Source organism: Talpa europaea (genome assembly GCF_964194135.1).
Source record: "Talpa europaea genome assembly, chromosome: 7".
Taxonomy (NCBI): Eukaryota; Metazoa; Chordata; class Mammalia; order Eulipotyphla; family Talpidae; genus Talpa; species Talpa europaea.
In genome coordinates, this window is record NC_140074.1 from 1,606,645 (window position 1) to 1,664,932 (window position 58,288).

The 58,288-nt window shown below is 64.1% G+C and overlaps 7 protein-coding genes across 9 annotated transcripts; 4 read left to right on the forward strand and 3 right to left on the reverse strand.

Annotated features, from left to right (window-relative positions):
• Window positions 1-7,130: 7,130 nt before the first annotated feature.
• Window positions 7,131-12,726, forward strand: REXO4 (REX4 homolog, 3'-5' exonuclease; the record flags this gene model as incomplete). Its single annotated transcript, XM_084236286.1, has 8 exons — window positions 7,131-7,340; window positions 8,762-8,901; window positions 9,330-9,473; window positions 9,589-9,782; window positions 10,595-10,683; window positions 11,623-11,697; window positions 12,064-12,138; window positions 12,509-12,726. 8 exons carry the CDS (start codon window positions 7,131-7,133, stop codon window positions 12,626-12,628), a joined length of 1,047 nt encoding a protein of 348 aa, XP_084092412.1. The 3' UTR covers window positions 12,629-12,726.
• Window positions 12,727-13,255: 529 nt separating this feature from the next.
• Window positions 13,256-30,622, reverse strand: STKLD1 (serine/threonine kinase like domain containing 1; the record flags this gene model as incomplete). The annotated part of the gene is made up of 22 exons (XM_084236287.1): window positions 13,256-13,369; window positions 13,647-13,709; window positions 13,863-13,942; window positions 14,002-14,172; window positions 15,279-15,407; window positions 15,471-15,599; window positions 16,057-16,185; window positions 16,959-17,099; window positions 17,771-17,887; window positions 18,262-18,345; window positions 19,414-19,547; window positions 19,901-20,064; window positions 20,765-20,883; window positions 21,998-22,113; window positions 22,730-22,800; window positions 23,874-23,997; window positions 24,082-24,260; window positions 24,665-24,766; window positions 25,395-25,469; window positions 26,637-26,681; window positions 28,905-28,991; window positions 30,608-30,622. The coding sequence occupies 22 exons, from the start codon at window positions 30,620-30,622 to the stop codon at window positions 13,256-13,258; spliced, it is 2,388 nt and encodes a 795-aa protein (XP_084092413.1).
• A 625-nt stretch (window positions 30,623-31,247) lies between these two features.
• Window positions 31,248-39,565, forward strand: SURF4 (surfeit 4; the record flags this gene model as incomplete). Of its 2 annotated transcripts, none has more annotated exons than XM_084236924.1 (6): window positions 31,248-31,295; window positions 36,886-37,102; window positions 37,570-37,646; window positions 38,092-38,135; window positions 38,509-38,695; window positions 39,299-39,565. In XM_084236924.1, the coding sequence occupies 6 exons, from the start codon at window positions 31,248-31,250 to the stop codon at window positions 39,563-39,565; spliced, it is 840 nt and encodes a 279-aa protein (XP_084093050.1). The 2 variants fall into 2 exon arrangements, with proteins under 2 accessions (XP_084093050.1, XP_084093051.1); XM_084236925.1 differs by having other exon boundaries at window positions 36,916-37,102.
• Window positions 39,566-41,706: 2,141 nt separating this feature from the next.
• SURF2 (surfeit 2) lies at window positions 41,707-44,903 on the reverse strand (the record flags this gene model as incomplete). Its single annotated transcript, XM_084236288.1, has 6 exons — window positions 41,707-41,790; window positions 42,265-42,410; window positions 42,597-42,788; window positions 43,910-44,013; window positions 44,595-44,749; window positions 44,826-44,903. 6 exons carry the CDS (start codon window positions 44,901-44,903, stop codon window positions 41,707-41,709), a joined length of 759 nt encoding a protein of 252 aa, XP_084092414.1.
• Window positions 44,902-48,516, forward strand: SURF1 (SURF1 cytochrome c oxidase assembly factor; the record flags this gene model as incomplete). The annotated part of the gene is made up of 8 exons (XM_084236289.1): window positions 44,902-44,947; window positions 45,905-46,083; window positions 46,155-46,237; window positions 46,910-47,092; window positions 47,660-47,732; window positions 47,810-47,972; window positions 48,143-48,224; window positions 48,299-48,516. The coding sequence occupies 8 exons, from the start codon at window positions 44,902-44,904 to the stop codon at window positions 48,372-48,374; spliced, it is 885 nt and encodes a 294-aa protein (XP_084092415.1). The 3' UTR covers window positions 48,375-48,516.
• Window positions 48,517-48,738: 222 nt separating this feature from the next.
• RPL7A (ribosomal protein L7a) lies at window positions 48,739-51,469 on the reverse strand. Its single transcript, XM_084238550.1, has 8 exons — window positions 51,458-51,469; window positions 50,979-51,099; window positions 50,372-50,521; window positions 49,981-50,121; window positions 49,712-49,791; window positions 49,264-49,394; window positions 48,993-49,062; window positions 48,739-48,876 (listed from the first exon to the last, which is right to left on the reverse strand). The coding sequence occupies exons 1-8, from the start codon at window positions 51,458-51,460 to the stop codon at window positions 48,772-48,774; spliced, it is 801 nt and encodes a 266-aa protein (XP_084094676.1). The 5' UTR covers window positions 51,461-51,469; the 3' UTR covers window positions 48,739-48,771.
• A 477-nt stretch (window positions 51,470-51,946) lies between these two features.
• Window positions 51,947-56,211, forward strand: MED22 (mediator complex subunit 22; the record flags this gene model as incomplete). 2 transcript variants are annotated; one of them, XM_084239152.1, is made up of 4 exons in its annotated part: window positions 51,947-52,069; window positions 53,280-53,360; window positions 53,762-53,970; window positions 55,928-56,211. In XM_084239152.1, the coding sequence occupies 4 exons, from the start codon at window positions 51,947-51,949 to the stop codon at window positions 56,115-56,117; spliced, it is 603 nt and encodes a 200-aa protein (XP_084095278.1). In that variant the 3' UTR covers window positions 56,118-56,211. The 2 variants fall into 2 exon arrangements, with proteins under 2 accessions (XP_084095278.1, XP_084095279.1); XM_084239153.1 differs by lacking the exon at window positions 53,280-53,360.
• Window positions 56,212-58,288: the final 2,077 nt, after the last annotated feature.

A 58,288-nucleotide genomic window follows, 5' to 3' on the forward strand; every position in this document is an offset into this window, starting at 1 on the left:
CCGTCCTCCAGCCCCGCCCCTGGCCCTCAGCTCCGCCCCATCCTCCAGCCCCGCCCCTGGCCCTCAGCTCCGCCCCCGCCCTCCAGCCCCGCCCCTGGCCCTCCAGCCCGGCCCCAGGCAGTGGTCTCTGGGTGACCCGTGCAGACCACGGAGAAGTGGGATCACGAGTGAGACACCCCAGCATTCTCCCAGCCTGACACAGCGCCGTCCGCTCTGCTCCTCCCCGGCCTCTGATCAAAGTCACCGCGTTGCTACTGAGAAGGAGGCCGGCACCCCGGGGAGGTCCAGGCGAGGCCCCGCGATCCGCAGGGATCCTCTGCGCAGGGAAACCGGCGGGCCCTGCCCTGTTCCCCACGGAAGGAATAACGAGCTACATCCCCGGCCAGAAACCCCGACTGCGCGGACCAGCTGCCCACGGAGGCCCGGGCCGGAAGGAGCAGCTCATTAGCGGCCATTCCCTGGAGGCTGAGAGCAGCTCGGGGGTCAGACCCCTGCACCGCCCAGAGCACCCGAATCAGCTTCTGTCCCTTGGCAGGAAGTGGCGGGGTTCATTGACAGGGGTGCCGCAGGCCCCTGACCCAGCAGCCCCGGAGTCCGTGCTCCGGTCCCGGCGGTTCTGAGAAAATCCCTTGCTAAGAGGACCGGGACAAATACCTCTCCAGGGAGCGCGGGGGCCGAAGTAAGAAGACGCCTCCTGGGGCCCCTGGAGAAACGGCTGCAGGACAAAAGGACAAATGAGGAGCTGGAAGAGCAGAGAGGACGGGAGAGGGAGAGGCAGGGGGAGGGGAGGAGAGGGGAGGGCCGGGAAGGGCGCCCTTCCCCAGGTGGACAGGGCTCTGAGAGGCCAGCCCTGCCCGGGGCTGTTTGGAGCTCTGGGTTCCCGGCACCAGACTCCCGCCCGGTCACCCACCTGCGGGGCCTGGGAGAGTCCCCAGCAGCCCAGGAGGAAGAAGGCAGGAGGCAGAATTCCCTGCGCGCGTCTTCCCCAGGGCTGAAGTCCCCTCATCCTCAGGAAGGCCCTGGGAGGGAGCCACGCCACTGGGACTGTGTGTGGAAAGGGGCAGAGACCCCTGCTGGCAGGGCTGGCTGGGCGGGGCCCCGGGCTGGGCTGGCTCTCTGGATCCTCCTCTGGGGAAGGCCCCCAGGCTCCTCCCGCCAAGCAGGACCTGGCTTAGGGCTCCTTGGTTCTGCACACCCCCACCCCGGGGTGCGCTGGCTGAGGGCCCTGTGCTGGGGAGGGAGCGCCAGGGCTGGCCTGGGACGGGGATCCGGGATGCTGTGACGGCTGCTGTGACGGCTGCTGCTCTCCCACTGATCCCCCTTCTCTGCCTGCTCCCCGCCCCAGGGTGGACGCTGGGCCCCCGCCTAGACTGTGCCTCACAGACACTGCTGCACCTCTCACCTCCCTTGCCTCTGCCTTTTCCGTGCCCCACCCCCCGTCACAACTCGCGGCCCCTCTGCATGGCACCACAGACCCCCGCCGTCCACTCTGCCTCCTGGCGGGCTCCTGCTCCCACCGGCCAAGCTCTGCCCTCCCTCCCACCTGCTCCAAGCTGCCTGATGACTAGGGGAGATGACCGCTGAGCTCTGCCGCCTCGCCCCCGCCCCTCATTCTGGGCCAACCCACTGCCTGTCGCAGCCCAGACCTGCTGAGGTCCACTTAGCAGGCTGGGGGGCTCCCTGCCTGTCCTGCAATTCCTCCCTTATCTTTCACAGGCAGACCCCCCACCCGCACCCCCGCCCCAGTCTCGGAGACTGCTTCCTGCGGACCCCACCGGGCACGTGGCCCTAGCCCGAGCTGCAGCTCAGGCCCGGGCCTCTGGAGCCCCTTCCTATCCGCTCTCCCTGCTCTCCCGCCCGCCCGCCCTCCTCTCTGCGAGTGGCAGTATCTTGTAAGAACTTAGGTCACGCGGCTCCCTGTGCCCGGGAAGAGCGTGTCCGGACTCCATCCCCCGGCTCTGGAAGCCACGCGAGCCCCTGTGCACTCGGGGGGACCCTGGCCCCCTCTCTCCCAACTTCAGCCACTGCTGTCCTGCCCCGACCCAGGTCTCACATTCAAGTCTCAGCTGAAATGTCTCCTCCTCAACGTTCTTCCCTCTGGACTCATGTCACCACCCCCCAGAGAGGTTTCCACGTTTAGGAAATAAAAGTCAAGCAGAGACTCAGCCCGGGCCCTGCAGATCTGTTCTGTCCCTCCAGGCCCACGGCCTCTCCCGCAAACAGCCCCCGCAGATCCTCAGTCAGGCCGGGAAGCAGCCCAGCCCCGGCCCCTGTGTTGACTGGAGCCGTGTGTCACGCGTCTGCTTGGCTCAGCCCTGACGTCAGCGGGGGCAGGGAGCACCACCCCGAACCCTGGAAGGAAGTGGGTCCCCACGATCACTACAAGCTGCACTCGGGGCATGGAGATGGCAACGACTGAAAAAAGCAGGTCCAGACCCTAAGGGACACATTTCACTAGAAAGTTGCTTTACACGAAGGTCACCCCGAAGCCGCTGCCCGATTCCCACCCAGCCAGGGAACCTTCCCCTCGAAATGTACGAAATCACGTTGGTGTGTGGCCCAGGCCTGCACTGGTCAATAAGTATCTGCAACTTGGAGGCGGAAAAAAGAAGACACCCAGTTAAATATCAAATTTCAGATAAAAACAATTTTAAAATGAGTTTTGGTATCTATACACCCAAAATATTGCAACTATGGCATAGGACATGCTAATACTGAAATTACCTGGCCAATCTCTACAACGCCTCATTGTAGCACTTCCATTGTCGTATCATCCAGAGTTATCTGGTTTATGTTGTGTGCTTTCCTGAGCAACCTCCCCCACCCCCCATGCACACACACCCCGTGGAAGCTTCAAACAAGTAGAGGCTGGGGCTGCGTTGTAGGCCTGGGAGTTCTCAGGTGGAGGCCTCGCAGGTTGGTGGTTAATCCTTCTGTTAGGGGGAAAAGGATGTCCCAAAGCTAATTCCATATAGGCTTTGTGGACTCCACCCCCACCCCAGGTCAAAGCCAAAGACACTGGGAACTCCACATCCCATCCCCACCCAAGGGAAGGTGGCTGGGACCTGAGGGTGGGGTTAAGCAGCCAGGTGGATACAAATGGCAGACACGTGGGCTTTGGGGGGCTCTCCATTTTTGGGCTCTCAGCCAGCTCGCAGCATCCGGCCAGCTCGGAGAGTGCCTTTGGGTTTCCAGGTCGTCGGATCGGGGAGGACGCATGAAAGCCTTTATTTCCCTATTTTCTCCCTGAGTTGTCCATTTTCCTTATTTCCTTTTCCCTTGTAAATAAACCTTTTATGAACCTTTTGTGTGTCCTGCAGTGGAGTATTCATAAGTCCCTTTAAAGCGCGCGGGTGAGGACCCACAGCCAGGAACCCGTTTAATATCGGGGTTGCTCTATAACAGCTTGGCGTCCAACGTGATTTGCAATTTCACCCGTGGTTGACCAGCCCAAAGTAATTTTTCTTGCGTTGGTCACCATAAAAGCGCATTAGGTCTGCAGGACTCGCAGTGAAACTCTTTGTTTCACGTCTTGAAAAGTTTTTTTTTTTTTCCGCGCATACGGCCGTTGTCAGCAGTTTAATCCCTAACTTGAGTTCTTTCAGTTTTTTTCCGGCCTTGAATTTAAGTAGCCTTTTTCCATTAAATATTACCACCAGTTTGATAAGTGTAAATAATTGGATTAGACCTAGCTTACTGCACGTGATTTTAATTCTGTATACATATATGAATGGTTTACAAGCCATCCCTTTGCAGTCTGTGCTTCTAGGTGTTTTTTTGGTAATGTGCATAGGCGCCATGTGCTACATTCTTGTTTCTATGAGAAGTAGTGGTTGTACTTCACATACTGAGAATGTGCTGCAACAAATTCAAGCTCTTAACTTAGCGATGAAACAACAAAATCAGGCTTTTGAGTCAGCTTTTCAAACCGTGCAGCATCAAGCGCAACGACAAAATCAGACTTTTGAGTCAGCTTTTAAAAGCCTGCAGGATCAAGTGCAACAACAAAATCAGGCTTTTGATTTAACTATTAAGAGTGCGAGGGATGAAAACTGTAAGGTTTTTGAGTCAGCTTTTAAAAGCCTGCAGGATCATGCTTTTAAAAGTATGCAGGGCCAGCTACAGGCCGCCCTCCATAAACTGGATATGGCGGAGGCTCCACTGATGGCACGGAGAAGAGATAAACCTTCTCCTTCCCGTGAGGACTGCAGGAGGGCGGAGTTAGAAGAGGAGGTGCATCATTTGCTAAATACCTTAAACACATCAGGACAAAGGCCTTCGCCACCAGACCAGGCCCCTCCCGCGCAGAATCCTGAGGCTTCGCAGCCTCCATTGCCCTCCGGGGAGGAACCTAAAATGGCGTCTCCTTCCCACACTAGACACGGCGCCCATTTTGGCAGGAAGGATCATCCTGAGGCAGGACAGGTTCTTCTTCGCGCGGTGCCGATGGGTGGCTTGAATGAACAGGGGCGACCTGCTGGGTACTTTTGGTCGCACCATCCTTTTAGCACCGGGGACCTCCTAACTTGGAGGAACTCTGTTCCCTCGTACCGGCAGGCTCCTAAGAGGATGGCGAACTTGTTTGCCTCCGTTTTTCTCTCCCACCGCCCTAACTGGGCAGATATACAGATGATGTTACACGTTTTACTAGGTCTAGATGAGCGGAGGATAGTAGTGAGGAAAGCAAGAGAGGAGGCTGCACGTCTCCTCCAACAGGATAGCCAATCCCCAGAGCCACAGATGGCTGTCCCAGAGGTAGATCCTGGATGGGACCCCAACAATGGAGGACTGGCGAAGTTGAATCTCTATAAAAAATGTTTATTGGTAGGACTGGAGCAGGGAATCCCCAAACGTAAAAATTTAAACAAAATATTGGAACTTACACAAGGGGCTGATGAGGATCCATCCGAGTTCCTTGAGAGGATTATTCAGACGTATACAGACCACACGGATATAAATCCGGATGCCCCAGAAAATGCTCGTGTGTTCACTATGGCGTTCATCACAAATAGTGCTCCGGACATAAGGAGAGAGTTAGCAAAGGTAGACGGCGTCATAGAGCTGAGTCCGTACCAGGTAGTGGACTTAGCATTTAAGGTTTATAACAATAGAAAGAACAGGAGACCGAAACCTGCGACTGTTTTCGTACAAAGAGAGCACAGGACAGGGTTTTGGGGAAACCGTAATGGACGGTCCATATGAACTTTTGCTTTGCTGTTAAAAGTCTGGGATCAAGGTTGAGAAAATTTGTGTTTTTTTTTTTTACATCAGTTGAACCAGTTTAAGTTTTTTTTTTCCTGTAATTTTTACATATCTGCTGACTTGTTTTGGCTAACGTTTCCAGATTTTTTTTTTGGCTTAAACTGATGAACTATTTTTCCTGGAGTGGAGGACTTTTTGCTTTCCACAATGGACAAATACCTGGAGAGACTGGTTTTCTTTCACACTGGAACCTGACAAAATGTTCATCTGAGACTGCATCCCAACCTCCATATATTCGATCTTCATCACCATGGAAATGGTGGCAACAAGTGAAAGGGGGGAATTGTTAGGGGGAAAAGGATGTCCCAAAGCAAATTCCATATAGGCTTTGTGGACTCCACCCCCACCCCAGGTCAAAGCCAAAGACACTGGGAACTCCAAATCCCATCCCCACCAAAGGGAAGGTGGCTGGGACCTGAGGGTGGGGTTAAGCAGCCAGGTGGATACAAAAGGCAGACACGTGGGCTTTGGGGGGCTCTCCATTTTTGGGCTCTCCGCCAGCTCGCAGCCCGTCCGGCCAGCTCTGAGAGTGCCTTTGGGTTTCCAGGTCGTCGGATCGGGTAGGACGCATTAAAGACTTTATTTCCCTATTTTCTCCCTGAGTTGTACCTTTTCCTTATTTCTTTTTCTCTTGTAAATAAACCTTTTATTAACCCTTTTGCGTGTGTCTGTAGTAGAGTATTCATAAGTCCCTTTAAAGTGCGCGGGTGAGGACCCACAGCCAGGAACCCGTTTAATATCGGGGTTGCTCTATAACACTTCTTGATATAAACCAGCCTAGAACAATTATTGCAATGTTATCTTGTTACCAAGCAATGGTCACAAATCTCTGTTTTGCTCCCGATTTGCACGGACCAGATTACCATACAGGGTGGTGTGTTTTGATTTTTTTTTTTAGAACTGGGGTACAGGCCAGAGGCGCAGGAGGGTGAGAGGATTCACCAGAGACAGAGCGGGGAGCAGAACAGGCAGACTGAGGAAATCCACTGCTGAGGGGAGCAGCGGGTGAGGCAGGAGAGGTCTGCCGCGCCCTGTGGGTAGCTCCCGGCCGACCGGGACTCGAACCCGCGCTGCAGAGGCTGCGGACAGCTTCACAGCGCGGCGCTCAACCCGCTGCGCCCCCGGGAGGCCCACGGTCCAGGGTTTCCAGAACAGAACCTTTACTGCAAATCGGTTGGCAAGGGGGGGAGGGCGAGGCCTCGCTCAGTCGCGGGGCCGGCTGCGGGGGCGGCCTCCGGGGCCCCTCCGGGCGAGCGTCCAGGGGCCTCGGGCTCGGCTCCGGGGCGCGGACAGGCCTCGGGGCGCTGCCGTGCGTGGGCGAGTCCCCGGGAAAGCTCAGAGCGGAACCCTCGGGCCCGGGGCCTGGCGCGTCACCGCAGGCGCCGACGGGCGCGAGAACGGCCGGTGCGCGGGCGCCACCGCGGGACGCCGCCCAGGGGCCCGGCCGCCGGGGGCGGGGGTGCGGCCGGGGGGTCCCCGCGCCCGGGCCTCCGTGTCCCCGCGCCCGGGCCCGCGCCAGAGCCGGGGGGGCGGCGAGCCCCAGCGCCCCCTGGCGGCCGCCGCGCCCCGCGCTCGCCGGCCCAGCGGCCGCGCCCCGCGGACGGCGCCCGTTCCCTGCCGGCGCCCGCCTCTGGCGCCCGCCCCGGCCTCGGGCACCCCGGGCCTGCCCCCGCCCGGCCCTCGGCCGCCGCGCGCCGCCGGCGGTGAGGCGCCCGGCCCGCTCCCGGGGGCGGAACGAGAGGCGGGGGCCGGGTTTCCCGCCGGGCGGCGGGAGCCGAGCACTTCCGGGGCCGGGGCGCACGTGCCGGGAGCGCGCGGGGCCGCTTCCGGGCCGCTTCCGGGGTCGGGCCCGGCCGGTGCCCCGCGGGATGGCGAAGGCGCGCGGGCCCGCGCCCGGGCCGGGCTCGGGGCCGGCGCCGGCCGGGAAGCCGACTCGGAAGAGAAGCAAGAAGAGGTGGTTCTGGGAAAACCGAGCGCGAGAAGCCGGCGCGCCCCCGGGACGCGCCCCCGGCGTGGGCGCGGGGCGGCCCCCGAAGGCCCCGGAGGACTTTTCCCAGAACTGGAAGGCGCTGCAGCAGGTGGGCCGGGCCGGGCCGGGCCGGGGGCGGCGGGCGGGGTGCGGGCGCGCGGCAGGCACGTGCTGTCCGGGGCTCCGCGTGTCTGCGCTTCGTTTAACACCCTCCACGCCCCCGCGGCAGCGGCGAGTCGGACCATCCTCTCCGCGGTGCAGGGGGGATAGGCCGGGTCAGGCGACCTGAGGTTGCACCGGGAGGACAGGACCTGCCCAGACCCCGGTGGCAGCGCTGACAACCACCGCCTTCTGGGCCTCTGTGGGACAGCGCTTTAAGGCTTGTCCTGTCACACTCCCTCCTGCGCCTCACTCAGAAACCGCCACCTCCCCGGGGGTTCACTGCAGACCGTCCAGCTGATCTCTAGGAGAGGAAATTGAGGCACAGAATGATGAAGGCACTTGGCCCAAGGTCATCCACCTGGTAAACGACGCGCTGGGCGCAGAGTCACACAATTTGCCTGGGTCTGTGCTCATTGCCACTGCTGACTGTCAGTCTCCTCCGGAGGCAGAGGGAGCCTGGAGGACAGAGAAGCGCTGCCTGAGCCTCTAAATACAGCCCACAGGTTAGGAAGGGGAGGCCTCACCGTGGACCCAGGAAATCCCCACGGCAACCCCAGTACCTGGCCACATGCGGATCTGGGCTGCGGTGATCAGCCATGCTGGGGTTTGCATACCAGGGAGACAAGCTCAAAGAGCCTCCTCCCCCCTCATCTCCCCAGGTGAGAATAGAGCTGCAGCAACTACCTCTAGTCTGACAAAAACTTCCATTAAGACACTCCTGCCTCTCCTGAGACTCCCAGGGAGAGCAAACCCAGATCTGGCAGAGGAAGTGGCTCCGTGCACCAGCGTGTTGGCCTAAACTGTGAGGGCAGTCACCCTACAGTGAGCTCCAGTGCACTGTGAACATGGAGAAAGCCTGTCCCCCTGGTCAGCCAATCCCAACTGAAGGTGTAGGAGGGGAGTTTGAGCAGTGAGGAGGCAGACATGGTGTTATGGGTCTAATGAGATAAGCAAAGGTCATTTATTCGCAATCAACTTAGAGGCAAGACTGGGAAAGGACTTTCCCCAAGCCACTTGAAGAGAAATTCCAGTGGCGTGATAGGAAGTACATGTGGGTGTGATTGGTGTGTTTTTACATACACACCTGTTTTTAATACCTTGTGCATGATTTCCAAATTAAAATGTCATGTGTTTTATTTTGGGCCTCATCAGCTGCTGAAACAAAAGTCACAAGTCCTAGAAAAGCCTCTCGTTGACTCCCAGATGGATCCCACAAAGCAGCCCAAAGTTGCCCATCACAACAGAAGGGTCTCAGGTAAAGCGAAAAGAGAGGAAGTGGAATCAGAAGACCCAGAGCAGGCTGCCCACGGGGGCTCAGCTCCTCCAGGATCCCTGCCGAGCAGGAAGGGGCCGGCACTTCCCACCCAGGCCAACGGAGCCACACACAATGAGCCGGGAGCCCAGAAAAGGGCAGACAGCAGCCTTTCTGCAAAACGAGGTGACATCAAGCACAAAAAAAGGAAAACTAAGGAGGCTCCTGCAGCCCCGGCTCCGGCCCCACCTATTGAGTAAGTCCTGGCGTCCCTGCCTGAGCCGCCCGCGTGGGGCTAGCACAGCCTCCGCCACCCTGTGCTGCAGGGCCAGTGCCGAGAGGCCTGTGTCCTCGGGAGGCTCAGGCTGGCATCATTCCCGCAGTCCCTCTATCGCCTCCCACGGTCCCTTTGTCAGTCCGGGCACAGGCTTTACACACAGCCGGGCATCACCCCTGGGGGCTGTGACCGGCCCGTCGTGCTTGCACCTCTCCCTTTCCCAGTGCACCTGTCACTTTGTGAGTGAAAGGAGAGCACAGGGTCATGGCACCTGCAGGCAAGGGGTCATGCGTTCCCCCGCGGCACCTAAGTTTTGGACAATGAGCGTATTTTCTAAGACAGAACCGGGACAGGATCGGAGTCGCCTGTGCTGTGCCTTCAGCTGCCTTTCTCTCTCTGCCTCTCAGGGACGCCATCTGGTTTGACGACGTGGACCCAGAAGACATCGAGGCGGCCATAGGCCCAGAGGCCGCTGAGGTGGCCAGAAGGCAGCTGGGCCAGAGCCAGCGCCAACGCGGCGTGACGCTGGTGAAGGAGCAGGCCTTCGGCGGGTAAGGGCGGTCGGGGCCTGGGAGGGCAGGCCCTGCGCCTGCAAGCTGTGACCCCGGGAGCATGTCCAGGGGTGTGGGGGGCACCAACTCAGCTGGACCCGTGGCTCCCCTGCAGCCTGACGAAAGCCCTAGCCCTGGACTGCGAGATGGTGGGCGTGGGCCCCAAGGGGGAGGAGAGCGTGGCAGCCCGCGTGTCTCTCGTGAACCAGTTCGGGAAGTGCGTGTACGACAAGTTCGTCCGGCCGACCCAGCCGGTGACAGACTACAGGACGGCGGTGAGCGGGATCCGGCCGGAGCACCTCTGGCAGGGTGGGTCTCCCGCGCGCCCCACGTGGGGGGACCGCGCAGCGCCGGCCTTCTCCCCTTTCTCCCTGTGCTGTCCCGGGGCACCCACCAGAGCCCGCCACCCCTCCTGGGGGGCCGCATCAGACACCCTCGCTGCCTCTTCACCGACCCAACGACAGGACGGTGTCTAGGCTTGCTGCGTGTTGGCAGAGGGCCTGCTCCAGGAGGGCAGGGACGACAGGCCGCAGTGTCCCACAGGCCCTGGGGAGGACTCTCATTAATGCTGTGAGCCAGGGTGGCCTGCTCTGGCTCAGCTTCTGGCAGGTTCCCTGTAGCTTTGGGGGTGGAAGTAGGAAGCTGAGCCGTGCTGACCGGGTCGGGGAGGTGGCCTGAGAAGCAACGAGATGTGGCCAGCTCCAGATGTACCTGGAGGCCGTCCGAGGGTCCACTGATGGGCCGGCGGGGAAGTAGAGAGCATTCGGGAGGACCCCAGGGGCTTGGACAGAAGCTTTCGGATTCTGGGTCACTGCTCTGTCTGGGGCCCCTGTGGGCGCTGCGCCTCTCGGGCTGTCTTGCATGGTGTTCCTGCCACTCCTGTCCCCGGACCGCCCAGCCAGCCTCTAGGTCCCAGGCCCTGCCCGCCCCCTGCGGGAGGGGAGGAAGGGCTGTCCCCTGGGTGTCTGCACGGGAGCGGAGCCAGGGCCCTCCAGCAGTGCTCCCCTCTGCGCCGGAGCACCAGCCTCGGCTGTTTCCGGCCGGGGAGACGCGCGGCACCCGGCCTGGCCCGGGGTCCTTGCCCGGGTGCGGGTGTGGCTGAGCGTGTCTTGCGTCTCCAGGGGAAGAGTTCGATGTCGTGCAGAAGGAGGTGGCGGGCTTGCTGCGGGGCCGGATCCTCGTGGGCCACGCGCTGCACAACGACCTGAAGGTGCGCCGCCGTCTGTCCGCGCTGTGGGCCTGATTCGTGGCCTTTGTCCAGAGTTGGGGATGTTCTGGTCACAGGCTCAGGCCGACCGGGTGGGACGGTTCCGGGAGCCAGGGAGGTGCCCCCACCGCTGCCCCTGCTGGCAGCCGCGGCGTCCGTGTCCCCTGGGCCGGCAATGAGCCGGGCGCCTCGAGGTGCGGGGGCAGCCGGACCCAGTGGCCCGACCCCTGCAGCTGTCACCCAGCCCAGCACGGGCTGGCTCTGCCAGGGGCCGGAGCCCTTCCGTCGGGAGGCGTCCCCGGCGGCTGTTCCCTCTCAGCTTCAAGGCCGACGCGGCTCTCAGCCCGTCGGGGTGGCCACTGAGGGGAGCTGGGAGGCCCGGGTGTGTCCTCCAGCCCCTGCTTCTTGGGGTCTCTGCTGTGTGCAGAGCTGACCCGCCTGTTCGGCTGAGAATCCCAGGGCAGGCAAATGTCAGGCCTTTCTGGGCCTGGGGCTGTTCAAACAGTGTTCCGTGGAACCCCTGCATCTTCAGCTATTTCGGGGACCACTAAATGTTGGCCTTAGTTGCCTTTTAAAGTGCATTTTGAACTATCCTAAAAGCCAGTCCTCTGCCCACTGAAATGCATTGTCTCGTGGGCACTGTCCCCTCAGAGGCGCCATGTCCCCAGCACGTGGGGCTCATGTTCCGCTCCCCAGAGACGCCTGCGGGCTCGAGGTGGACTGTCACTGTCTGGGGCACCGACTCAGACGCTGCAGGTCTTGGGGACTCTCGCAGCCAGCACCACCTCTGGTTGGGGTGAGGACAGAAGTCCCAGCTCCTGGCAACACCCTTTCTTAGTGTGGTGATGTTAATTTTGGGGTTCCTTGTAAGTGGTTGTTTGAAGAAAAGGGGAGTTTCTGCTACTATCTAAACAGGGGTGACGTCACTGTGCTCTCTTCCAGGTACTGCTTCTCGATCACCCAAAAAAGAAGATACGGGACACCCAGAAATATAAACCTTTCAAGAGCCAAGTGAAGGTGGGTTATGGGACCACTGCGTCCAGCCAGGGACGGCCGACGTCCTGGTCACGGGGGTTGGGGTGGGCTGGGTTTTCCTTCACGCTGACCTTTGAAATTCAAGGTAAAAGGAAAAGCAGAGTCCACATGGCCGAGGAGGCTTATTTCCAAAGACCCCAGGTGGGGGTGAGGAGCTGCCTCATAGCTGGCCCCGAGGGTACCCACGTGGGGCCTCCCCAGTAGTGAGTGGGGGCTGGGCCGGTAGGCGGGGCGCAGACTCCTTTCCAGCTGGCCTCTGTCACCAGCCCCTTGCGCTGTGGCACGTCCTGGAGCAGAGCTCTGCGAGCCCCGCGCTCACCCACCATGTCCCCCCACCCACCCACCCAGAGTGGAAGGCCGTCTCTGAAGCTGCTTGCCAAGAAGATCCTGGGGGTCGGCGTGCAGGAGGCGGAGCACTGTTCGGTGAGTGTGTCCTGGCGTGGTGTCGCGCGGGCAGACACGGGCCCAGGCGACTTCCTCTTTCGGGGGTGCTGGTCCGTGAGAGAAGGAGCGGGTCACACAGTGTGAGGTGCGACACATTTCACGACACGAGAACAGCTGTGTTGTGGTTGTCAGAGAGAACCCCAGTCTAGGTGGAGGGCCCTTGGCCTCCATGGCACCCCATGACAGGTGAGGGGGGCCCCCCACCCAGGTGTGGCCTACAGCCGCCAGGTTCCCGGCCACCCTGACTGCGGCATGTTCCCGGCCGGCACCACGTCCGCGCTGGGTCCTGCCGCTGTGGCCATGCCCGCCACCTGCAGAGACAGTCACTCCGGGGCTCCCTGTCATCCAGATCCAGGACGCCCAGGCCGCAATGAGGCTGTACGTCACCGTCAAGAAGGAGTGGGAGAGCACCGCCCGAGACAGGCGCCCCGCCGCGGCCGCTCCCCGCAACAGCAGAAACGACGCCTAGGGAGACCCACTGCTGCTGTCCCCCGTCCCCCACCTCCGGGCAGTGTCTCTACTCGCAAGCAGCTGTGACCAGATGTGTCCCTTGGAAGACATTCGTTGTCCCAGGAGGCGACAGGCAAAAGCTGCTTCCTGGGTCACGCAGCAGGAGCTCGGGGGCTGCTGGAACACCCTGCCCCTCCCGGTTTAGAGACAAAACCTGTCCGGCCAGGGGTGGGGCGCGCGGGCCAGGTGTAGGGGGGTGTTGGCCAGGAGGTGGGCACGGAACTGAAGCGAGAGCTCCTGGTCAAGCCTCAGCACAGGACGCTCATCAGGCTGTGCGGACAGAGTGGTCACTGCTGCCATGGGGCCTCGGGGACTCGCTGGGTGCCGGGCGGGGAGACTTGGGCCCAGTGGGTCTCGCTTTCCCGTAAGGGCACATTAACGGTCTCCGGCCCTTGGCAGTGAAGCCAACTCCAAGAGTTTTCCATGGCTGCCTTCGGGCTGAGGAGGGTCTTTCTTGTCCCTCCTTCACCAGCCTCCCCCCAAACCCCCAAACTTGAGGTCACAGCCCACAGCATGGCCTTGGGCGGCTCAGGCTACCAGCCTGCCACAATTGTTGTACCTGTCCCCTGTCCCTGCCTGGAGGGACTCAGGCTGTTGCAGCCCGGGAAACTGGCTCCCATGGGCCCTGGGTGGCCGTGGCCTCGGCCTCCACCTGGACCCCAGCCAGGCTCGAGTGTGGGGAGCCGGCAGCACCGAGCGGCTAGACAGACCCGCGGATGTCACTAAACAACGTGTGCAGGCTTTTAATTCAGACAGTACGTGGGCTCAGTGTCTTTCTTCACCAGAATATTCTGAGGATCAGTTTGACTGCGTGCTGCTCCTGGCATAGGCTCCCGGGTGGCGCACCCCAGGTCAGCCAGGGCGCCTCTCCCGACACCCCATTAGGAAAGGCTGAGAGTGGAGCCAGAGCAGGGAGGGCTACTGGCCTGAAACGCGTCTGTCTGCGAGGGGAGAGGCCCTTCCCCGCCGACACGGACCGCACAGGGGGGCTCAGCTGCCCTCAGTGCCCGGAGGGCCTCTTCTGCATAGGAGACCAGCTTCTGAGAGGGGAGATGGGGTCATGCCTCTGAGGCCAGTGGGCCCCAAGTTCTCTGAAAGGGTATGATCACCCTCCCCTTGGGGTGGTTACAGCTCAGGGAAAGCCCCACGTGGCCCCGGGCAGGTCCAACAGAGGCTGGGGCCGCCCCACTCACCAAGCTAGAGGCAAAGCGCCCCTTCATTTCCAGGACCAGGGGCTCCATGCCGCCAGACATCATCTCCCATGCAATCTCCTCTGGGGGGGGGAGCAAGCAGAGGCACCTCAGGCCTGCCTCAGCTCCCCAGGCCCTGCACCCCCACATGCCAGCCTTGGGAGGGGCTCACTATAGGCCGCCAGCTGGGCCAGCAGCATGCAGATGTTTTCCGCCACCTCTGGGTCGTCCCTGTGGACCTGGTAGGTCCCTGCGATGAGTGCCAGGCCGCTGCCAGCCTCTCCGGGCAGCACCATCTGGAAGGCTGCCAGCTCTGGGGGGTGGGGGGAAAGGGGGCCCTGCTGCTGCTGTGCCTTTAGCCCCCAGGAAGTAGGGGCTCTGTGGGTGCCATTCCATTGAGCCTAAACCCTCCTGAGCGCCCTGACTGTGCCCCGGGGAGGGAGTGCCCTGTCCCTCCAGCACGCGGCTGAGGCTCCCACCAAGGGCTGGGCCTGGCCTGGGGGTGCAGTGCCTGCAGGGAGGGCCAGGGTGCCCTTGGGCTGGCAGGAGCAGTGAGGCCTGCCTGTGGCATGGTCAGACTCCTTGGGTGGTGTCGCTGAGGGTAGGTGGCAAGGCCACAGTTTCACTTCCTGGCCCTGGCCCTACTCCCTTGGTTCTGACTGCCCTCGGGGTCTGCCTACCTCCTGCCTCTCACAGACCTGTTTTGGGGGGTCACAAGGGCAGAGTTCCACCTGAGGAAGTCCCTCTGCTCTTTGGCGCCTGTCTTCTGGATCTGAAGACCCCCCACCCCCATTCCAGGCAGGGGAGCAGACAGGCCAGGTCCATTGGCTTTCCTGCCCAGGCCCAGTTGAGTGCCCCATCCTGGAGCTCGGAGATGACCTCAAGGGAACTGCACCCCTGCCGAGCAGCCACCTTGGTTCCCACAGGTCCCCACTGAGTGATGGGCTGGCCCCGGGCCTGGCTGAGCTCCGCCTTTGGCCAGACCTGTGCAGACTGGCTGTGGGTTCCGGGACACATGTCGCCTCAAATAAAACAAGTGTCCCGGGACCTCCCTGGTGGCGCAGCAGTTAAGCACTGGGCTGCGAAGCTGCCCGCAGCCTCTGCAGCACCGGTTTGATCCCCGGCTGCTCCCCGGCCACCAGCGAGGGTCCCACATGGCGCGCAGACCTCTCCTGCCGCCCGCTGCTCCCCTCAGCAGTGTCCTTTGGTCCTTCTGCCTGCTCTGCTCCCCGCTCTGGCTCTGGTGAACTCTCTCACCTCTGGCCTGTACCCAGTGTTTGTATAAATAAATAAATCTTAAAAAAAAAAAAAAAACCACAAGTGTCCCAGAGGTGGGGCTTCGGGCGGGAGGACTGAAGATGGTACCCACGCCTTTGGGACTAGCCCCGCCGCCTGCTCGCATGGCTGTGGCCAGCTCACCTGACACCGCGGCGAGGCTGGCCAGCCCCCGGCAGGCATTGATGACCAGCAGGACCCGCTCGGGACACAGCCGCACGCTGCGCAGCAACAGCGCCACTACCTGGACGGACTGCTCCTCCTCCACGCAGCCTGTGGGGGGGCCATAGTCACCAGCGCCACGGCCCCCACCCCACCCCACCCCCAGCGGCTCACCGTGCACGGACAGCAGCCAGAGCACCGCACAGCTGGCTTCGGCCATCTCCACGTCCCTGGGGTAGGCGGCCAGCACCCTGGCGACGAGGGTCGAAGCCTCCTCCAGGGGGGCCTTGTTGATGATGACGGCTGGGTGGGGCAGGACGGGACGCCCAGCCCGGTTGGTGAGGGGTGCCTGCCGCACACGGCCCCGGCCCATGTGGGGAAGAGCTCGGGCCTCATAGGGCGATGTGGAGGGCAGGGTTCAGCCACACCCCAGAAGAGGCTTTGGGGTGCACTTAGGATGTGGAACCCCCCCCTTCCTTGAGCTCCCAGGCATGTCAGCACAGGGTGCCGAATGCTAAGGCTCCATCTGAAATCTGGGCCTTGCCCAGGAGGTCCCAGGATGGTGGCGCTGGTGGGGCTCCTGGATGGGAGCTAAACCCACCCACATCCTCCGCCCTTGCTTGCTTTTCCTCCCCTTCGTTGCCAGCCCTTCGCAGGCCGTGAGGTGTCCTGAGGGGCTTCAGGGCAGGTCGTGGAGACCCTTGAAGGCGCTCCGTGACTGGGAACAGTGGAGAAGGTGCCAGCCCCCTGCCCTTCTCACCATCCACCAGAAGGGTCCAGAGCAGAGTCAGGCAGTTAACGCAGATGTCCCTGTTGTGGGAGAAGCTATCCAGATGTTCCAGGACATGCTCAAACACCCCAGCCGCCTGCAGCTCCTTTGAGGCTGACTCTGTGGGCAGGCCCTGGTTTAGCACCACAAAGAATGCCTCCTCCAGGAAGCCTTCCTGGACCACCTCCCTCATCTGTCGTCCGGTCCTGCACCCCAGGCATCCTGCATCACTGGGCACCTACTTGCCCAGGCTCCTGCCCAGTGTGGGACCCAGAAACAGGAAGACATGGGTCATTCCTGGGCCACCAGCCCCACTATCTCCCTGGCTTCAGCACCTTTCCTCCTGAGGGGCCTGGCCTTGCCCCTGGGGCCACACAGAGCAGGCCTGAGCCTTTAAAACGAACACGGGGTGCGTCCTGGTGGAGCCACCGGACTGTGTGGTTGCCCCAGCCTCCGTTCCGAGGCCCCCTTCCCCCGACGAAGGGCAGCGCGTGGCACATGGCGAATGATTTGGTCCAGGCAGCCGAGAGCAAGCGCAGGCCCCGCCGCGGCCCTGGGGTTCTCCGACGCTGGCGTCCGCGGGTGGAGAGGACGATGTGACCAGGTGAGGCGGTCAGGAGGAGGGGACAGTGTGGCACGCCGGAACCCTGTCCGCCCCGCCTGGCCCGGGGCTCAGAGTCCTGTGCTCTGTGACGTGGGGCGAGTGAGGCCCCAGTGGGTGCCACGTCTGTGGCGGGAACGAGCGGCCACGGGGCTCTCCAAGAGAGGAAGGGAGAAGGACAAACGGGGGAAGCAGAGCGGCGAGGGCAGCAGCGAGGGCCCCAGGCGCAGAGGCGGCACCCCAGCCCTCGCGCACCCGGTTCCGGCCCGGGCCGGGGGAGGGCGGCACCCACCATCCCCGCAGATCATGGTGAGCAGGCTGTAGACCGGGCCCAGGAGCGGCTCCGCACCGGGGTGTGCCCGCGCGGCGCGCAGCAGGGCCAGGGCCAGGGAGCTGTCGCCGGGCATCTCCGCCGCCGGGTCCCGCGCCAGCGCTGCTCGGGCCAAGGGGAGAAGCCAGGGTCACCCCCAAAGCTAGGCACCGGGGAGTGGGCGGCTCCCTCCCGTGGGGCGGCGCTGTGCTGGAGTCCCCGGGTCCCCGCGGAGCTCGAGGGAGGCGAGAAGGGCCCAGGGGAGACCCGCCCGCCGCCGCGCGGGATGGAGGGCGCCACGTGGCCACGGCTGGTTTCGGGGGCCCTGCTGTGTCTGAGCGCATTTAGCAAGGGAAACCCTGAATGGAAATCACCCCTGCAGGCCTAGGACAGGGAAGTGACCGCTCGCGGTAAAGACCAAGGACCCTCACACTGTTTTTACCCCAAAGACTTGAGCAGGAGCCAGGCCCGGCTCTCGGCTCCGGGTCCTCCCGCCGCCCTGCCGGCCGCCACGCTGCCCACTGGGGACACAGCCCAGCCTCTGAGCGTCCCCCCGAGGACCTCGGGTGGCCACGTCCTCATTCCACAGCTGGGAGCCAGAGGAGCAGGGGCTGCGGGACCCGCGGCGCGGGAGCGGCGCCCTCGCCCTCAGCTCCAGCCCTGTGCACTCCCTTCGCCCCGGGATGCAGTGGCCACTGGGCAGAGCAGGGCACAGACTCCACGGAGGGTCAGATGCCCCAGGGGTAACTGGTGTGTGCGTGTGGGGAGCACCAGCAGCTCCTAGCCGCGCCCACCTTGGCCCAGGACCGACTGCAGCAGGGCGCAGGCGCGCAGTTGTATGTCAAGGAGCCTCTCGTGTTGCTTCATGATGGGGATCACCAGCTCCACCAGCTCCATGGGCCACGGCAGACCTGGCACGGGGGCGGGCGTGGCAGTCACGTGCACACGGAGGGTGGCCCGGGATGGCCCCTCCAGCTCTGGGTAGAGTTTCCTGTGACTATGGTGGGACATGGGGCAGGAGAGCCACGGCGCCCCCCTGGACCCAGCCTGCCTAGCTCAGGGGCCCTGGCAGTAGCTGCCCTGAGGGGGGCCCCCTGTGGTTCCGTGGGCGGCCCTCTGCGTGGTGGGCTGGGGTGGCGGTGAGTGGCACGGCAGGCGGTGGTGACAGTGACAACCAGGGAGCCAAGCCACCACCTGCTCGCCCCAGGCTGCCTGAGGCAGGGTGGCACTGCGGGGGAGGGAAAGCCCGCCTCGGGGCATGCGCAGCCCCAGGGGCCGGGCCTACCTCGCTGGGTGTCACTCATCTGCAGGAGCTTCTCCAAGGCGCTGAGCTGGACCTCGGGCTGGCCGGCCAAGTTCTTCATGACCTCTGCGGGGACACAGAGCACGGCAGGCGCCTGGGGGCGTCCTTGGCCCATCCCGGGCCAGGCCTTGCCGAGCGCTTGTTGGTGGGCACAAGGTGGCTCTCATCGACCCCACAGCCCCGCTGAGGCCGGGGAGGCCCACGCCCTGCCCTGCCAGGGTCACCACTGCCCAGGACGCCCCAGCCGCAGCCCAGGCCCTCCGGCCGCAGCCCCGCCCCCCGGACCAGCACTGGCAGGCAGGCGTGTCTCCTGGAGCTCAGGAGCCCACCTCGAATGAAGAGGCTGAGGCTCAAAGGGCGACTCGCTCAAGGCGCTCGGCTAGTGGGTGGTGGGGTTCGAATGGGCCCCACCATCTGTCTCCAAAGCCGAGCGGTGAGAACCCCACGGGTGCCCCTTCCCACCTTCACCCTCTCCCATCCTTTCTCCAGAGGTGGGGGCAAAGTGGGGAGACGGGTTCTTTGCACGGGCACCACAGGAGTCCCAAGGGGGAAGAGGGGCGCCAGGAGGCAAGCGGGATGGGAGCGTGGCACCAGCCTCAGGCCTTCGAGGCCCACGTCTACCAGACTTGGCTGTGGCCAGTCACTGTGCTGGGGCCCCAGGGCCCTGCGTGGGGCATGCAGTGGAGCCCAGCAGTCCCCTATGGCGCTGCATGACCCGCGAGCCCCACCCCAGGTGCCTGACACCACCTGGGCGGGGTCTGTGCCAGAGGCTGCATCCCCGGCAGGACAGCACCTGTGGGCCCAGGGTCACCGCTGGGCCTGTTGCATGTCCCGCGCCAGAAAGAGCTGCTGAGTGGGGAGGCCTCTCCGCATCAGGGCCAGGGGATGGACACAAGAGGGCAGTGGGTATGGGGTGGGTCAGGGAGTGGGCGCGCAGCTCCCAGGAGGACGGAGCAGCAGTGGGGAGGGGACGCTGGGAGGAGGGGTGCTGGCGTGGGAGCCGCGCCCTAAGTGGCGCTGGAGACAGACAGACGGGCGGAGGAGAGGCCCTGAGCGTTCCTGCCCCGGCCCTGCAGGAGGAGCAGAACGGGGTCCCTCCAGGGAAGGCCGCGGTGCCGCAGCCGCCCTGCCCACCTACGACGCTGGCCGTGCTGTTCTCCAGCAGCATGTTGGCAACGAACATGGGCACGTCCTGCGGCCGCTGCATCGTCAGCGTGATGTTGGGCGACCTGAATCCGCTGTTCTCGAAGGTGGCCCGGATCACGTCCCTGGGGAGGAGCAGGAAGCCTGGCCCTGCCGCGGGCTCCCTGCCCCTGGCCGAGGGGCCCCAGCGGGCACGTGGGGAGGAGGTGCCGGGCCGCGCCTGACCTGGGGACGCCCCCACCCCACGAGGCTGAGACATCAGACGCCACGCCTGTGCTGGCCGCATCCACGGCACGGAGGGTCCTTTTCCTCCCTTCTGATACGAAAATCTAATGCAAACATTTCCGGAGCCCCGGAGACGGCGGGGCAGGCAGGCCTGGGGCAGCCCGGCGCGTGGGGCGGGTGCTGGGCCCTGCGACGTGAGACCCGGAGCGAGGAGGCCGTGAGAGGGGTGCGCGGGGACCCGCCCTGGGCTCACTGGATGGCCATCCGCTGCCCGGGCTGGACCTGGAGCATGGACGGCAGCAGGGCGCTGAAGGTGCTCGCGGCGGGGACCTTCCTCTGCTCCGCGGTCCTCAGCACGCCGCTCAGCCTGTCCGGCAGCTTCCGGATGGCCTTTCGCAGCTGCATGGCGTCTGTGGCCTGGGGAGACGGGACGGCCGGGGTTGACAGTGCAGAGCCTGCCCTGCGCCGTGGTCCGGGAGCGGAGGGCTGATGGGGCCGCCGTCAGGCCGCCTCCCACAGAAGGGTGGGCGCCCGCCTTCCGTGTTGGAGATGCCGGGGGCTCTCCCGCCCAGATCCAGCGCTGAGAGTCTGGGGTCCGGGCGGGAGGGGCGCACCAGGAACTCGTGCTCGCACATGGGCTGGCAGGCACGCGCCGGCCCTCCCGCTCACCCTGCCCAGTCCTCTGCGCGTGAGGAGCTGAAGCCACCAGCTCCCCAGCCCAGCCCCCCGCCGGAGGAGCGCCGAGGCCCCAGGGTAGTGTGGCAGCGGGCGGCAGCCCCACGGCTGAGTGCTCCGGCTGCGCAGGTCCAGCCCCTGCAGCCCCAGCACCTTCGCTCAAACAGGGAGAGCCGGCCCCCCTGCGGGAGCAGGTCAATGCAGGCCGGCAGGGACACCCCCGGGGCTGCAGGGGGCAGAGGTTTGAACGTCAGCATTGTCACCTTCCAGACCCGGGACCCAGCAGGGCCAGGCCTGAGTGCCGTCCCCTCCAGTGCTGGGGGGGGCTCCCAACAGCTCCGCGGAGGCAGCAGAGGCAGGAGGCGGCAGGGAGAAGAGGGCACTCTTGCCAGCTGAGGGGACCCACTGCCCGGGGGCGGGCGGGCGGGGAGCGGCAGCTCACGTCCATGAAGGAGCAGCAGACCATGTCCAGGATGATGCAGCCGAGGGACCAGATGTCGGATTTCTGGCTGAAGGAGAAGTTGAGGGCCTCGGGGGCCATCCAGGACTTGTGGAAGGGGTCTGTGGACAGGCAAGGCGGGGAGCACTGAGCCCCGAGCCGCCTGGGAAGCAAGCAGCTTTAAAAAGGAGCCCCCCAGGCATCCTTCAGGGGAGAAAGGCACGTGCTGTGCGGCGGAGGGAAGGGAGCAGCGGCCCTCGGTGGGCAGCCGGTGGGCCACCATCTGGCAGGGCCTCAGGTCGGCCTGCTCGAGTGGGGGTGTGTCTGCACCGAGTGCCTGCAGAGGTGGTTGGAGACGCTCCCACCGGGAAGGCTAAGACTTGCACCCTCTCTAAACATCTTGCCCCCTCTTGAGGCAAAATTCCGGTTGTCCTGCCTGGTTTCTCAACCTAAACGTCAGATGAAGAGCAAAGGCCGGGTCCTCCCTCCAGCTCTGCAGCCCCTGACAGGTATCGGGCAGTGTCCCGCTCTGGACGCCCAGCCCCAGCAACAGCAGAGGGGTGGGCTTCATGGAACCCGGCCGGCTACACCTCCAGGAGTCCCACCCCCACCTCCCACCCCTCCACCCACCCACCATCCACGCATCCCCTGTGCACGGAGGACAGGGCGCTCCCCACACCCACCTCCCAAGACTCCAGCATCCCTGTGCCCTGTGTTACTGCCCCATCCCTGACGGCCACCCCAGCCTTGAGCCTGGCTCCCTCTGCCCATTATCTTTTCAAAGGAAGGAGAATCCGGGCCCCCTGCTCCCCGCCTCCACCATCTTGAGTCCTTTCAGGACGCGGGAAGGTGCTCCGCGTCGGCGGGCACCTGACAGCCTCTGTCCACACGTCAGTTTCCTTCCTTCTCGGCCCTTTCTTCTCCCTCCGGGGGGGGGGGGGTAACATTTTCTGGGGTACCACACCATTCCTTCGCAGGGCTCTTTCTCGCAAGTGTGGGTGACCTGGGACCCCAGGTATCCTGCTCAGCCGCAACCCAGGCAAGGGGACTCTGGAGCCCACACAAGCCAGGGTGGGTGTGTGGGGACCTTCCGAGCCAAGAGGCCTGACGTCGCCTTGTCCCCATACACAGTCGCCGCTGCCGCCCTCTGGACTCTGGGAGGGAGCCCCCTGGGGGCATACCCGGCCCCGCGGCCCTCCAGCCGCCCTGACCCGCAGCCGGGAGGACCCCAGCCACCTTCCTCGGCCCGGATGTTCCACTTGGCCCGGTCGCTCATCAGCGTGTGGGAGCTCAGGTCCTGCAGCCTGCAGTGGCCGGGCCCGACGAGGGCGATGTTGGAGGGCTTGAGGTTCCTGAGAGCGAGAGGTGGGGCTCCCGTGGCTGTCGGCGCCCGTCGGGCCAGCGTGTGCCCTGGACCTTACCCCCATCCCCGCCCCACCCAGCTCCGCCGCAGCCCGCACGCTGCCTCTCCTCGGTGCTTTAAGACGGTTTCCTATGAGCGTAAGACACACCGTCGTGTAAAACTGGAAAAAGCAAGTCAACTGCGAGTAGGAAGCTGCCGCCCTCCGGCCCAACAGCCCTCGCGGCCTTCTGGGCCTTGGCTCAGGCGTCTGGCAGGGATTTCCCACCCTCCCTGACATCCAGCGGCAGTAGCCACTTCCTGTGGACACGTGGTCTCTCCCCAGGGTGAAGCCGCGTCCCGCCCCTCCGGGCCAGGGGCACAGCTCAGCGAGCCACGCCGGCGGGTCAAAAGCTCAGCTGGGGCGCGGGCCAGAGGCCACGCAGCGGCCTAATCTTTCCCGGGAGCTCCGCTATCTGGTTCTTTCCTTGCACTTTAGAACCAACCCGCCCGGGCGAGAGGCTGATCCAGGGAGGTGACGTGGAGGCTGACACCGTGCGCCCGGAGGCATTGGGAGGGTGGCCGCCCAGGGAACCCCGGGCCTCCTCGCCCTCCGCAGCCGCCCTCACCTGTGGATGATGTCCAGGTGATGCAGGTATTCCAGAGCGTCCATCACCTGGCCCAGCACGCTGAGCAGCCACTGGGGAGGAGCGAGAGACGCAGGGACTGAGGGGGTCCCTGCAGCTGTTTGAGGCAGGTCAGGGACCACCCCTGGCCGACCGTGGACGGCGGCGCCTGCTCTCCCTGTGTCCTGAGGCGGGCCGGTAGCCAGCTGGAGCTCAGAGCCGGCTGGGGGAAGTCATCTCTGCTGCAGGCGCCTTCCGGCCGGAGCACACACAGCTCTCTGGGCCGAGGAACTGTGCAGTCAGGCCGGGCCTCGGTTTCCAGCCATCTCCGCCCTGAGACCCTGGGTGCCCTGGGGCTCCACCCGTGCTCCTCCCCAGAGCCAGGAGCTGGGGCCCCAGGGTCGAGGGCATCGGAGCCTATGTGCCTCAGCGCTTCTCTATGTCATTCAAACCAGAGAACGGCGGCAGAGAACGCATTTTGGATCAGAAGCGAAATCCATCTAGTTCCCAGGCGGTGGCTTTCAAGCCCTGTTCCTAGTTACCTGGGATTCCACGCAGGGTGTCAGGAGGACTCTGGCTGCTCCTATTCTACTTTCCACTGCCCCTGACCTCCAGAGGAAGGCTTCCTCCACGAATGGAAAGTCTGAAACCCACCGGGCCTGCCTCCGAGGGGGCCGGGAGGGCTGTGCGCCCTCAGAACCCTCCGGGAGACGGAGCCCGAGCTCAGAGCGAACACAGGCAAAATTCCTTTGGGGGGATCATGGATCTGGATGTGAACATGAAAGCGACCGGGCACAGAAGACAGCGGAGGGAGACAGTTTCTCAGCCGTCAAGCAAGAGAGGCTTCTCCAGAGGGGCTCGAAAGGCACCACACAGGAAGCGTCGGCAGGCCGGACTCCTGCACGGCTGACAACTGTTCCACCAAAGCCACTGTAGCGAGCCTGGACTAGCAAGCTTCCAGCCAGACACTCCGAGCCACGAGATACAAAGATCGGTACAAATCAATAAGAAAAAGCCGACCACCCAAATGTTTCAACAAGCAACACACAAAAGAAGTTACTAAAATGGTCAAAAAGGACACACCGCGATTCCACATTCTATCCGAAACAAAAGCTTAAACTGTATTTTTCATTAAAATGTAAAAGACTGGCAGGAGGCCATCCATGCCGTGGCAGGATGCACAGCTGGAGCACTCACGACCGGCGGGGAGCGTGGATGCCAGATGCCCAGCTAGCCGAAGCAGCGTGTCCTCCTCCCGCACCCAGCCGGCCCTGGCAGCAGGGAAAGCGACACGCAGCCACAGTCCCGGACAGCCTGCTTGTGACAGCCCCGGATGGAGAGCCACCCAGGAGCACCCGGTGGACTGGCGGTGGACTGTGGTGTGGCTGTCACAGAGGACTGTGGTGTGGCTGTCCCCCGTGGAAAGGGACACTTGCGACACCCACAGCGTGGAGACCACGGCGCCGAAGCCGCCGGCTGAGTCCTGCACGTGAACTCCAGCCACGTGGCAGGAGCTCTGGCGTCCTGGGAACGTCTGTGCAGTTGTCCCCAGGGGCCACGGGGGTTTCGGGACCCAAGCTCACCCTCTGCCCCGCAGACACCGAGACCTGAGCCCAGGTCCCTAGAGTCCAGACGAGCTGCTGTCAGCTGCTGGAGCCTGTGGACGCAGGGCCCGGGCCTCGGCCTGGAAGGCCAGCGCCATTAACTGAAAAACATCCGCAAATGCTTGGACCGGTGCTGTCCAGGGTCCAGTGACCCTCAGCTGGGGAGGCCAGGCAAGCGCGGGCCTGCACCTTAAGCTGTGTGCACCACAGCATGCAAGTGTCTCCACACCAGACGTGAGAACAACAGGGCTCCAGGGTACCACCTTCCCTCCTGCACCCCGAACACCCCAAGGGCCAGGTGGCCCCAGGCCCAGTGTCCTGGAGGGTGTCTTACCTGGGCGTCAATGGCTGCCCTGTCCCTCCTCTTCCTCTCGATGACCTTGTGGAGGCTGCCCTCGCTGTACTCCATCACCAGGCACAGGGCCAGCGAGGAGCGCTGCCAAATGCAGCCCCTTACCTGTGCTGCCCCCCAGGTCTGGCCCCTCCCTGCCGCCACTGCCCGGGCCTTCCATGGGGCCCCACCCCTCTCTCCTCTTCCCTGCCCAGCTCCACCTACATTAAAGCCACTGGACCCTTCTGGGGGCCTCTGGGCCATGGCTCGCTCAGATTCCTGCTCCTGGGGTCCCAGCACTGCCTGGGGTAACTGCTCACCTTTAGGGCTCATCTTAGATCCATCTCCTCCCTCCAAGGACCCTGCCCCGAGGGGGTCCCCAAGGGACTGGGTCAGGGCCCCACTCAGGCTGTCAGAGGGCCTGCAATCCCCCCCACAGGAAGAGGTCCGCTTGGCTTGTCTGTGTCCTTGAGAGTGTTAGGGGGTGCTCATCAAATATTTAGGGTGCAGCCAGGGAGCATCACTCCCCAAGGCTTTCCTCAGGGCCCAGCCCTCCAGGCTGCAGGGGATCACAGGTCATTGCCCAGAGGGGCCACAGCCCCCATCAGGGTGGAGTCAGGGAAGCCAATCTGGGGCACTGCCTTGGCCACAGAAGGGGGTACAGAGGTGAAGGGGTGCTGCAGGTTCGGTCCACCTGGTCCTGCTGCGGCCCCAGGAGTGGACTCAGACGCACCTCATTGACCCAGATGATGAACAGCTCCCGGTACACGGAGATGTGTGCGTGCTGGAGCTTCAGCAGTGGCATCAGCTGAGGGCAGGACAGTGCATGTGGAGAGACCCCAATGAGGTCCTGCTGTGCCTCATCCCTCAGACACATGGGGTGGGGGCAGCATGGGGTGGGGGTAGCAGGGGGCTGGAGCCAAGACAACTGGCGAGGGGCCCCTCCGGCATTTGGTGGCTGTGTGACTCAGGAGAGGTTCCTCAATCTCTCTGAGCCTCCCCACTCATCTGAGAGTGGCGGTAACTGTGGGTTCAGCCCCCGGGGGCAGAGCCAGCGAAGGCAGCAGAGTGCCCGGGGCACAGGAGGTAGTGGAGCAGGCTGGCCCAGAGGCTGGTGGGGCCAAATGGCTTTGAGAAGGACTCAGTTAGGACTCGGAAGTGGCTGCCAAGTGACTAAGAGCCAGGTGGACAGAAGCTCGGGGAGGGGGGAGGCGCGTGGAAGGGGTGGGGAGTGGGAGCAAGGTGATGGGGCTGCTATGGGGCGAGAGCTGTTCGCTGGCAAAGCTCGAAACTGGCCAGTCCAGAAAAAAGACAGACCAGTGACCATTAGGTAGGAGAGGACACGTGTAACTCCAGGGGAAATTCAAAAAAAGCAGAGGAAAACCACTCAGAGCCTTTGTCTCGTATGCGGGCGCTCCCAGAAGCTGTTACTCCAGATAGGGACGTTGTCGTGGTCATTTAACTAGCAGATTTAAGGAACTGACGTTTTCCCTGTTAAACACCTCTGTGTTTTCTACACTCTCTCTTGTGCCTTTTACAACTCAAGGGGGAAATCCTTGAAGACAGCCCTGGCCAGGGAGGGCAGGGCCCTGGCCCGCGCTGGAGCTTTTTCTTCTCTGGGGCCACCATGCTAAGTTACCAGCACCAGGGTCTGCGATGACTCTTGGACACAGACTGTTCTTTTTTTTTTTTTTTTTTAATTTGACGTTAAAATTTATTTTTTTTTAATTTAAATAATAAATTTTATTTTTATATTCCCCCATACAATTGCAAACGCCCCATTCTGACCCCAATCCCTCCCCTCCCGCCCCCCACCCCCCAAAAAGTGGACACAGACTGTTCTTAAGCTGAGAGATGGGGGTCCTGGCTTCACAGCAAAGGGCAAGACCCTCCCTGGCTCTACCCAGGCGCCCACCCAGTCACGCCACCTGTGTGCAAAGTGCGTCCTGTGTCGTGGGACCCGCCCGAGAGTTACCTCCTCCAGGGCCTCGTTGGCCTGGTGCTCGTCAATGCATTCCACCTGCAGGAGCAGGAGCAGCGCTCAGGTGCTGTCTCCATTGCACCGCCAGCAGCGCCCGTAGCGCCAGCACCCTCGCCCTCACGACCATCATCATCATCACCAGCCCCGTCACAACCACCACCACCACCATGACCACCACCACCGTCATCACCATCATCACCACCACCATCACCATCATCACCATCACCACCATCACCATCACCACCACCACCACCATCATCACCATCATCACCACCATCACCACCACCATCACCACCATCACCACCATCACCATCATCACCACCATCACCACCATCACCACCACCACCACCATCACCACCATCATCACCATCACCATCATCACCACCATCACCACCATCACCACCATCACCACCATCACCATCACCATCACCACCATCACCACCATCACTATCACCATCACCATCACCACCATCACTATCACCACCATCACTATCACCACCATCACCATCACCACCATCACCATCACCACCACCACCACCACCACCATCACCACCATTGTTCACCAGGAGTGCCAGGCTCCTACCATTTATTCCCTACCACATGGCACCAAACCTGGGGAGGTTCCTACGGCTGGGATCCAAAAATCTTTGATTTCTGCCGTTGGGAAGCCGGGGAGATCCCCACCAGTCCGAAGACATCAACTCTCATCCCCCATCCCTTCTCCCCCTCCTCAAAATTGTCTTCCCTCCCTCCATGCAATTGTCTGACCCTAAAAAAAATCTGTGAGCAAGGAGACATCTTTGCTCCTGTGGCGAGGGTAAGCCTAGGTTGGCATCACACAAACTACAGGGAATCATGAGCAATGCATTTTCAGACCATCCCAAAAGCAGGCAAGAAAACAACGTGTCAGCCCCAAAGCCACCCGCTCTGCCCCAGCTGGCAAAGCATCAGCCGCGCCAGTGTATCCTCCTCTGAGTTAGGAAGCGTGCCGGGCACGGGACTTGGGCAGCAGGGGAGGGGCAGCCCGGAGAGGGGCAGCAACAGACTGGGCGCCAAGCCCGCAGAGCCACGCATACCACACCGCACACAGCGCTCACCCGGGACTATCACTCACAGGACCAACAGGTGACAGGCCCGTGAGTGGGGTGATCGTGGAGGGAAATGCAGAGGTGGTGGGTTACCCCAGATCCGTGGGGTGACCCCAGATGCCGAGGCACTGGGGGTCTTTCCCTTCCTCCCTTCTCTAGGAGGTTTGGGCTTCGATGAAACTGGCCCTAACACACAAAAGCCTTAAGCGTGTCACAAGTGTGAACATCTTGGAATTTCTCCCAAGGAAGTCGCTAATCCTCTTAAAAAATGGACTTGCTGCTACAGAGTGGACCGCAGAGAACAAGCTAAGGGCTGCAACTCACCAGGCGTGGACTGGTTCAGCACAGGAGCCGCCGGAGCCGTGGGAGGCAAAAGCTGGGCCAGCGGTGCTGGGTGAGGGTCGCCGGACACACGCCGGACACCAAGGGGGAAATACCTGCCCAGCCTGAACATGATGCTTGCACAAGGGAGCTTACAAATGCCAGGAAAAAGGACTAGGAGACAGCTCCCGGTGCTCCTCCCCCCATTGTTTTTCAAAGAAATTGTGACTTATTAAAATGTGCTTTGATTACTCAGAAGGTAGGCAGGCCTCCTGTCCCACTGGCCCCTGAGATAATGGGGGGACTCCACAGTCAGCAGACACAGAAGGTCAGATATCTGGGCCAGGAGACCCCGGGGGGCCGGGGATGAGATGGCAGGGAGGGCACCAGTGGTTGCTGTGGCCAAGGTGAGTCCTCCACTGCGCCAAGGTGAGTCCTCCACCTGCACAGTCAGCCCTGATTCCGCTGCATCCCAGCCAGTTGAGCGGTCAGGCTCTCTTCCCCGGACCCCCATTCATCTGCATCACCCTGTCTTGCACACACAAAGGGCATCCCCTGCAGGTCTGCACCCCCACCCTGCCAGGCCAGCCCTGTCTGCAACCCCGCCCTGACTTGGCTCCGCATTGCTGGCTGGGCGGGACCCTCACCGAGGGGCACCGAACATCCCCTCTTCATGGCGGGGAGGGAGCGAGTGCTCAGGGAAGCCAGGAGCCTCAGGCCGCCCCCCCACAATTCCCCCTCCCCTCTGCCTCCGGGTCAGCCTGGCAGAGGGATCCTCCTCCATGTGGGTCATGAGAGGGGACGTGTGGGGAACGGCAGCCCCTCGGTGCCATGGATGCGGCCTCTTTCTTACCTGCTTTATCACCAGCTTTTCTTTGGTTTTTGAGTCCTCCACCACCAGGTTCACACCCAGGGCCCCAGGATTCAGCTGGTCCAGAACCTGCCGGGAGGAGAGCGCGTTCAGGAAGACTAGGCCACCTTTCACCCACCCACTGCCACGCTTCTCTGCCCTCCTGACGACCCTGCTGCCTGCGCGGGAGCCGCCCGACAAGGCCAAGATCCTTTGGGCTGGACCTGCTCCTGGGCCTGCTCTGGAGAGCCTTCCACCTGCCCCGGCCCCTTCTCCCTGGCAAGGACCAGGGCTAGCACCTCCCAGGCATGCCCACTCCCTCCAGCCCCCCAGAACCCCAAGGCCCAAACGGAAACCAACCAGCCTGCGGCTGGCCCGGCACTGTGTCAACTGCACTACAAACACCAGATCCCGTTGGTGCTGCTGCCACTTCCAAGGTCACACCAGGGGAGGCTGAGGCACAAGGAGCGGGTGCTCCTCTGGGGTTAGCGGGCAGCGCGGGGCCTGGATGGAAGGGTGGGCGGCGCGTAGGCCTGACACCTGAGATTTGGCCACCAGCCAGAACTCTGCGCAGGGAGGCCCAGGGCTGGGTGGGGAGGGGAGGTTACATTTATCAGAGCGGAGAGGAAGGGGGTGCTTTTTTAAAAAAAACATTTGCTGGGCCTCCATGGTGGCGCAGCGGTTGAGCGCTGAGTTGCAAAGCTGCCTGCAGCCTCTGCAGCGCAGGTTTGATCCCCGGCCACCAGGCGAGGGGCCCACATGACATGCAGACCTCTGCTGCCGCGCCCGCTACTCCCCTCAGCAGAGTACTCCATCCGTCTGCCTGTTCTGTTCCCTGCTCTGGCTCTGGTGAATTCTCTCACCCTCCTGCGCTTCTGATGTACCCAGTGCTTGCATAAATAAATAAATAAATAAATATTAAAAAAAAAACAAAAAACATTTGCTTATATATATTTTACATCATTCTTCATTTTAAAACCATGTTTGCTTTTTTTTTTTTTTGTTTTTTTGAAAGGGAGATTCTTGAAGACCAGAAAACTCTTTAGATTCTGTAATCTGTCCATGCGGGTGGCCTGAGCCGCCCGAAACTGGCTGAAGACAGCACCAGCCTCAGGCCCTCTCAGGTCGCGGGTGGAACAGTAAAACCCACGGGAATCTCAGAGCCAGCCTTTTCAAGCATTTTCCTGAAAGAGTGACTTACTAAAATCCCCTGGGTAACTCTGTGCTCACACCCTCTCGCCCCAAGGCCCGTCTCCCGGGTGAGGAGAGCCTCACCTGCACATTATTTTCAAGTTGACACATTTTTACAAAAACGGAATCTAATATTTTATAAAGTTGACATTTACTTCAACATTCAATCCCTTTTATTTTGCAGCATTCCTTTGGTTCTGCAGAATCGGGCCCCCAGCATTCTCACATCCCTGGAAAAGGCCCAGGCCCCCTCCCAGGCACCGCTGAGCTGACGGGGTGCTGCGGGGTCTGGGGTCCTCATTATTAACTCCTGGGCACCCCAGTGTCCTGCGGCCACCGGCCCGGCGCTTGGGCCGACGGGGCAGCGGGTCCTCCCCGCCTCCAGCCGGGCTGAGAGTCCTGACTTCCCCCCGCCTCTGTCGCGGGGACCCCGAAGCGGAGGGGCGCGGGCCCGGCGGTGGCCGGCGGGGCGGGCCGGGCCGGGCCGGGGTCTGGGCCCGGCGGGGCAGCGGCACCTGGTACTTTTCCATCGCGCTGAGGGCGGCTCGGGCCTCCCTCCGTGCCCGCTGGCCACGCTCGCTCGGCGGTACCGCCCGCGGTGAGCGCCCCCGCCCGCGCCCCGCCCGCGCCCCGCGCCCCGCCCGCGCCCCGCGCCCGTCCCGGCGGGAGCCGCAACCGCCGGGCCCGCGCGCAGAGGGAGGCGCGAGGCCAGCGCGCGGCGGGGGCCGGGGCGGGGCCAGCGCGCGGGGGCGGGGCCGGGTGCGTGGCGGGCGGGTCAAGCGCGGGGGGCGGGGCCGAGCGTGCGGGGGCGGGGCCCACGGGGCCACCGAGCCCGGAACGCGCGGCGCCCAGGCGAGAGGGCGGAGAGCCGGGCCTCAGAGCGCGACGGTCGGCCGGCGCGCGGTGGGCGGGGCCAGAAAGCGCGGCGGGCGGGGCGCGGCGGGCGGCGCGGCCCCTTTAAGGCGCGGCCGGGGCGGGCCGCGCGGCGCGGCCCCTTTAAGGCTTGGCCTACGTGGCAGCCGCTGGAGCCGCGGACGCGGAGCGAGGCCGGCCGCCGGGCACTTCCTGTGGAGGCCGCAGCGGGCGCGGGCGCCGACGCCGACGGGCCGAGCGCCGAGCGACGAGCGAGCGACACGAGCCGAGCCCGCCGCCGCCATGGGCCAGAACGACCTGATGGGCACGGCCGAGGACTTCGCCGACCAGGTGCGGCCTGCGGGCCCGCCGCCCCCGCCCCTCCCGGGCCCGCCGGCGCCCTCCGGCCTCGCCCGCGCCCCGGCCCCGCCGCCCCCCGCCCCGCCGGGGGCGCCGCGCTCGCCACCCCCCCGGGTCGGCCGGGACGCCCCCAAGCCGGCCTGCGGGCCCAGCCCGCCTCCTGCCCCGACTCCCCGGCCCCGAGCCCCAGCCCGGCGCCCCGCTCGGGGAGCCCGGCCCCCTCGGAGCTGCGCCGGGAGCGGCCGCCTCCCGCCCCCGGCGCCCCCGGCGCCCCCGTCCTGGGGGTCCTGGCGGTCCTGGGGGTCCTGGGGCGTCCTCGCGGCGCTCGGCTGTTGGCGGCCCCCGCTCGCGCTTCCTCGCCCTCGGGGGAGGCGGGTGGGCAGCGCCGGCCCCTCCGCCCGGGCTGGTGGGACTGGAGGCCCGGGAGGCCCCGGAGGGCACCCCACGTCCAGAGACCGCGGCTCCCTGCTGCTTCCTTCCCAGCGGGCCGGCCCTCGGGGTCCGCTGACCCTCCCCGCATCTCTCCCTCCCTGGCTGGACTCTGCCCCGGCCGCGTCGAGCGGGTGTCGGGACCTGGGAGGAGGGGAGGCCGCCCTGCCCGGGCTGCTCCTTCCGGAGTGCCCAGGTGGCCGGTGCCGCCCGCCCGCCGCGGTGGGCAGGTCTTCGGGCCGAGGAGGACACGGTCCCCGGCCGGGGCAGGACGGAGCGCCCGCCCCGCTTCCTGGCAAAACCTGCCCCTGCGGCCCAGGTGATGGCTGGGTGGTGCGCCCTGAACTTTTACGAGTACCCCGGTGTGCCTGCCTGCAAAGTAGCGGTCCCTGCCCGCAGGCGGACCTTGCCTGGCCCCGCGGCCATCCTTTCCTCGGTTGCTGAGTGTGTGGCTCCCCACGGTGAAGAGGGGCGAGGCTGAATTTTTAATTTCTAGGGGGGGGGTTGGGGGTGTGTGTGTTAAGCAATCGCGCCCAGGCGGAGGCTGGTTGGCAGGCCTGGATGAGTGTGTGGATCTGAAAAGCCCTATCTCCTGATCAGCGACGGGTGAACAAGATTTTCCGCCGTTCCCTGGAAGGCTGGTGTATTTTCAGTGTGGTTGTGTAACTGGGTTCTCAGAACCCCACTTTCCTAGGAGCCGGTATTTTACAGCCGGTCTGGAGGGAAGAGTGGATGAGCTCGAAAAGAGAGACGTCCCTAAGGTCACGGCTGGTGTCTGCACAGACACAATTTCAGAACCGCATCCCCGGCAAAGTGGTTCTCATCAGGGGCTCGCGAGCACCTCGTCGTCGGCCTTTGTCGGCTCGCGTTGACATAATTTTAGTGACCCAATTTTCCTTCCCCAAGTAGCAGCTCCCCAAGAAGATGGCTCCTTTTAGCCTCACGGCCTTGCTCTTCAGTCTGGAAAGCCCTGGTTTTGCAAGTGAATTTCATAACCCCATCCAGATGAAAGGACAGCAGCCCAGTGGCTGCCAGCCCCGGAGCCGTGGCCTCACCTCCTGGAAAAAAGTCCAGGCTCTTTACACAACCACCTTCTTTTCCTCTTCGCATTTTGTTTGTTTTAAGTGAAAGAAACAAGGAGCTGGAGGGGCCACGTGTGCTCCCTGCTGTTTTCCCTGAGGCACACGCGAGAGACAGTGCTGTCACTCTGCACGCCCCCCCACCCCAAGCAGGACCCCAGGGGGCCAGGGCGCTCTCTCAGGCGCTCTGTCAGGCCCTGTTGGTGGCCCTCCACGCCAGGCCCCTGGGTGGAGGTAGAGGCCCTTTTGCCTGAGGAGGGGGGTGGCGTGGGGGGCGGGACGCAGCCCTCACTCCTCACTGCAGGCAGGCCCAGGACAGGGTGCAGGCCAGGGCTGCTCTCCGTCCCCGTTGTCCACACAGGTTGGCCCCGCCAGTGAGTGTGCCTCAGAGTCCTGGGGACACTTGGAAGTCACTGATCCGGTCTGGTGACTGCTCTTTTTACCTCATCCGGTCTTCAGAAAACAAAACCAAAAATGAAATGATAGGATTTGAATCAAGAGTCTGGGCGCTGAGGATGGTACCTGGCAAGGCCCGTGGGCACCCAGCCTGGGCAGCAATGACACGGAGCCTCCCTCCCTGCCAGGCACCAGGCGGGTCCTCCATTGTCTCCCCACGTCACCCTGCCGTGTCGCCACTGTCAGCTGTGAGAAGGAGGTTGGCAGCGGCTGGTGTCTAGGTCCCACGGGCTGGGCTCCTCACCGCAGCCTCTCCTGTCAGTCCGTAGGGCGAGCCCCAGGCTCAGGGCTTCTCCGGCCGCACCTCTGGCATCACGCTCCTTGTCCTGGGCAGCAGGGTGCAGGCGCCGGGAAACTGCTGAGGGTGCTCGCTGCAGGAGGGAGGCCTTCAAGACCAGGTCAGAGGGGGCAAGGCCCGGGAACTCCGCAGTCCAGAATTGCCTCCCAGCTGGCACGGGCAGCGGGTCACATGGGCACATTTATACCAGCAAACAGGAGTATTAGCGCTTAATGGGTTCTGCCTGATGGCTCATCACCACGGTGACAGATAAGCTGCTGGGGCTTGCGCTCAGCGTGGCCTAGCATTTTCACCTGGCCTGGGGGCTGTCACCCAGGAGCGCCTCCGCCTTGGGTCTAGTGTGGGGCAGCGAGCATGGCCTGAGAGCTCACAGCCTATGGCGTGGGGCTCTGGAGTCACAGCACGTGGGTCGCCAGAGGGGCCCTGGTGCCCTCAGTGGGCTGGGGGCATTTCCTCTTGTGGCCCCCCGAGGGCTTCCTGCCCGGTGCCCTGGAGGAGAGGGTGCAGGGAGAGGAGCTGACTTACCTTTGCTTGTTGGCCAATCTGAGACGGGAGGTTAAAAGCCCCCCCACCTCTCCTGGGCAGGGGAGACGACGGGGCGCCGGTGGTTTGTGAGGCTTCTCCCGGAGGAAGGTGTGGCGCTGCGCTCCCACCTCGGCGCTTTGTCCCGCCTGGGTTTAGTGAAGAAAGCCAGGTCATCTCCACAGAGGGGGCGCACGCGCGAGTCACCCATCTGCACCCACCGACTCACTGACGTGGGCCCGATTGGGCAGTGCAGAGGCGAGCGGGGGGCCCTGTCCTGGGCCAGCAGGGCCGCGTGCCCTGAGCACCACAGGGTCCGTCTCCACGTTGTGGGGCTGCGGGCGGCTCGTGGTCCTCTGGCCTGTTGCCCTGTAACGAGGTCGCGGACGCTCCCTCATGTGCTGTCACCATGGAGGAGCCTGGAGGCGGCGCACCGGGCCCCCGCTGCTGCCGGCTCTGCCACCCAGCCCGAGAGCAGCGCACGCTCAGCAGCAGCACCTCCGGGTTGAGGGGCTCCCAGGGGCCTGAGGTGTGGGGAGCCCCCTGAAGGGGGCTGTGCTCCTCCGAGGATGAGTGGGGGGACAGGGGCCGCGGGTCGGCTGGCTGCCAGGTTGGCCTCGCTCTAGGCCACCAAGGACTTTGAAAATCAGACCCACTCCGCCCCCTCCCCCCCACGCAAAGCGCCGTCTCGCCCGCCTGTCTGCAGGGGAGGGGTCCGTTGTCTGCAGGATGGGGCTCCGGCACCCTTTAATCCTCTGCGCCCAGACACTCAAATTAAGAGTCCAGACTTGGAGCTGCTTAACCACGGCCTGTGCCTGTGGGTGGGGTGGGGGAAAGAGCGTGTGAGCTGAGGCGGTGAGACCCGAGCCCATACCAGCTGGCCAGTGCCTTGGGGCACAGCGAGGGGGAGACGTGGCGGTCGGAGGGTACATTTTCCATGTGTCTGCTGCCTCCTGGGGTCTCCCTCCCTCCCGTCTCTGGGTCTGCCTGCCTTCTCGGGGCGTGCTCATCCTCACCGTTGCTGCGCCCGGGTCCGGAGGCAGAAGCAAGGCCCACGCGGTGGCCAAGAACTGGCCACGAGGGCCACTGCCTCAGCCAAGGCCGTCTGCGCTTCCTCATGGGCCAGGGGTGGCACCGCTGCTGGGTGTTTCCAGAGCATCCGGGCCGTGAACAAGGAGGCTGCGTGGCAGCTGCCCTGCTCCTCGGCTGCTGCCCGGCCGGGTTGGCCCAGAGGACTCTCGCAGCTGCGCGCGGTCCCTGCACGCACCAGACCCCGCAGGGGCATGTCCCGGGTCTTTTTTTGAAAACGAGGTCTTCTCCTTCCCTCTGCCCTTGCTGGTTGAAGTCAGAGGGCATCTCCACCGCCGCCGGTCGGCCTGTGTCTGTGGCCACACGGGGCCGGACGGCGGGGAGCCTGGCATCTGTGTCTCATGCTGTGACTTCGGCCACCGTCCTTGGGGACCAAGGGCTGAGCAGGCCTGTGCAGAGGCTGGGGGCAGGGGGCAGCGGGGGACACCTGGCTTGTGGTACCCAGTTCTCTCCCTCCCCACACCAGCCAGCACCGCCCTCCACCGCCCACCCACACCCCGCCCTCCGCTGTGGCCCGATGCCCTCTGGCTGGGTCTGCGTGGAGGTGTGATGTTAATCTGAATGACTTTTCAAATACTCCAAATGAAGAGACGTTCTGCATACACCGTCTTCCTCCCAGGATCGCCTCTTCAGCCCTAGCCGGGGTGTGACGTTCCTTTGACAGGCCTTTGGTCAGAGTGACGACGCCCTTTAGACTCTTGCTTCCTGACACATCACTCCGTGGGTGGGTCCCCGATCTTTCCCCCCAGCTCTTGCTGTTATCATATGGCCCGGGTGTCTTTGTATCTCGGCTTGGGGCAGTTGGTAAGAGGAAGTGTGTGGGGTACACCTGAGTGACACCCGTGCCTCGGGTGGACCCTCGCTGAAGCCGCCCCCGCGGGCGTGGGTTATGGACACCGTCTCTGGCATCTGCCAGCGGTTTCCCTTGCTGCAGTTTCTTTATTGAAACATTTGTCAACCTCATTTGTTAGCGAGTTTTTCATTTGCTTTGAGCTACACAGACTTAAAAACCACCCAGAGCTTTTGAGTGGGAGTCAGACTATTTCATGCTTGCTTCCGACCGCGGCGCAGGCCCACGCCCGGACCCCCAGCTCGGCTCTGGAGGCAGGGTCGGGCTGGGGCCGGCCCGACTGGCCGTGCGTGCGGCCCAGCTGGCCTGGGGGCCCACCATGTGTCCAGCCTGAGGCCCTCTGGGCCCGGGGCCCTGCTTGTCACCCGAGTGGACTGTCTGTCGTCTTGGTGATGTGCTCAGCTCTCTGTAATCCAGGGGCTCCGAGTATGGCTGGGGGGTCCTCGGGGCCGAGCCTGGCACAGTACTGGGTGAGCCCCTCTGACCCCGCGGTTCAGCTTGCCTGTTGGTAAGAGAAGCTGGACCAGATCAGGGTTGTCTGCGGGTAGGAAAGTGGTTTTGCTCCTTGGGGGCATGTGGCCAAGTCTGGAGATGCTTTTGGTGCTCACAGCTGGAGGAAGCGGCCAGACCTTGAGTGCGGGGCACCCCGGCAGGGAGGCGGGAGCGTGAGGCGGAGACTGGCCAGGTGTCCTGGGACGGGGCCTCACCTGAGCACAGCAGCTGCGTCTCGCGCCCGCCCGCCTCCGAGGCGGCATTTGCCTCCCGAACCCGCCTGCCCCCCGGGAGAGGAAGTCGGGCATGCGGGCACCGCCGCGGGGTTCGGCGGAGGGCCGGGGGGTGGCTGACGCGCACACCCAGACCCCCTCACCCCGGTTTCCGTGGCCGCAGTTCCTCCGGGTCACCAAGCAGTACCTGCCGCACGTGGCGCGCCTGTGCCTCATCAGCACCTTCCTGGAGGACGGCATCCGCATGTGGTTCCAGTGGAGCGAGCAGCGGGACTACATCGACACCACCTGGAGCTGCGGCTACCTGCTGGCCTCGTCCTTCGTCTTCCTCAACCTGCTGGGGCAGCTGAGTGAGTGGCCCCATCCCCTCCTGTCCTGCCCGGGCTCTGCCAGCCTTGGCCGGGGCTCGGCGGAGGCCTGGGCCCTGCCTTGCAGTGGGGGAGACGGGAGGTGCGGTGGCCAGCGAGGCGCGGGGCGCCGAGACGGAAGCGCCCCACAGGAGGCCAGCAGAGGAGGCAGCGCGGGGGCTGAAGGAGGGGCGGGGGGCCTCAGGTCTCACGCTGGTCCTGGGGGGCAGAAGGGACTGGCACTGCCCAGCCTGCCCCAATGCTGGCTCTGGAAAACGCCACTCTCTGTCGTAAGAAATCCCCTTTCCTGGCCCGTGGCTTTGATAAGTAAACGCCAGTGCGCGCGCCGAGGGTGGCCTGTGCTGGCCATTCATCCTCGCAGAGGGGGTGTCTCGTGGGGTAGGCGGCTGGTGCCTGGTGCCGTGGGGTCCCCACACCGCAGCCCCGACCAGCGCCCTTATCCTTTGCAGCGGGCTGCATCCTGGTGCTGAGCAGGAACTTCGTGCAGTACGCCTGCTTCGGACTCTTTGGGATCATCGCGCTGCAGGTGAGGGCGCCAGGGGCTCCCCTTTGCCGCTCAGGGTGAGGCACGGCTTCTGCAAAGCCATCTTCGAGGCTTCGGCGTCGCTGTCCCTCCGCTGCGCTCCGCCTGGAGCTCCTCTGCTGGGAGAGGCTGAGATCCCCCGGGCATGTGAGGGCCGCCGAGTGGGTCTTCCGCCACTTTCCTGGGTGGCCTTTGGCCCGGGAGCACATCCCAAGGGCCGCCAGGACCCTGGGCGGGCTGCCCACTGGCTGCGTGCTCAGAGCCGCGTGTGCTCCAGGACACCGGCCCGGTCCGAGGCTCTCCCCAGTCCCTGAGCCGGGGGCAGCCCCGCGATCATCCGCAGCCTTGTTTTCTCCCCCGCCTGGGAAATTGGCCTGACGCTGTTGAGTCGATGCAACGAGAAAGTCATTGAAATCACTGACCCAGGTTTCCCTCTCACGCCCCTCAGACGATCGCCTACAGCATCCTGTGGGACCTGAAGTTTCTGATGAGGTAGGCGCGGCCTGCGCGGAGCGGTGGGCTCTGCTCCGGGCTGGGGCTGGTGCGGGGGGGCGGGGGCCTCCTGGGCCGACTGGCCCCTCTCGCGCGCTCCTGCGACATTAGCAGGGGTGCGAGCGTCTCTCCCGTGCTCCGTCTCACAAGGTGGGGAGCGAGTCAGTGCAATCCCACTTGCTTACTGGACCCAAAGGCCACAAGCAAGTGAAGAACAGGCCCTGCCCGCTGGGGGGTCAGGATGCACTGCGGCTGGGGGTGAGGCTTTCCCTAGGCGACTCGAGGCTGGGGTCCCGCGGACACCCTGGGCCGTGAGGGCCTGCGTGGTGCCAGGGTCTCCGGATGTGGTCGGGACCCGCATCTCTGTTCTCAGGAACCTGGCGCTGGGAGGAGGCTTGTTGCTGCTCTTGGCGGAGTCCCGCTCTGAAGGGAAGAGCATGTTTGCGGGTGTCCCCACCATGCGCGAGAGCTCCCCCAAACAGTACATGCAGCTCGGGGGCAGGGTCTTGCTGGTCTTGATGTTCATGACGCTCCTGCACTTCGACGCCAGCTTCTTTTCGGTAAGGACCTTGCTCGCTGGGCCGCCTGCCCCTGCAGCCCTTGGAGCGGTTTGGCTCAGAGGACGGGGCGGGCCCCGCTAAGGGAAGTGGCCCCAAGCAGCCCTCGCACTGAGGAGCGCCTTTGCCATGAGGAGCCAGGCCCTGCCCACCTCCTGCAGGTCGGGGTGCACGGGCCAGCCTGAGGCTCCCGACAGCTTCTGCTCAGACGCCTGGCCTGTCTTCCTCTCCATCTGCACCTTCATCGGGTACTTTGTGCCCTGTGTTGGGGGCCAGAGTTGAGGTTTTGTCCTCACGCTCCCAGCCTGTCCCCCTTGGTGCCCTGGCTGGTTTGGTGCCTGGGGCTTGCTGTCCAGGCAGGGCTGGGGACACATCTATACCTTCTCAGTGGCCCAGCTCCAGGCGCCAACCAAGCCTGGAGGTGGGCAACCACAGCCTGTGGACGAACCACAGCTTCGTCCTCGCCTCACCCTCCTGCCCCACTGTGACTCTCCTCTGACACCCCTGGGGCCACAGCCACCTGATGGGGCGCTGGGATGTGCCCCTTGGTCAAGCCAGCCGTGGCTCTTCCTCACGTCTGTCTTTTCGTGCCTCATGCCCGTGCAGATCCTCCAGAACATCGTGGGCACGGCGCTGATGGTCCTGGTGGCCGTCGGCTTCAAGACCAAGCTGGCCGCCCTGACCCTGGTCGTCTGGCTGTTCGTCATCAACGTGTACTTCAACGCCTTCTGGACCATCCCGGTCTACAAGCCCATGCACGACTTCCTCAAGTACGACTTCTTCCAGACCATGTCGGTGATCGGGGGCCTGCTCCTGGTGGTGGCCCTGGGCCCCGGGGGCGTCTCCATGGACGAGAAGAAGAAGGAGTGGTAACAGGGCCTCGCGCCTGCTGACCGCAGCCGACGAGGACTGGTTCGGGTGGATTCGAGAAAACTGCCAGCATTTATGTTTCCTCCTCCCTCCCTCCCCTGGTAAAGGCACAGATGTTTCGAGAACTTCACTTGCAGACACCTGAAGTCAATGGCTGCGTCTGCCCTGGCCCGGGCCGGTGTTGAGCCTCGCGCGGGCGGGGCGCCCTGCCCAGGCCGGCCCCGGCTCCTGGGAGCCAGCAGCTCGTCGCTGCTACCTCTCAGTCTTCTTTTAGTTTCTCTTCGTTGGGGGGTGGGGGGCCTTCGAGTGTACTGTGAGCAGATACATTTATGTATCATTCAACGCAGTCTCCCTCTTATTTTTTAAGTTTACGTTTTTAGCTAAAACTACTAAAAGATTCGGGACGGCCCGGCTGGACACCCGCACTCAGACGCCCGGTGGAGACTCGCGCCAGCGCAGCCCAGTGCTCCCGGCCCGGCCGCCAGGCTGCGTGGGGACGGCAAACGTTGAGAAACCCCAAACCCAAAGACCGAGGGCAGTGCCGGGCGGCCGGGGCTGCTGTCCGTGGCAGGTCATTCCCGAGTTGGACAGCTGGCTGGGATTGGCGCCCAGTGTTTGACGTGTAGCCTACCTGAGAGCTTTGGCAGCTTGGGGTGGGAGTGAGGGGGTCAGAAATCTTGGGGAGCCACCTGGCACCCTACCCCTCATGCCCCGGCTTGCAGCCTGCCTTTGCCACTGACCTGCTTGGGAGGAGCAGCCACCGTCCCGGGCAGTACAGGACCGCAGGCCCAGCTGTTACCTCACTTGGCCTTTCCAGAGCCGCCGACAGCGCAGAGCTCCGCCGGCGAGCGCCACCCTGTCCGTGGCTGGCAGGGCCTCCTCCCAGGCTGGGCGCTCAGCGCCCCATCTCCACGCGGCCTCCATGGCCTGCTGGTCAATTTGCCATGCTGAGCGCAGCCACGATTACTTTTTACGATTTGTGATGCCTTACCGATTGGATCTGAATCCTGTATTTAAAGTTTTCTAACATTGCCTTATACTGCGTTTCTCTTCTTGGGGGTCACGGGGTGAATGCTGCGTGGGGACTGTGCCTCTAAGGGGCCCCCACGCCCGGCTTTGTGAGTTGCGTCCTTGGAGGTCAGCAGCTGCCTCGCCTCAGAGCTGCTGCTCTGGTCTCATCAGCCGGGTGCCCCAGACAGGGCCGCCCGGGGTCACTGGGGGTGTCAGCCAGGGTGAGCTGGGGCGCCCCCATGGCCCAGGGCTTTGAAAACCTGACCCGGGTGCCCATCTCACCCAAGAGGAGCCATGGTCCCCCTGCCTGACACCCACTTGTGCCCCAGCACGGGGAGCCCCACTCTGGTGCCTGCTCCTGGTCTCCCAAGTATTTATAAGGTGAAGAGCTGCTCCAGGTCAGAGGCAGGGGACCGGGCCCCGCCGGCAGCGAAGTGGCCTGCCCGCCGCGCCCTGCCCGCCCGCGTCCTCCCCTCAGCTTGTGCCAGCCCGCGGAGTGGCCTCTGCTCCTGGCTGGTGGCAGCCTTGCCCCGTTCCTGGAGGACCTTTATTGACCCCAGGAGGCGTGGAGGACCCAGCCGGCGCCGGAGCACTCCGGGCTCCCCGGCCCTGCGCGGGGCTCGTCCAGGGCGGGCGGGCGCCTGGCCCGAGGAGGGGCGCTCCGCCAACTCTGATGCGAGCAAGACGATTTCTGAAAACTGCTTTATGTGGGAAATAGGTATAAATCTCCTTTTATGCTGTATTTTATCTTAGTTATGTTTGAAAACATTCTGATTTTGGAAACATCAAAATAAACGATGGCATTTGTTGTATTCGGTGCAGTCCCCTGGCAGCGCCTGGCCAGGTGGCCAGGGCCCTGAGGCGCGGTCGGCCACGCGCACCCCCTCGCGTTGCTGAAGACACGCAGAAGCCACATCCAGACAGAATTCTTGGGTCCCTACTGCGTCCTGGGGGTGTGGGGCACCCTGGCATCTGTGAACAGCCCCTCCTGCCCTCAGGCAGCACCTGAGAGTGGGCGCAGCAGAGCAGGGACCCGCGGGTAGGCTGGGGGACGCCTGCAGGCGGCGGGGGGAGGAGGAGGTGAGACCTGAAGGAACTCACAGGCCTTCCAGGCGTTTCTCCAGCGGCCTTCATTACCCCGCCTGTTTAAATACAACGCAGCGCGGAGCTTTGCGGCCGCAGCGTCTGAACTTCTTCTTGCAGGCGCCCGACTGCTTCTGCAGCGAGAATGGGTCGGTCTGTCGGGGGGGACTGGCCCAGCTGGGGTGAGGGCGCGCGGGCCCAGGCTTCCGGGGAGATGCCTGGGTCGGTCCCTGCCCCGTGCCCCCCACTGCGGGCTCCATGGGACGCCACGGGTTTGCTGCCCCCTCTGCCCTCTGGCTGAAGGCCACACTTGTGACCCCCCCGACCCCACCCCCACCCCACTGCTCTGCCACCGGGGAGGAGCCGTCTCGGCCTTAGAGAGGCGGCAGAGGGCAGGTCTCGACGTCCGGGCTTCCTGGCCGGCCCTCAGAACAGTGGTCTGCAAAGTGCCACCCGGCTTCCGGACAGGGGCCGGCGGGAAGCAGCCCCCCAGCTTGGGCGTGTACCCTCAGCCTGGGATGTCACTGGTGAGAAGCTTCTCTATTTTTCAAGAAGTTGCAAACGGCAGGGAAGCTGCCGCCACGCCAGCTGTCCCGGGACCCACTCACCTTCCTGCGCTTGAGGCCCACTCCTGTCCCCTCGCTGTCCCCAGGGCCCTTCTCTCGAGGGCACCTGGGCCCCTCATCGTCATCTGTCAGAAAGTCCTCAGCGCCGCCCTTGGTGTCTCCCGGGTCCTTTTCGGTGAACAGCTCAGCTGCAAGGGACGGGGTGGCGGAGCCGGCTTGGGGCTAAGTTCACATCTGTGCCGGGACTGGGGGGCAGCAAACCAGGGCCCGGGCCAGAGGCCAGGCGGGCAGCAGGTGCAACCTGCTCGCTGCTGCCGGGACGGCCCCGGAGCCACAGCAAACCGCCCAGGCCAGGAGGGACACGTTCCACTTACGTGGGTACAAGTCTGTCATGCTGTCGTCGCTGTCACTTGCGGCTGCGTTGTCGTCACTGGACGTGGGTTCCCAGAAGGCCTCTCCGGGGCGAGGGGACCCGTCGCTGTCCATCTGCCCGTCCTTCCTCCTCCTCCTCCTGTGCAGGAGGCAGGCGGGCACGTACTCCACGCCCTGCTTCTGACACTCGTCATCTGGAGGGGACCAGCACGCTGCCTGTTCTCGGGGGCTCCCACAGACCCCCCGCCCCAGCTGGAGCTCATCCCCCATCCGCACAGGCTTCTCCCATCCAGGCCCCTGAGGGAGAGGTCGACTGATCCTCACGGTCCTCACCTGCCTCACCCCCTCATGGCGGCCGGGCCCTGACTTGACACCACGTCCCTCTGCCCACGCCCAGAACCCTGTCTCCTGCTTCACCTCTGCCGCCCACCCTGGGGCCTGACAGTGGCCTGTCCGCCACCAGGACCACACGGGTGTCCTCGCAGAGCCTCGGCCATCCCCAGCCCATCTGGGCAGCCTTCTCCACTTCTCCTCACCCTCCCTTCAGGAACACGTCACCAGGGCGGCCCTTTGCTCCTTGGAACCACTCTGTCCTGAGGGGGCTTGCCCCCTTCGTGCCCCCCAGAATCCGTGGGCCCGGGAGCACCTCTGTGCTGAGGATTCCCCAACCGCCCCCGCACCCTGACACCTGCGCTTCAAATGTCCCAGGGACTGGCGGTTTCCCTGGGAGGTCGCTCTAGGGCTCACTCTCTCCAACCCGACAAGGCCCGCACCTCCCAGTTCCCCCGCGGGGCCCCTGGGGAACCTGGCCCCCCTCCCTCTCTCCCCTGCCTAATTCTCCCTGCTCGACAGCTGAAACCCGGCCACACCTGGGAACAGGGCACCGCCCCCTGCCCCTGGTGACCGCAGCCCTGTCCTGCCACCCACCCGGCCCCTGCCAGCCCTGAGGCACAGGCTGAGCTTGTCTGGCACCTCCTGTTTTACCGCTTCAGAGCAGGCCCACTTGGCCGGGTCTCCCCTCTGCTGACTCTGTCCCCACCGCCTTTCCAGCCCCCTTGCATGGTGGCGTGAAGCCGTCATCGGGCGTCTCACAGAGCCCAGGGACGGGGCCCGACCCCCAGAGCCCGGCCTCCACGGCACTCCTAGCCCATGTGTGGAGGGAGCTGGCCCCCCTCTACCCTCGCCCCTCTTGTCACTGTGCCGGAACCCCCACACCCCCACTGAGTATCAGCAGAGTGACCACTTCCGCCTTCGGGGTGCTCTTCCCGGGGGGAGGGTGGGCAGGCAGGCACCCCAACACCTGCGAGCTACTCACACTTCTGCAGGGCCCTCCGGTAGCGCCGGCCCTGGGTGTGCCTCCACACGTGCGCGGGGGACTTGTTGATGTGCCGCAGGGTGAGCCGGCAGAAGAGCTGGTGCCTGCGGGCAGGGAGAGCTGGGCTGCGGGGCACTCCCCGTGGGGGCCCAGACCAGCCGCACCCCCCCAGCTGCATCCTGCGATGGGGCCTGAGCACCCCCGTCGTCAAGGCTCCCCTGTCGTTCCAGAGGGAGTGTCTGGGGGGACCACGGACCCAGACCCAAATGGCCTCTTCTCCAGCACCTGGAAGGCAGCCTCTCCCCGCAGCCTGGGCGGGGCTGCGGCCAGGGGGGCGCCTGTCACTCCGTCAACCCCGCTCCGGCTGCACCACGGACCCGGGAAAGGATGGGAAACTCACCTGGTGCAGCACCCGGGCCGGGCCGGGCCGGGCCGGGCGCTGCGCTCGGCGAAGCCGGGCCCGGGGTGACAAGCCTCCTCACAGAAATGCGAGCGCGCAGGGGGTGGGGGCTCACCGGGGGCCCCTCCTGGACATCGGGGTCTCCAAGGAGGGCGGGTGGGCGCGGCAGGACCGACGGCGCGGGCGAGGGGGGCGCCCGGAGGGGCCACGCCTGGCGGCGGCCGCTGGGCAGCAGGGCCCGCCCTCCCCCTCCCGCGCCCCGGCCGGGCGCCCGCGCGCACTCACGGGTTCTTGGTGCTGGGCACGATGTGCGGCTCGAACGCGGCGTAGTCGAAGGCCGGGTCGGTGCGGACCAGCCGCCGGTACTTCCTGCCGCGGGTGTAGACCTGGAGCGCCGGCAGGCGGCAGGGCAGCTCGTGGCCGGTCAGCGCGCACCGCACCTGCGGGCGGGGGCGGTCAGGGCCCGGGGCCGGCGCCGGCAGGGGGGCGGTGGGGGACCCCGGGGGCCCCCCGCACCTGGCGCGCCCCGGGCTGCAGCCGCAGACTCGGGTGCTCGCGCAGGAAGGCGCGCAGGTCGGCCGGCAGCTCGCTCATGGCGCGCCGCGGGGCGGGGGCGGGGGGCGCGCGCCGGGGCCGGGGTGCGGGAGCGGGGGGCCGGGGTGCGGGCGCCGGAGCGGGGGGCGGGAGCGGGGGGCCGGAGCGGGGCCGACCACGTGGCCCGCGCGGCCCGGAAGCGGAAGCGGCAGCGGCCGGAAGCGCCGGCGGCCATGGCGGCGGCGGGGGCGCGGCGCCTGGGGCTGCGGGGCGCGGGCCCGGGGCCGCTGCTGCGGGTGAGCGCGGCGGCCCGGGGGGCCGGGCGGCCGGGGGGGGCCCCGCACCCCGGCCCGACGCGCTCGGCCGCCGCTCCGTGTCGGCAGGCCCCGGCCCGCGCCGTCGGAGGGAGCTTCCTCGGGGCCGCCCCGCGCCCAGGTGAGCGCCGAGTCCGGGCGGGGCGCGCGCCCCGCTCTGCGGGAGACACCCCGCTTCCTCGGCCTCGCAGCCGCCGCCCCGGAGGCCCGCGCCCGCCCCCGGCGCCCGCCGCGCGCTCCTCGCCGGGAAGCCCGGGGTGCGGAGGGGGCCCCGGCGGGAGGGGTGCCGGGCGCGGGGAGGGGGCCCCGCAGGCGGGCCGGGCCGCCGCCTCCCCCTCGCGGCCTGCCGCGCGCCCGGCGGACGGGCCCGGCTCGTCTGCGGGGCTCCTGGGGGCTGTTCCTCTCCAGGGCGAGGAGCGAAGGGAACGGGCGGGGGGCCCCGGGGACGCCGTCGGGAGGGTGGAGCGGCCTCTTCCCAGGCCGAGCCAGTCCCCGTCGTAGGGCCTGGGGAAGGCGGGAGGGGGGAGGAAAGCCCCGGTCAGGGGTGGCGGCCGAGCAAGGCCTGCACTCAGGGCTCCTTTACCCCGGCGAGAAGCGGCTGCTGCGAGCGCCGGGCCGGGCGCCGGGCTGCACGTGTGCTGCTGGCTGGCTCCAGACTGGGGTGCGGCCGTGCACCCCTTACTGGACTGCCTCGCAGCCTCGGCAGTCTTGCTGAGGAAGAGGCTGCTCCAGTTCTGTCTGTTCTAGGGCTTTTGACGCCATGCCAGGCGGCGCACTTCCCCGGGGGCCCCCCACGGCCCCACAGTCGCGGCAGCTCGGGCAGCTCTGCAGAAGCGCCACCCACCGCGGAGGCCGAGGCCGACTCCTTTCTCCAGTGGTTCCTGCTGCTCATTCCGGCCACTGCCTTCGGCCTGGGCACCTGGCAGGTAAAGCCTGGCCTCCCGCTCGCGGCTGAGCCCGTGGCCCTGCAGCCGCTCTCAGGCTTGTGTTTCTGCAGGTCCAGCGTCGGAAGTGGAAGCTGGGGCTGATTGCAGAGCTGGAGTCTAGGATTATGGCTGAGCCCATCCCTCTGCCCGCAGAGTGAGTGTGGGGCCGCCCCCAGGTCCCCGGTCCTGCTGGTGCCTGGTCAGCCTGGGGCGACTTACTACACGGAAAACTCTTTGACCCTGGGTTCACCCTCCTATCATGCCAGTGTACCTCGGGGCTCCCCAGCCCCCTGCGGATGGCCCCGGGAGCAGTTCTGAGCTGGTTGAGTGTGGCATCTTGACACAAGCTGTTATTTTGGAAAGTGCCTGATTCTAGTGTCCCTGCCTGTTTACAAGCATCTCCTACAGGGGCGCTGTGCACACTGTAGGCCGTGCCCCGCCTGCTGCTTGTTAACTGCACACAGGTGTTTGGGTTCTTAGGTGCTTTTTTCTTTTTTTTTTTTGGTGGGACCCTCGCCTGCGGCCGGGGATCGAACCGGCGCTGCAGAGGCTGCGGGCAGCCTCGCAGCCCAGCGCTCAACCACTGCGCCACCAAGCGAGGCCCCCGTCTTAGCTTCTTTTGACCACTGGCCTTGTGCCAGCCCAGACCTGCACTCCCACTTGGCACTGAGGGCCCAGCTCCACTTCAGGGGACACTCGTGAGCCAGCAGTCCCCTTGTGCCCTCGTCCCCCGTCCTACTTCACACCTCAGGCGGTGGCGGCCCTGGAGGGTGTCCTCCTGCCGGAAGACTTGCCTCGAGCTCCACATCTCCCCTCTGCTGTGTAGCCCGATGGAGCTGAGAAACCTGGAGTACAGGCCAGTGAGAGTCCGGGGGCACTTTGACCACTCCAAGGAACTGTACATGATGCCTCGGACCAGGGTGGACCCGGCGCGGGAGGCCGGTAGGCTCTCCTCCTCGGCAGAGACTGGTGCCTATGTGGTCACCCCCTTCCACTGCACCGACTTGGGGTGAGCAGGACATGCAGGGAGCAGAGCGGACTGACAGTTGCTGTCAGGGCACCCTCAACCCCTCACCTTGAAAGGCCCCCGGAAACCCAAAATACTCAGAGGGTAGTTCTGACATCAAGACACTCATTTACTTGCTGCTGAGCAATTTGGGGAGGTTGAAGGGGGTGATCTGGTGCCACTGTCCCGTGGCCAACACAGGACATGATGGTGGCGCTGTGTGAGGAAGGGCAAGAGCAACTTGGGGAACCTCCCCCCCCCCCAGCCCCCGGTCTGGAGGTCAGGGAAGGCTCCATGGACAGCTTGTGCAAAGAACATGCCAGGGATGGCAAGGCCCCCATTGGGTGGGCCAGGGTGGGGGGACAGCTGGGGGTGTCCTCACTGGCTGTGCATGTGGGCCACAAAGGTTGCTAGTGACCCTGGATTCCCACTTCCAAACTGGTACAGAAGGCAGTTCCTACCCATGGCAAACTGGCCACTAGAAACCCCTGGCACTATGCAGTTTCCTGGAGATGCTAAGTTTTCAAACCTCCCCCCACCCCCCTTCTGAAATGGCTTTTGCGACCCTAGAGTCACCATCCTGGTCAACAGAGGCTTCGTCCCCAGGAAGAAAGTGAACCCTGAAACTCGGCAGAAAGGCCAGGTGAGGGGCACGCTCTCCCCTCAGGTGGCGGGAACCCCACCACCTCCCCATAAGAGGCACTCACACCTTCCTTGCAGATCCAGGGTGATGTGGACCTCGTTGGCACAGTGCGGTTGACAGAAACCAGGAAACCCTTTATCCCGGAGAACAACCCAGAGAGGAACCACTGGCATTATCGGGACCTGGAAGCCATGGCCAGGCTCACAGGCGCAGACCCCATTTTCATCGACGCAGACTTCAGTACGTTGGGAGCGGCCCACCCAGACCAGCAGCTTTCCAGGACAAGTCCTTCCTCTGCAGGGAGGGGGGGCGGGGTGCTGGCTGCCAGTGACTTGGTCTTCCAAGTCATGACTGACTAAGCCAGGTCTACACTAAGAAGCTGGCCAGGCCCTGACCCACTGTCCCTGCAGGGAGCACGGTCCCTGGAGGCCCGGTTGGGGGGCAGACCAGAGTGACCCTGAGGAATGAGCACATGCAGTACATCCTGACCTGGTGAGTTGGGCCCCTCTGGCTCCCCTTTAGGCTGTTTAGGCTTCCCGCTGAGCTTCACCTTCTTGCTACCTGAGGTATGGACTCTGCGCAGCCACATCCTACCTGTGGTGTAAGAAATTCCTCCGCTGGACCCCGGGCGTGATGAGATGAGCTCAACTGGCCCTCCCCCGAGTCCTGCGGGATCCCTTGGGTACACTTCGGGAGTGTTCCGTGCTGGACCACACTGCTGGTGTTAATAATAAATGAATCTTCATACTCCACGAGCTTGTTCTGCCTGTCTCCCCACCTAAGCGAGCTTCTAAACTGGTCCGCGTGATGTCTGTTTGGGTTCACTGTTCAACCAGCGCTTGTGAAAGCCAAAACACAGCCCATCTGACCCGGCCCCTGCCCTAAAGGGGAGACAGGAGCCCTAGATTGAAACCTCACTCCCTAATGGTAATAAGCCACTCGTAATGGTAACAAGTCACCACCAACACGAAGTACCCCAGACACCGGTTGAAGCACGAAGCTTATGGTTTTTATGTACACAAGACACGACAGCGCACGCTCAGCCCAGCTTGGTGGCCAGTTCCTTAGCCTTCGCCTTTTCCAGCTTGGCGATGCGAGCCACAGACTTGGGACCCAACACGTTGCCTCCCCAATGACGGCGGATCTGCAATGACAAGGCAGGCGGTCAGCTCCTGCTGTTCTATTCGGTCCCCAAGTTGATCACCAAACAAAAGCACCCAGAAAGCTGTGTAGGACCTGCGGGCCACGTGCTCTGCTTACCTCGTCGTATCTGTCGTTGTAGTTGGTCCTGATAGCCTCCACCAGCTTGGCCAGGGCGCCCTTGTCTTCCCTAGAAGGTAGGGGGAGAATGGTGGGCCGCTGATCTCACCCTCCCAGAGCGGGGATGACTTGATTTTAGGCAGCAAATGAGCCTTTTGCCTCAGATGCAACATGACCACAAGGTTTATTCAGGTGAAGAAATTCTTGACCATCACTGGCAAAGGCTATATCTGGTTTTCAAAGCGCCAGGCAGTCCCGTCCCCATACTTACGAGTTAACCTGTGTGAAGGCAACGGTGGTACAAGTCTTCCTGTGGACCAGGCGCCCCAGCCTTGCCTTGCCCTTGATGATGCAGTAGGGGACCCCCATCTTCCGACACAGGGCGGGCAGGAAGACGACCAGCTGAAAGAGAGGGGATGCTGGGGCGGGTTCTGACCGGCAGCAGTTATTTATAAACAAGTTCGGCAGCAGTTGCTCAGGGTTAAAAAGCTCATTGATGTTGCACTTCAAGGTGTGATTCAGGAAGGAGTTCACATCATCGCAACGCCGCTCAGCACTGAGCTCTACGCCGGCCACAGCTCAAGCTCTGGTTTCCAAGCTCAACAGTGAATGCTCAGAAACAAGCCAAAAGGCTCTCAACCTGGAGGGGCAGGGGCCTCTCTCTCCTCTTTCCTGGCAGACCTACCCTCTAAACAGAAAAAAAATAAAACCAAAGGTACCTCGATGGGGTCCACATCGTGTGCAATCACCACAAGCTGGGCCTTCTTGTTCTCCACCAGGGTGGTGACGGTATTAACCCCTGCAACACAGCAGCGCAGGGCATTCAGGGGGCCACTCTAGCCACAGCACAGCCCTGCAGCAGCCCAGCTATGACTCAGGGTTAAAAAGCTCGATTTTACTCTTCACGGTGACTCCAGGTGAAGAAACTCATACATCATCGCCATCAGCCTGCCCCACAGGCCACCTGCCTTATGGAGGGCCCACTGACCTGCTCGAAGGACAGGTGGCCTCTTGGTGGGGACGTCCCCTTTGCCAGCAGCCTTCTTCTCGGCCCGGGCCAGCAACCGCTGCTTCTTCTCTTGTTTGGTCTCCGGTCTGTACTTGTGGGCCAGCTTGAGCAGTTGTGTAGCTGGGAAAACGTACCAGTCAGGCTCGCCATTCAGGCAGCGGCTGCGCTGGGCCTCCACGCCACCGCACCGCGACTTAGTTTAAGCAAGCGATGGAGCCGCAGTTCTGGAGGCCACTTGAGGCGCCCGAGGCCCACCCCAGCCTACTGGTAAGGACCCCCGCCCCCTTAAATGCTTCGAAGAAAGGCGATCACGTCCCTGCCCATTTTCCACAGCCACCCCTTGCTACTGGTTTCGTGGCACCGAACCTACCGGTCTGGCGGTCCAAGGCCTGGGTGAACTGGTTGATGGCGGGGGGCACTTTCAGCCGCTTGTAGAGAATGGCCCTTTGCCGCTGCAGCCGGATGTAGCGGGGCCATTTGACAAAGCGGGTGAGGTCCCTTTTGGGCTGGATGTCCTGTCCTGAGGAGGAGACGTGAAAGCCAAGGCTGTGAGCGAGGCGAACTCCAGTTCACCTTTAGGGCCGCGGCCAGGCTGCGCGTGCATCAGCGATCTTGGTGGTTTAAGGCGTCATCACGACCGTCCAGATAGCAAATATTCTCTCACATCATCTGCACGCCAGCACCGCGGAGACCCCTCACTTCGGCGGGCGAGGGGTGCGGCAGGCCCACGGTCTGCGCCTCTGCTCGGGCAGAGCCGGTTTTCCAGAGCAAGCTGCACCCCGAGGGCAGCGGGCCCCGAGGCCACTCGAGGGTCAGAAAGCAGCAGCATCGCGGCCCCCCTCAGGGCGCCACCAGGCCCGCGGCGGCCACAGCCGGCAGCCCCTCCCAGCAGGCCGGCTCGCGACCCAGAGCCCTCCGGGCGGAGGGGGCCCCCGTGCCGCCCCCCCGCGGGCGCTGCCCTCGCCCCCCCCACTCACCGATGCCAAAGTTCTTGGGCCTCTTCTCGAACAGGGGATTTACCACCTTCTTGGCCTCCTGCTTCTTCACGACGGCCGGGGCCGGGGCCACCTTCTTGCCCTTGGCCTTCTTTCCCTTCGGCTGGTGAGAGAAGGACCGGTCAGGCCACCCTCCCCGCCAGCCTCTGGGGAGCGGGGCCAGAGGCGCGGGGTCTCGCGCGGGCAAAGCTCACCGGCGCCGGGGGCTAACGCCTAGGCAGGCGGGGCCGGGCGCACCCCCAGCGGCAGCGGCTGACCCAGAGGCGCTCGCCCCGGCCCCGTCCGCGCCGGGTTCCGCACTGCGGCGCGGCGCCCCCGCGCCCCGCGCCCCCGGCCAAGGCCTCTGTGCCAGGCCGCGCGGGGCGGCCCTCGCGCGGGGCGGTGGCGGCGTGTCCGCGCGGCCGCGCCACGAGGCGGATGGCGGCGGATGGGGGCCGACGCCGCGGCCGCGGGGCACTCACCATCTTGGCGACGGCAGCAGAGAGAAAGGAAGGAGGATGGTGCGTAATTAGTACGCGCCGCCGAGGCCGCGAGACCTGGCCGGCGCGGGATTTCGCTCTCAGAGCGACGAGACTCCGCCCCCGGGTCGGGGCGGCGCCTGGCGCGGCGGCGGCGGGAGGCACCGGGCGGCGCGGGGCAGGTACGGGCGCCCGCGGGGCCCGGGCGCGTCCTTCTCCGGTGGTTTCCGCGGCCCGGCGCGGGGGGCGCGGGGAGGGCGGGCGCGCGGGGGGCGCGCGGGGGGGCGGGACCGCAGGCCGGGCTGGCGCCCGCGGGCCCCGCGCGCCCGGAGGCCGAGGCCCGGGAGGGCTTGGGGGCGGCCTGCGCCCGGGGCCGGCGCCCTCCGCCGAAGTGCGGGCTCGGGGGCGGGGGGCGCGGCCGGCTCTGCTCACACCGCTTGGGCCCCAGGTGCCGACGGGGCCGCGCCCCCCGCTGCCCGCCGAGGCCCCGCCATGGCGCAGCAGCGAGCCCTGCCGCAGAGCAAGGAGACGCTGCTGCAGTCGTACAACAAGCGGCTCAAGGACGACGTCAAGTCCATCATGGACAACTTCACGGAGATCATCAAGACCGCCAAGGTGGGCGCTGCGGCCTCCCGGCCTTGGGCCGCCAGGGGAGCAGGGCAGGGTCTAGAGAGGGCCCAGAAGTGGGCGGTGGCGAGCAGCGGTTGGCCGACTTCCCTCTAGGGGCTGCGGAGCTGCGTGCCTGGGCTGGGGTTCAACTTGCACCCCTTGAATGCAGAGCGTGTGCTCTGTACCAGCGGTGGGGTGCAGCGGTGAGCCACAGGCCAGGCTCTTGTCCCCACGGCCGGACGGTAAAAAACAGATAAATAAGCACATAACCCGGTTAAGTGCAGATCCTGGCGTGGCATTCTCGGGGCTCTCGCGGAATTGCGGGTTCCAGGGGTGCCCAGCACCACTCACCGGCAGGCTGGGCTTGGACTGGAGGATGCCTCAGAGTCCTCCAAGTCATCGGTCCCTGTGATGAGGGACGTGTTTACCTGTGTAAAGTGATGGGGCCTGATGTGGTAGCTGTTGTGAGGGAGGGTGAGTCACGGAGGGAAGCTGGGGAGGCCCCTGCAGGTGGGCAGAGTGGTCAGGGTCCTCTGAGTGCTGCGGCTGCCCCAAGCTGGCTGAGCTTTGCGGGAGGCCTGCTGACCTGGGAAGGCTTGTGTGTGCAGTTCGGCTAACGGCGAGAGCAAGAATGTCTGAGCCTGGAAGAGTGAGTTATGCCACTAACAGTTGGCAGGGGCAGGATTCGCACCTAGGAAGTCTGGCTCTTAATCGCTTGGGGTGCCCTGACTCCCAGACAGCATCCTAGATCTTAGGGAAGCCTAGGCCAGGTGGATGCGGCTGAATTTCCTGGACTTTGAGACAGATGACTGCAGGGGGCGCTGTTGGCTCCAGCTTTACCATCCGAGGCCTGTCCCAGCCCCAGTGGTTGGCTTGTGAACCCGGGTGGTGCCCAGTCTCCGAGGAGCAGGTGTTCTGTACATGGTCAGTCGCCTGCTGTTGCTGTCCTCCGCTCAGTAGTGTGCTAATTGCCTTCGCTGGTAACAGCGGGCCACGAGAACAGGGCTCCATACCCCAAAAGACTAGACTGAGGGCACCCTGTACCTGGCGTGGCAGCCCAGCGGGTGGGATTCCACCTCTGCTGGCGAAAGTGCCGGTCCTCTCCTTCGCACAGGACAAGCAGTGCCCGGCGTGGGGGGCTGATGGGTGATGGGCATGAGTTGACAGCTGGCCGGTGTACCCCAACCGACCCTGGGCTCCCTCATTTGTCCTCCAGATTGAGGATGAGACGCAGGTGTCCAGGGCCACCCAGGGCGAGCAGGACAACTACGAGATGCACGTGCGAGCTGCCAACATCGTGAGTCGGCAGGGGGAGGGGAGGCGCCGGGAGCTGTGGGGCCGCCGAGGGTTCCTGGGCGGGGGGCAAACCACTTCTCAGGAAACACCCTTCAGGAGGCGCGTGCGTGGGCAGCTGGCTGGACACATCGCTATGGAGAGTGCAGTGCAGTGTCAGAAGAGATGAGTCCCAGCCCTGCAGGGACAGCAGCCAGGGCAAGTCGGGAGCCGTGCCCCAGGCCCCTGCGGCTGCCCTAGGTGTCAGGGACCCCCCCTCCCCCAGAACGTAGCCTTCAGGTCCCTCAATTCTGACAGCCCCTCTGTGGAGGCCGTGCTGGAGCCCCACCTTGCAGGTGAGGAAACAGTCCAGGGCTTGCCCTGCGGTCCCCGCTCACTGCAACTGCCCGGCTCTGGTGGCCACAGGTCCGCGCTGGCGAGTCCCTCATGAAGCTGGTGTCCGACCTCAAGCAGTTCCTCATCCTCAACGACTTCCCGTCGGTGAACGAGGCCATCGACCAGCGCAACCAGCAGCTGCGCGCGCTGCAGGAGGAGTGCGACCGCAAGCTGGTCACCCTGCGGGACGAGGTCTCCATCGACCTGTACGAGCTGGAGGAGGAGTATTACTCGTCCAGGTACAAATAGCCGCACCCTGTGCGGGGGTGCCTGCGGGCTCCACCAGCCAGCATGGCCCGCCCGGCCACCCCAAAGGCCCGTCTGCTTTTCCAGGCCTTCCTGGTCTTGGCCTCAGCCTGCGCCCAGGTTCCAGAGCTGAGCCTGTGGCCCGCGCATTCGATGGACTGACAGTCGCCACCATCTCCCGGCCCGGGCAGTGCAATGAAAACAGACCTCGGGGGTGGGGAGTCTGGCAGGGGGAGGGCAGAGCTTCTGATCGGTCTTGGAGCAGGGCTTTCTGGGCCCAGATGCTCTTAGCTTTTGGGTCAATGTATAAACATTCCAGTCCACCCAGGCCACGGCCAGGATGCCTGGGGTGCCATTCTCTGTGGGCATCACCCCAAACCTCACAGTGTATGGTGGGAAGAAGGACCAAAAACTCCAAGCCAGATCAGGGGACTGTGACCCCCAAGTTCCCATTCAGCAGCCTGTCCATGGATGGAGCTCTCCCCTGCGCCAGGCTTATGCAGGCCCACTTAGAATTCTGGCACCTGAGGCTGTTTGAGCTCGGGGCCCTCAGAAGACAGGGTCCACATGCGGTTTACAGAGGGGGACACTGAGGCTGCATATAGGGAGACCCCGCAGCTCTGTCCCCTGGAAAATCCAAACTCAGTTCAGCAGACATGGAGTCCACGCCCCTCGCCCTCACGTAGACAAGGCTGGGGTGGATTTAAATGCTCCTCTGTTCCACAGAGGCTGCCGGCCTGGTCTGTCGTCTGGGGCTCAGTTTCCTGACCCTGGACTCAGTACGCCTCACGGTTCTAGCCCATCTTCTTCTCCCTGGGGAGGGATAGACTGTTCCTGCCCTGCTGGAGGATTCCAGACTTTCCCAATGGGCTCTGGCTGCTTCTAGCCCCTGGTACCCGTGGACTCAGTTGGCTGGGGTGCAGCCCCACACTCAGCCTGTCCGAGAGGGCCCGCGAGACCCTGGCGGTCTCAGGTCTTGTGGGGCCAGGTCCACAGCCCTGTTTGGTTGGCGGCAGAACCCTTCCGGCTCCCCATGCTTGTCTCCAGGGGCTGGGCTTCTGGGAGCCCCAGGGCCTGAGCACCAGGCTTCCCATGTCTTGCCTTCAGTCTCTGGTTTGCTCAGAGGGACTCCTGGGCCAGCCCCTCCTGCCTGCTGGGGCCCCCAGGTTGCACGTGCCCCAGCCCCCGCTGGCGCTCAGTCAGTGCTGCAAGCCCCGCCGGCCCCGCCTCGCTGCTCTCTGCCCCTCGCTTGCTCTTCCTCTTCCTCATGTCCTCTGCTTTCCTTGGGTCACCTCTGTGCCAGCATGGTTTCCGAGACCCAACGTTGAGAGTAGGACTCAGGAGAAAAGTCAGACGGGTGGAGGCAGATCTGTGTTCAGGGCACCCCCTGGCACTCCCAAGTCTTCCAGCAGCCCGTGAGGCTGCCGCTGTCAGCCCCACGTCAACGATGGGGAAACTGAGTCTCGGGCCTGCTGGGGTTCACCCAGGTGGTGCAGGACGGGACACCTGCAGGGCCTCTGTCTCTAACTGGCACCCCCATCGGTCTGAGCCCCAGCTATGGGAAGACCCAGAGTCACCCAAGGTCTCGGCCTTCAGGGCCTTGCCAAGTGTAGTCACCGTGGGTAGTGCAGTGACTCCAACTCTGCCCTGCAAGAGCCAGGGCGGGACATGGCCAGCAGTGCAAGGGCTGTGACCGGCAGTGGGATGGGACCCCTAGGAACCCCTCGGCCTGCTCTGGCTGGTCCGGGAAGGCGAGCTCTGGGGAGCTCCGTTGGACCCTGAGGCCAGGCCAGCCCCACACCGAGGGCAGCCCTGAGAGCAGAGGGGAGGAGGGGAGAGGCAGGTCTGGGGTGCTGTTGTGTCTCCTTAACTCTCCTATCTCGCTTTTCCTCCCTTGGCTTCCATCTCTGCCTGCTCCTGTCTCTCCCTGGGTTTCTGGTGGTGGAAAAGCTCAAGTCTTTGCGAAGCTAATGACCTGCCTCTGTGCGAAGCTTATTGGAGGCTGGACCTCGACTCAGACTCGGCCGATGGCCTCTCGGCCCCTCTGCTGGTGTCCCCGGAGCCCAGCGCGGGTCCCCTGCAGGCTGTGGCCCCTGCCCACGCGCACGCCGGCGGCCCTGGCCCCGCAGAGCACACCTGAGCCTCCCAGGCTCCCTCCCCCGGCCCGCAGGGTCTTAGGAAAGCTGCTGCTCCCCTCTGGGCCCCCACAGCCTGGCTCCGCCTGAGCCCCTGTGGGCAGCTCAGGCAGCGCCCACCCAGGATTGTTGGGGAGATGCTTCCCCAACCATACTACGTTCCTGGCCCCCTGGGTGGCCGTTTCCAGCAGTTTGTTGCATGGAGGACCTCATGGGGCAGGGAGGGCGCCTGATGTCTTCCTGACCTGAGCGTGCTGTTTAAAATCGGGGTGGCGGTATGGGGGATGGGGCTCTCACGGAGCCTGCGAGCCGCGTCCAGATAGTACCCTCAGGCCGGGCTCCCGCGCAGAGCCACACTGGCTCCCCTGTAGGCTGAGTGGCAGGGGCTGTGTGCTCCCACAGGAACAGGGGGTCCTCCTGATTCTGTGGCGCGCGCCCCCCCCCCCCGAGTCTGGCGACTTTTGTATTGCCTGTTGATTAACGTGAATAAAATCAATGCCACCCTTTGCGTAGGTTGGCTCCTCCTGTTTGTCAGCCTGGGCCACTGTCAGTCTCCCGGTGGCTTCAGGACCCCAGCCCCGGGTGTCCCTTCTCCTGGGAGGGGCCTGGGCAGGCAGACACCAGTTGGGGTCCCGGCTACATTCCTGTTTCATCCAGCTGCCTGGAACGAGGGCAAGCTGCCTTCCCTGTGGGCATCAGGTGACCAGGGCCTGACCTGCTTGCCAGTCCTCCCAGGCGTTGCTGTGGTAACCATGTATCCTGGAGAGTGGGGGTGCTGCTGTTACGGTCAGCCTGGAGGTGAGTGCAGGAGTCAGGTCTCACCTGATGGAAGCCGGGCCCCATCCCCAGCCTACTTCCTCCTTCCCCAAATACAGAGGTGACAGCCCACAGGCCAGCGCTGGGCAGGGAAAGCACAAGCTGACCTGGAAATCGTCACAGCCGGACAGAAGGAGGGCGCCTCGGGCCGTCAGTGCGAGGTGCAGCTAGCTGTTCCTCAGGCAGCCCCCCCACGCCTCCTCCCTCTCCAGCCCCCCTGGCCGAGCCCGCAGAGAAAGACTGGCTGTCTCTAGTTCTCTCTTGAGCCAGTGTCTGCCACACTATTAAGGCCCCCGTGGCCATGTTTTAAACCCTGGTCAACCCTCAGGCCTTTGCACCTTTTAATGCCCAGCATTTCATCCTGAGAATATTCAAGTACAGGGGAGACCTCCAGGATGGTGTGGACAGTCCCCAGCCCTTGCCTGAGGGCCTGCGCTGCTTGTGTATAAGCGATCTGAGTGTCACTTGCCCACCGCCTGACACCTCACCCCTAAGCACCATCCACACGTCCCTCCAAGGAGCAGGGCTCGCCAGGTCCCGTGCCTGCTCTGAATCCAGCAGCTGTATGGCATTCTAGTTCCCCCAACTGTCCAATTGTCTTTTTTTTTTTTAATTTATTCAAGAACCTGGGTACAGGCCAGAGGTGTAGGGGGTGAGAGGATTCACCAGAGACAGAAAAGGCTGAGTGACCAAAATACACTCCTGAGGGGAGCAGCAGGTGAGACAGGAGAGGTCTGCGTGCCCTGTGGGTTGCTCCGTGGCTGGCGGGCACTGCAGATGCTTGGGACAGCTTCACAGCGCTGTGCTCAACCGCCTGTGCCACCAGGGAGGCCCCTACTTGTCTTTTTACCTATTTCTATTTTGCACCACAATAAATCCTCACTGTGACCTATATGGATCAGGGTGATGGTGGAGTGGAATTCCCGATGGACTGGAGGAAGAGCCCCCAGTTTGCTTGAGGACTGGGCAGCTTCAAGGGCTGGTCTGTGTGCCTGGAACACGGGGCTGCTTTCTTAGAGACTTGGAGGGCAGGCAGTGGGGTTGGCGGGGCTCCCCACCCTGGAAGGAGCAGGAGGTGTGTTAAGTGTCCCGATGTGGGTGTGGCCTTCGGGGCACCCTCAGCACAGGCGAGTCCCCCAGAGCCCTCAAAGGGGATTTGGCAGAAAAGCACTGGGGAGAGGACCAGCTGTCTGGGGTCCCTGAAGCCACGTGCGGACATGGTCTCCAGGAAGGGGGCGGCCCATGGTTGAGACCTCAGCACCCCGCATGTGTGCCTGTGTGCAGGAAATTGTGAACTACATTCAGCAGGTTTATTGTTCAGCTTTTGTTATGCTAGAACTACCTCGTGGTGTTCTCAAGG

What these genes read in the sequence shown, in the direction of transcription:
- RPL7A (XM_084238550.1), bottom strand. An exon ending in GCCACCTGTCCTTCGAGCAG is followed by an intron (nt 49,792 to 49,980) that starts GTCAGTGGGCCC and finishes GCTGTGTTGCAG; the next exon opens with GGGTTAATACCGTCACCACC. An exon ending in GCCTTCACACAGGTTAACTC is followed by an intron (nt 49,063 to 49,263) that starts GTAAGTATGGGG and finishes CCTACCTTCTAG; the next exon opens with GGAAGACAAGGGCGCCCTGG.